This window comes from Cupressus sempervirens, chromosome 3, assembly GCF_028749045.1.
Source record: "Cupressus sempervirens isolate cs-2001-9-10 chromosome 3, ASM2874904v1, whole genome shotgun sequence".
In the NCBI taxonomy this organism is placed as follows: Eukaryota; Viridiplantae; Streptophyta; class Pinopsida; order Cupressales; family Cupressaceae; genus Cupressus; species Cupressus sempervirens.
In genome coordinates, this window is record NC_143120.1 from 869,482,480 (window position 1) to 869,554,568 (window position 72,089).

The window sequence follows — 72,089 nt, forward strand, 5'->3', positions numbered from 1 at the left end:
CTATCGATTCATGAAAGAATTTACTTAGCTCCTTGAGTTAAAAGAAATCAATGAAAAGACATACAACCCATCCAACTTGCATTAAAGTGTAAGAACCTTGTTCATTTCAATCCCAAAATTACAAATATAAGAAAAAGTAGACAAAACTTAGAGACACATATATTGCAAAACATTCATTTTTATTAATTTTCCTTGAAAATGATACGGATGTAAACTCAAGAATAACTCAAGACATGAAAAAAATATCATTTAAGATTCATCTATATTCTCAAAATTGCAAAATTGAATACAACACATAAAATTGACATAAAGACTAACTCAACCAATTGCAAAATAGCATAAACACTAAAATTATACAAACTTCAGACCCTCACTCCACATCTTGGAAATCCTTTTATAGGAAGGACTGCAACAAGCTTCAGATGGGAGGACACATGTCAAAATCCTACTAGAAAGAAAATACAAAGATCTTTTTGTGTTTTCATATTAAAAACATTCTTTTTACTTTGATAAAAATAAGGATGCAGTTGCAAAATTGGTAGGTGACACTTTTTGTAGGCTTCTTCAGCATATTCTTGTTGGTCTTCAACTTCCTATCACTTTCTTTGCCTTTTCTTGATCCCTTTTGTCCCTTCTTCCTTTAACTTCATCCCTAAATTTCCTAGTCACTTTTAGTGGATGGTATGGCCTTTATATCTACTATAACTTCCTAGATAGCAATATTAATATCCACATCAGGCTAGGTGGCATCCTAGATGGTGTTTAACTCATCTATGCATTTGTTCCATTTAGTGTAAGTGATTGCCTTTAATTCTCCAGTAACCTTGCTCATATTTGGTTCAATTCTACATAGAAAATCAATAATATCATAGATACCTATTACATCTATTTGATTATTGTAGTATACAACAAATTGTGCATGCCTTAAAATATCCTCAAAAGAGGAAGACCATTCCTACCACTCTTTTATGAATCCATTAGCATCTAAAATAGTAGGAATAAAATTGGTAATCGCCATGGAAATTATCTTCATTTTACCTTGGATCAATTTCATTTTACTTGAGAAAAACCCATTTAATTCCTTTACCCTATTTATCATATTCTTGACATTGATAATCACCCCTTGGCCAATTCTTTCTTTTGAGGCAGCAAAGAGACCAAGCTATCAAAAAATTGTGTGTATGGCCCCCATGTTATAAATAAAGGGGATAGTAGAGCTAATGCCTCTGAGCATTGAAATTCAACACCCTGTATAGAAATATAGCTGATGTGCACATTTTGTGAAACAATTTGTGAGACACCTATCTTGTGCATCATTAGGCTCCAAATTTTATTGATTTCCACCTCCTTTGCATCATCCCACTCATCAATATCCATTTTCTAGCTCTCTCCCACATTTTTTGTATCAACTTATGTCTAGGCTTCTTGGTCTTTCACCTCTATGATGGGCCTAGCCACATTTCTAAGGCTTCTTACCTCTTCATCCAAGGCAGCTAATTTATGTTCCAAGACATAACTCCTCTTTAGCCCCTCTTCATGTTTCTTTCTAGTATCAATGGATATGTTTAATGTTTTATATAGTTGTTCTTCCAACATATCCATTTTTCTATTCCCCATGAGTGGTGTTGTTTTCATCGAGTTATGTATCTAGTCACTAGACATAGTAGTGACATTTGAGAATATAAAATTTCCTTGGGGAGAATCTTTTATTTCCATAAGGTTGGTTTGTTTCCCTTAGGAGCCATGCTCCATACTTCCATTGTCTTGTTGTCAATGTTGAAACTAGACCCCTGCAACTAACCAAAAATGTTTATCTCTTCAAAAGAGACTAATCTTTCCCATCTTCTTATTTGATTGAGCATGAAGGATGAATTGAGCTCCCACCTTGGGAAAAGAAGCATCTCACTTCTCTTTACTAGCTCCCTAGCTTCTTCCATAATGAGGATCTCACTATTTGGGTCATACTCCTACAACCTTTGCACTGATTCTGCATTCTTCTCTAGGGAATCTCCTGGTTGCAGTTGCAAGGTAAGCTCATTTTGCTTGACCCTATATAAGAATGATTTGAATTCATTTGATTTTATGACTTTATCATTCTTCATCAATTCTTGAGATTGAATTATTTGCTCATCCAACATCTAAATTTATAGCTTAGTTTTGTTAGGGATTTCTCATTCTCCCTAGCCTTTTTCAACAAGAAATTATGTTTGATTGCATCAAAATATTGAGATCCTCTAGGAAAACTTATAGTGCCTTCCCTTTGACCTTATCAGGGATCTCAATCATCTTTTTTCATTTTCTCCCTTGAGTCCATGAAGAGCTCTCTAATTGATCATCATCTACATCAATAGTTATAACATCCTCCTGCTAAGGGGCTTGAGGCTTTGCTTTGTCTTTGATTTCTGTAGGTACTTGTGCCATTATTTTACCAAAATTATCCAAGTATGCTAATTCATTATAGAAAACCTAGAAAGACGGATCTTTTTCCTTCATGGATTCTTCTATTCTCATTATCTCTCTCCATTTATAGGTTTTATCCCTATAGACCTCTATATCTAAACAATTCATTATGCAATCTTCCTCCCAATTTGGCTTGTAGTTAGGAAGAGTATAATTTATCATCTACTTGAGAGCATGCCTCACTAAATCATTTGGGTCATAGGTCCTGGCCAAGGCTGTAGGAAGCATAACTTCAACAATGCATTTGTCTATTTCTTCTATTACATCTTTCCCTATCACAAAATACCCTATTTTGGTATACCTGGCTACAAAAGAACCTTTCTTAATAGTATGACCTAATTAATCCTTGTTCATCATAAGTAATTGCCGTAAAAAATCTGACCAACCTAATCTCTCTAGGATATATTTAGGTAGCACATGAGGGGGTTGAGGACACCCAAAAACCCTTATTATTGAGAAGTTTCCAAAAAGAAACAAACTAGCCCAATCATGGCTCGTTGCCCTATCTCCATTTGGACAAGCTAATGGTCTTATCAACATTATTTCTCTTGTTGGTATTCTCTCAGTTGTATCAGCCAACATATTTGAAATTCAAAAAAAAAAATCATTATAAAAAGAAATAGCACTAGCATAAGGATAAAACCTTTGCTAGAAATGAATCTATAGCTGCATGGGTAGGTTCTCTCCATTCTCCTTAGCGGCTTCAATAAAATTTGAATTGACATGCCCTATATTCTTATAAAGAATAATGTACATCAACAATGAGTAACGGAAAAAACTAAAATTTCCCAATTCTCCCTTCTAAGATGCCACAATCTCATCATGCATCCTGCTGATAATATACTCAACAAAATTGTATCCAGTATTATGAATTGGGTCCTAGACATCTAGAGCCATAATGTATATATACCCAAGGGCATTGATGCTATCATCTACTCCCACCAGTTTGTTGATCTCGAATATGGTGTATATGAAGTATTTGCAGAAGAATTTGAGTGGCATAATGTCTCCTACCTTCTTTGGTAGTTCACCCTTCTCTTTCTTTTATTTGGGGATGTATCTTGTCATAACCCTTCCAGTAAAGAAATTTTTTTGGCTCTTGAATATTTCATTCATTTTTTCTTTCTCAATTGTTCTTATCATAGGACCCCCTAAGTCAAAAACTTCAGCAAAAGTCTCCCTATCTAGCCTGCATAGGATATTCATCTCCAATCTATGAAATTCTTTAGTAGTAGGATTATATGATTTGATCAATGCCTTCATCATATCATTATTTATTATTACCTCTGGCACTATCAATTTTTCCATGTTCTTATTCCAAGGGTTGCAAATTGGTGATTTCTCAAACCTACTATTATAAAAGTAATAGAAGACTTCATTCCCATTAGTATCAAGCACAATAGCATCTTTGCGTAAAAAGTATGCATCTTTGAATATATGGGAATTCATGGTTTGAGCATGGGAAGAGCTAGAAGAAATTATACCCATTCCTCTACATGTAAACTCACCAACTTTGGTTTGGCTTATTCAATGGCTTGTGAAGACTCTTCTACATCAACCTAGGCTATTATCTTTCCTTCTTCTTGTGTCATGATTATACAATCAATTCTTCAAACAATCATTGTCAAGAGTAGCTTATAAAAACTTTGGATGTCTCTGCAAACTCTGAGAATTTCTTAGCGCTCAAAATCCTATCTCTGGATTGTGCAAAATAATGTAACTCAAAAAGTTATTAAGTAGAGAAAAGTGCAATAGAGAAGAATTTATGTGTCTTTATGTCAATGTAACATGATAATTCTCAAATTCAAAATCAACTTGTACTACTAGCCTTTCAAATATTTTTATGCACTTTTTGACAAGACATCACCTTTTAATCTTGATGATGCTCTTAATAGTCATTTTTTTTCTTTAAAACTAATGCTCGCAACCTATTGACTCCTTTTAATCATTGTTTCATAGTCTAGTTAATGTTTTGGACATTTAACTATACAACTGAGCACCTTAAGGATTAAACTCCTTTTAAAAATTCAATTGCACGATCGCTTTATCTTATTAACATTTGCACTTACTATTTGCAACCACGCAAATGCCTCTAACAATCATGAAGTCGTAGCTTCACACACATTTCTTACTTTTGGGCTTTTATTTCTATGACCATGCAATCATTCTTTTCTTATAACCTATTCAAGACTTCACATGGTTGCGGCTCCTCCTTTATAATAGTCTTACCTTGCGACCATGCAAGCAAATGATTCTTCAAACATTTTTAGCTCGATCCCTACTTCACAGCTTATCCTAACTGACATCCTTTTGACATCATGACAACACAACTTACTATATTTTTCTTTCATTCTGGCTATTTTTCTTGGTCATGGTCTAAAAACTTCTTACAATTCTTAACCATGCAACCATGCAAATGGGTATCTTTAGTTGCTTTCATAATATCATAGCTTTTTCTGATTAATTTTCTCTTAACATCGTGATAGTGTGATCACGTGCATTATTCCTTTGAACTGCCTGTGTCACCAAGTCATTGGCTTTACAAATCTTATTCCCCTCAAAAATGTGACCAAGTGAACAAATAGATTCATGCATCTTGAAGCTATATTCACCAAGTTGCAACTTAGCTTACATGTTATGACCTAATTGCCTTGACCACTTGATTGAAGGTGATTTTGAATATTTTAACCATGTCACTGCTTCACAGTTAAACCTTATTCTCCTCAATAGTGCGACTAAGTGAACAAATAGATTCATGCATCTTGAAGCTATATTCGCTAGGTCACAACTTAGCTTACCTATTATGACCTAATTGCCTCGACCACTTGATTGAAGGTGATTTTGAATATTTTAATCCTGCCACTGCTTCATTGATAAAAATTTTGATTATGTGTTTACCCCTACGACCATGCAATCAAAGGTTTCTTTAAGCACTTCTAACCACTTTCACCTAGTCATGGTCATCTCAAACTCTTTAGTCTTTAAGGACCTAACTGTGCACACATAACATTTCACAGAGTCACTGTTAAAATTCACAGTATCCTTTCCACTCAAGCGACTATGTGACTAAGGCCAAATTGACTTATTTTGTCAATTGCAATACATGAAACATTTAAGTGCTTAACTTCCATGACTTAGCAATTAAAGGAACTTAACTGCTTCACTAGGTCCTACCATATGATGTTGCAGTCTAATGAAGAGCCTTGACCATGCAATCAGCCTGTTTGCATGCTCACACACTTTAAAATTTAATGAACTCACATTATAACACAAATATACGTTGAAACAAGATAGAACCAAAACAATTTTTGAATTTTCTATAGTTCAAAAAGGGTCTGGATTTAAACCAACGGTTAGCTAGGGAGAAATAGTATTATTAATTTCAAGGGAAACCTCTTTGCCATTAAAAAAGAAAATTTATTATGCTAGGGTTTTCACTAGAAAAGACAATAATACATAACAAACCCTAACAATACAACACACTTCAAGGTATTTCCACACTATAATTTTTAGAATTTAAGCATAGTGAAAATGAGGGCTACCAGTGGCTCTATCTAGGGATTATGAATAACCTATATCCATGCAAGAATTTAGAATTTTTGGGTTAAGAAGGCCACACACATGACAAAAAACTTTGACAAATCAGAGAGAGCAATGCACACACAATAGAAACAACAAATATATATAGAAAGCCACACATGAAAAACATTATACAAATATTTACAAAGGCTTTACAAAATTTATAGAATGTACAAAAAACCGTAGACTACTATTCATGGAAAATTAAGTATTTTAATAAAAATACCTCTTTAAGAACTGTCCATGAACTAGTAGCTCAAGAATATAACCTAAAGGCTCCTTTACAATATAAGAATCTTCACCCCATGTAGAACCAACTAGATAAGGACCTAACCAAATAGGATCAAATTTATCATGTTTACCCTTATCCTCAATTCTTGCATTCCACATTAAAACTAGATCTTCAGGTTCAAATTTCCTTGCCACTACTTTCTTGTCATATAAAAGTTTAGCTTGCAACTATAGTTTTACATTCCTAGTAGAGGCTTCATTTCTAGTTTTTGTCAATCCTACCAGTTCATCCATTCTCTCCTAGATGTCATTAATAACATCATCATGATACATATGTATGTAGTTATATAGGCCTATCAAATTATTTTTAGGCACCCTTGATTGGATTCCATATACTAGGTCAAAAGGTGAAACACCTATTGCCTTCTTCACTGTCACTCTGTCAGCCCAGACTACCAAGTGCAACTTAGAATCTCATGCCTTCTTATTATCATCCAAAGTCCTCTTAATGAATTTCAACAAGCTCTTATTTGTAGATTCAACTTGTCCATTTCCCTATGCATGCTATGTAGATGATGTTGATCTTATAATACCATATTTGTCACAAAAATTAACAAATTCTTCTGATCTTAAACACATGGCATTATTAGTCACAATTTTTCGAGGACATTCAAATCTTGTTATGATGTTGTTTAAAAAAAAGGTATCCACTATCTTATTAGTAGCACTTCGAGTAGGAATAGCTTCCACCCATTTTGTATAGTAGTTAATTACTGCCAATATCCATGAATAACCACTACTAGATTTGGTAGAGATTTCACCGATGAAATCCATACCCCATTGCTAAAAAGGTGCCTATTTTTCTACTCATTTAAGAGGAGTTTTCCTAGAAAATTTTAACTTTCCTGCAAATGTTTCGCATGAGTCACACTTTTCGACCAGAATTTGTGCATCTTTAAATAAACTAGGCCACTAGAAACCTTCTCTCATTATCTTGTGGGCAGTAGTCTTTTCCATATAATGACCCCCCCATACCCCTGAATGCATATCATTTAATACCTTCTTAGATTTTTTGTGATCAATGCATTTCAAGAGTATCCCTTCAAAATTCCTCCACCACAAACTTCCATTAACAACAACATACATTATGGAATATCATTTAGTAGTTCTCCTTTCATTGTCTATCAGCTAGGGTGGGGCTTCCATGTGTTGCAAGTAATATATCACATTTGTATACCAATCATAATGATCCATATCATAGGTGTTTGATTTAAGATCTTCACTTACCAGGTTTATTTGATTAGCATCCAAATTTAACTGAGCCATTAGTTTTTCTAATCCTTGACCTCTCACTAACTTAGTGATCTGGATGTCAGTATTAAATTCCTGAATCATATTTATCCATTTGCCCCTTTGCTAGATACCTCCTGTTGAGATAAAATATCCTTAACTGTTGCACTTGGCACAAATGCAATAATAGTAACACCGACTAAATAACATCTAAAAGCTTTCACATCTTTGACTAGAGCATAAGCCTTCTTTTCATTAATTTCATACTTCACTTTTGTAGTCTGGAGGCATTTACTAAAACATGCAAGTGGTTGCTTATAACTCTCTTCATTCTTCTGAAGTAAAATTGTTCCAATAGTGTGAACAGATGCAGAAAAAATATGTATTGGCTTTGTATATTCCAGGGTCCTAAGGACTAGTGCATTTTTAATAGCACTTTTAATTTCTTGAAAATCTATACTAGACTCACCCTCCAGACTGATGGTTGCTCCTTTCTTGAGCATCTTGGAGATTGATCTACTGATTTTAGCAAAATTAGTTACAAATATTCTCAAGAAACTTACTTGTCCGAAGAAAGATTGGATTCCTTCGACATTCTTGGGCTTAGGGACTTTATCAATTATTGTCACTCTCTCAGAGTCAATCTTTACTCCTTCTCTAGATACCATGTGACCAAGAAATTTCCCCTCTATCACTCCAAAAGTGAACTTCTTTGGGTTTAAAGAAACACCATACTCAAAAGCTTTGATGAAAATCTTTTGCAAATGCCTACAATGGTCTTCAACCTTTTTTGGGTATGATATGAGATTATCTTGATATACAACCATGAATTTATCAATATACTCCTTGAATGCAACATCCATAGCTCTTTGGAATGTTTCCGCTACATTTATTAGGCCAAAAGACATCTTTACACACACATAAGTTCCCCAAGGAGTAGTGAAAGCCATTTTAAATTGTTCTTTTTCATCAATCGAGACCTACTTATATCCTAAGAAACCATCCATCATAGACATTAGCTCTGAACTAGTAACTTGTTGCAACATGGCCTCCGTATTATAAAATCCATAATTAATCCTTTAAGGATGCAATATTTAGGTTCCTAAATTCAACACATAGCCTAATATCCCCATTCTTTTTCCTGACTAGTACTAGGTTAACACCCATGAAGAATGTCTAGCTAGTTTGGTGATCCCCCCATCCCTAAGCTTCATAATTTCTTCCTGCATTTTGGGGGCTAAAGTAGGATTTATAGGCCTCTACTTTTGTCTAAAAATCCTCCCTATAATCCTTAAGGTCATTATATGACCATGTACAAACACGCTTGAATTTTCTTAACAAGTCTATCAAAGACTACCTAATTATAGGGGATAAAGTCTTACCAATTTATACCTTTTTAGGAGTTTAGCAATGCCAAGATTGATCTCTTCAAGTTCCTATGGCTTTTGATATCTAATTTCTGAATGCACTCTATACTGGTTGTCAAAAACACTTTCTAAAACTACCAGTTCTTTAGGTACCTTGATTGTCTTTAACTACAGGATTTTCTAGCAAAAAATGGTTTCCTTTCCATCTGTTGTTTCAACCAAAGCACTACATTCTAACTCTTGTCCATGATACTTATCCTCATTTAGGAGGAAATTCAAGATGTCTTTGTCATCTTTAAATACTTTCCAACTTTCCACATTGTCAAAAATTGATTGCATATTCTTCTTTTTAATCTTAGACACACCAACAAATGATATGTCATCTAGCTTGATTGCTACATTAGCCAATAGGTCATCCATCTTGTTGTTACTTCTATCCATCCAAGGAATTCCAAAGGCATCAAATGTTTCTATTTGGTCCCAAACACATTCCTATACTATTTTAGCCTTTTGTTCTTGGAAGCATATGTCTCCTTAACTTGAGACACAACTAGCTATGAGTCACCAATAGCATGCAATTTCTTAATTCCATGACTTGATGCCACTTTTAATCCCAGGTAAAAATGCCTCATATTATGCAATGTTATAGGTACATATAAAATTTAAGGTAAATTTATACCTAAAAGTTCTTTTCCTAGAGATATAAATACTACCCCAACTCTTGATCGTTCCTTAGAACTTGTTCCATCAAGATACATAGTCCATAAGTTTTGAGAATCCATACAAATTGTTACCTCTTGTGTAATTGGTGGATGTAATTTTTTAATTTCTTGAATGACACATTCAGCTCTAAAAGCATTAACCTCAGTATCTAGAAAACATGTAGCATCTTTATCAACATTATTTTCAAATGTATGAGTGATCCTTGGTTCTCTATCAATTTTGATAGCTTTATCTTCTATATGAAAAATAGCATATGACAAGTCACATTGCAGGCTACCTCCCATTGCTACACTCCATTTTTTAGAGTAGCATTTCATAATGGGGAGGAATATCAACTACAAGGACAATCATGGTCATCTCAACATCAGGATAGGTTGCTAGTCTAAAAGGTAAGGCATTGATGTTACCTATGACAGGAACTTCCCTTGCATCCATTTCTTTACACCTACCCTATTTAGTATCTACTTCTAAGCCAAGGGCTTCCATAAATTTGAAAGGCATAATAGTGTTTGATGCTCTAAATAAATCATGCAATTTTTTAAAATTTTGTCATTTATGACTAGATTGAGAAAGAAAGGATTAATGTCTTGTATGTAAGATGCAGATGAATTGTCCAAATACATATGGGGTATTTGGGACATGATTCCTTTGTCTTCTATTATGAGTGGTGTATGTTGCACAACTGTGGTTTTTTGTTCAACAACATTACTATTTCCTATCCCACCTAACGGGGACAAAACCTTATTCTTGTGTTCCTCTATTCTAAACATTTCAGACAAGGGAACTTTGATAGTAATTTGAGAAAACATTGCAATCATGTCAATAGGATCATAAACAATATGCTTTATAGAAGTACTTGTAACTGCTAGTGCTTGAATATTAGAATCAGCCACTTGCTTGATGACATTAGAATTGGTTTTCTACTCATGTGCATTTGCCTTGACTATTTCAACTCCTTGAAGCTGTACTTTCTTTTTTGGCTCCCACTTTTTGCTCTTATTATCCTTGACTTTAGTTGTCACTAGACTATCCTTTTTATTTTCAGCATTCATTTTATGAGTTATGTCTTAAATGAAAATACCAGATGGCTTACCCACAACATTTTCAATAGTTTTGTTTCTTAGATTCTACATATTATTCACTTGGGCTATCATTTCTACAATAATCCTATAAATCTATTCTTTTGATGATTTTCTCAAATTCATGTGATCCACACCTAACAATGTATTGCATATCATGTCTTCATCTTGATCTTCATCATCTAAAAACACTTGATGATGGTGCAACTAATAGAGATTTTACTGTCTTACAATATCATTCTTTAAATCTTCTAAATCAGATTCCTCACGATTGTCACACAAGTTCATCATGTTGCACCCTACATCCTTATGACTCTTTTCTTCTTCTCCTTCTTCATTTTGTGCATGTTGATTTGCAGAAAAATACATAGCAACTATACAAAATTCCTAGGGGAATGAGGGGACTGGCATACAATACACCAAGGCACATCATCTGTCATGTTCACATAATTTTTTTTATAGTGGAACTGATGTACCCTTTTCTTTATTTCCTTAAGCAGGATTAGGAATACGTATGCCATATTTCCATTGTGTGGTATAGGGATAATTTCGCATCCTAGGCTACCTATTGTAATGAGTATTAAACTAAGGCTTATCACCAATACTTTTCATATTAGCATGATTTAATGATGGATTCATATTCTTAAGTAGATTTAGAACTCGACCCACTATATCCTCTTCAGGTTTCTTACCAGCAACAAGCTTCTCACCTTCTTTCTTATTATTCCTTGGATTAAAAATTTTTGGGTCATCCCTTCTTCCAAACTTACCAGAAGCTCTTCTATTATTCTCAATATTTACAACTATCTTATAAGCATCTCTCAACATCATATGATCTTTGTCTCTAAGAGTATAAGCCATCTTACTATCAAATGCATTGAAGTAAGTTGTAAGAAATACATCCTCCCCTAGTCTCATCACCTAAAATAATTTGTACATTCCCTTTTGAAATATCACATTGAAGTCAAAGGTGGACTCATTAGGGCTCTTTTTTATATTATTGAAGTCATTCAACAAAAACCAACATTAGTATTGTCACCATACTGATGTTTGAAAAGCTTTTCTAAATCACTCCATGAGTTGATGTTGTCATCAAGCATTCTCCTAAACCAATCCCTAGCATCGTTAGTCAATGAATGTACAAATAACTTCATTACTTCATCCTCATGCTCTACCTCATAATCATTGAGCATGTCTATGAATTTTCTAAGGTGCTCTTCACCACTTATGGCATAGTTACCTGAAAATCTAATGACCTTGTCTCTCAGATCATTAGAAATAGGATGTGGAAACCTAGGAATGCCTAGAAAAGAAATTTGTTTATATTTCTCCATATAAATGGGTCTTCTCTAAAAACCAACCATATTTGATGTTCTTTCTCCAGCAGCTTCAGTTTGTACTAGGATTTGCATCTACTGAACAACAGGGATTTGGCTACTTGTAGTAGAAGATGAAGGAGGGGCCGATTGTGATATGTTTTGGCTAATTATCTCTGGTACACAAGTAGGAACAAAGGGTGCAACTTGTGAGGAAAAATTTGGCCAAGATGCTAAAATAGAATTATATTTAATAAAATGTATTTTCCTTCTAGTCTCATCTGCTTGGGCTTCATTCTCAATCTTCTCAAGCTCTTTGGCTAGATCTTCTCTTTCTTTCTTGGCCTTTTCTAAATCTATGTCAAGTTTTGACATAACAAGACTTGCAAATTTATTAGGAAGCACTTGGGGCTCATTTATTTGTATTCCTACAATATTATGCTTTCATTTATCAGGGTGTTTTAAAGTTAAATCTATGATCTTAGGTTTAAAAGGTTTACAAGGCTAGATTTAAGATATGATAGGTCCTTTTTCTTTTATACATTTTTCTTGTTCTTAAACCCTATACTTTACATTGTCAATATCTCCAAAAATATCAGAATGCAGAGTAGAAGATATTTCTTCTAGTTTCCTATTTTGTTCTTTCAAGGTAACCATTCTCCTAAGAAAATTATCTCTCTCAATGAGAGCATTCATGGTGGCTTGTTCCTTCTCCTTCTCCAAATGTATGCATTTGGCATCTTCTTCTGCAACCCTTCTCTTAAGGACTTCTATTTATGAAAATACTTCTTCTGGATCTATAGAAGTGGCTTCTAAATCAATTGGATTATCCAAATCTGTGATATTTCTCTCTATATATGGAACTTTCTTAGGATTGAAACCAGTGTCCAGAGTATTCCTATATCCCAACCTATGGTTCATTTCATTTACCACGTGTTATCTAAAAGGAATATCCCCTATAGAAGACACAATTTTATTTTAGTAAATTATTTCTTCTTGTAATGGGGTGGTGAACATATCTCCCAAGAGTCTGGTGGTTTCTGATTCATAATTTAAGGAGGAAGATTCTCTCTCTACCACAAGTTGGTATTGAGAATGGACAGATACACTACCTCTAGGCTTCCAGGTAGAATTAGAATCTATCTTCTTTTTTTGCTTGGTTTTATCTACCTACATGAGGTAAATCTATATACAATGTTACATCTGGATTGGCTTTTGTAAATGCTCATGTAGTCTTCCTCTTGTCTATCATTTTTCACTTTAATATGAGCACTAGTAACAAAACTAAGACTAAGTCACCACCCACTAGGGGAAAAACTTTATGTAATGGCTAAAGGATAAGAAATACACAAGAAAAACACTTTTCAAAATAGATCTGATAAAAAGCCCCAACCCTAAGGACTTTAATATTGTGTTTTTTTAGGAATATAAACTCTATGTAGCCCATATGGCATAATGCAAGCCCACGATACATCATACAACTTCCATGGTATTGGGATTATTTATAAATTTTCAAGGTTTGTCACTCAAAAGAAACCAATACCAAAGCACAGGTTTACAAGATAACAACTATATGACTGCAAATATGGACATACAACAAAGATTCCATCACTTCACAGTTCATTTCTTTCATAGGCTCCATAGTAGAGTCACCACTTTGTTGGTGTTTGAAAACTACCAGGTTGTAAAACACCCAATACTAAGATGTAGAAGACAAAAATAAGCCTAAGACTAGCTAGATCCCATATTTAGAAGGATTTTCTTCATATCTGGACCAAATTCAACAGAATCACAAGGACTCTCTACAAAAGAGATCCCAACACTTCACAATTCATTTCTTTCATAGGCTCCACAATAGAGTGGCCATTTTGTTAGTGTTTGAAAACTAACAGGTTGCTAAACACCCAATACCAAGATGCAAAAGACAAAAACAAGCCTAAGGATTAGATAGATCCCATATTTAGTAGGTTTTTCTTTAGATTTGGACCAACTTCAATAGAATCACAAGGACTCTCTACACTTTAGGTTATGTAGAACCAAGGTAGATGCACCTTAGGGATAGAGATGTGACTAGTTTTATGATTCTTATCTTCAAATATTTTCTCATTGATAATCTTCTTTCAGATCTATCCCATATAGCAAAAAAAGGTCAACAATTCTTCATAGATTTACAATGACTCCTTGATTATAGTAGCTAACTATAATTCAAAGTGTAAGAATTTTCCTAAGGGAAAAATTCACCCAGGAACTAAGAACTCAAACACAAACACAACTGTAGACCAGGAAGAGAGAGTATGATTAGAATGACAATATATTCAATATGTCATGTTAAGAGTACACTCGGAGTGCCTGTATATAAAGGCCTCTAAGATACATCTAGAATGCCTCAAAATTAGCTACATGATAAGTCATACAACCAGGCACATGTCCATCAGATATAGGTTATCCTCCATTAAGCATGAAATTAAGTGTGGTGATGAGAGGATAAGCCTACAAGGGTGTGACACACAAATCAGTGTTGTAGACACCATGTGCTAAAATAGAGTTCCATACTCCTGTGTTGTCAACATGAAAACTCAAAAAAGGTGCGCAAACTCCTAAGTGTCTCACAAAATAAAATAATAAAATAATGCATTAACCTAAGTAAACTTAAGTGTAAATAGTGAATACGTATTTACACCAACACCCCCCCTTAAGTGCGACTTAGGGGAATGCTCTTAAGCTTATGAAAACTAGGATGAAATGCAGGATGGGTCTTGGCTACTAGGCCATGTTAGGTACCCATGTACATAATGAAGATGCAATCTCTCATAAAGTAGGGAAAGAGGGAAAACCTCATGGGAAAAACCCTCCCCCAAAAAGAGAGATAAATAGGGATGCATGGATGGATGGAGCAATCAAGATCCCCCCATTACGACATACATCTAGTTTATACATAAGAAAATGAGAGAAGGAAGAGAGACAGAATAGGCTCCCTCCCCCCAAAGAAAAATGTCGACAAGTGAAAGATGCTTCGATGAAGAAGCTGCTCCAAGAATGTAGGATGGTGTTCCTCCCCTTAGGAAGAAAAAATGGCAAAGGTACACTCCTGAAGATGTATGGTGGCCCTGAAACTTACTCAAGTATCCCTGTGCTGATGCTGATACTCGCCCCTTCCAACTGTACTGAAAAGAATGAATGCAGATCTGGCAAGGATGTCTTTTGAACCTATTCCATTGAACCATCTATCTCCTCCACTAACAAAGAGACCTCTGCCAATTGTTGTTCATAAGGATCCACAATCATGCCAACCTGTGAAGATTGATCATGTAGAGAATGGACATGAGGGTCAGAGTGAGCCCTCACAACAACTGTTGAAGGATCATCATCATCAATGAGAAGATGTAAGTCCTCAAGTCTGTCTCCCAAGTCAACTGAAGTTGGAGCTGGAAGATGAGATGTACCATGCTATGCTGGTCCTTTCACTATGGCAATGTAAGCATGTGGACTGGACTAATGTGACCTCTCACTGCAACTATCAATAGAACCCCACATTTCTGAACCTATTGAAGCACTATTTCTGGTGTCACTATCAATTTCCATTGTGTATGATGTGCAAGAGGAGTAGAGGATAAGCTTGGAGAACTTTCCTCAAAGTGAACATTCGTCTCCACAAATATCTTGTGAATCTCTAGATCCATAAGACTATAAGCCTTTGCTTTTTCTTCATATCTGATGAAGGTACAAGGCCTAGGTGCTAGTGCCTTGCAACTCGTAGAAGATAGATTAGCCCATGTTGGACAATCAAAGACTCTAAAGTGACCCATAACTATTTTTCTACTGCACCATACCTCAAAAGGAGTTTTTCCATCTAAGGCATTATAAGGAGATCTATTAAGTATGTGAGTAGCACTGCTAATGGCTTTAACTTCTAATGTAGGATCGAGAGACTTGGCTTTTATCATGCAACTTGCCATAGTTTTGAGAGTCCTAATCCTCATAGCTGCAACATCTATCTTATGTGGACTAAATGCTGGTGGGTTCTAAAGATCAATCCCCTCAATTCTGCAAAACTCCCTAAGTATTTTGTCTACATATCTATTCTCATTGTCCACCCTTAGTACCTTGATGGATTTCCTTGACTTGTGTTCAACATGAGTTTTGAAGTCTTGAAGCTTATGAACCACTTCATTCTTGTGATGGAGGAAGTAGTCCCAAGTGAATCTGCAAAATTCATCAACAAATGTGAGGATGTAGTGGCCTTGGCTGATTGAAGTCACTGCAAAGGGTCCTGCTAAAACCATGTCAACTAACTGAAGAACAACTGGAGCTCGAGAAGACTTCCCTTTATCATACTTCTCCTTGAGATTCATATCCACTGAACAAGATGAACATTCTCCCTTAGAAAATTTGATGTTAGGTAGACCTTTGACCATGTGTTTAGAGAAAATTTGCTGAAGAGAGCAGAAGTCAAGGTGACCAAACCGCTCATGCCATAAGTTGATGTGGGAAGTAGAGTGAGTCAACAAGGCTTGAGAAGGAGAAATAGGCACAACATGGGAGAAGGAATAAAGCATCTTTTCATCATTGACTTTCCCAACTGCAACCAATGAATCATCTCTTAGACTTCGCACCATCACTGAATCTGGAAGGAACTCAACTTTAGGACCATCTCCAAGGTGAGTGATTTGGTAACTAATAGGAGATTGGAACTAAGGTTTGGAACATAGAGAACATCTTTGAATTCCTCATTTTCCATTTCCACATGTCATTCCCCTTCAACTTCCATTTTAGTATCATCTTCCATGAAGATGTGTGGTACCTTTGACTACTTCAATGAAGAAAAGTCTTCCTTTGAAGAACCCATGTGGTAAGAGGCACTTGAGTCAAGTATCCATTTCAAAGAAGAACTTGTGTTTGACATAAGTGCTTGCCTTTTACCCTTTGAAGAGGTTGGAGTAGAATCTTTGGAAGTACCTAGCACTTGAATCTTGTTCTTCCTAAGTAGATTTTCTAACTCATCGATTCTTTTTGTCTTGCAATGATGCTCATCATGATTTGGCTTTTTGCAATATGGACAAAAGAGTTTGTCCTTCTTGTCATTACTTCCCTTCTTGTTTGAAGAAGAATTGCCTTGTTGATAGGAGGATTGTTGTGTCTCAACTTGTGATTTCTACTTCTTCTTCTTGTTGCTTTTCCCTCCTTGACTTGATTTGTGTTCATCACTAGCGACCAAGGCTTTGGTCTTTGATGACTTCAGAAGTCCTAAATCCATCAAGTGAGATTGTTCAACAATCAACATCTCTGCAAATGCATCAAATGAAAGCTTCTGGTAAGAAAATCCAGTGGTCAACCTGTAAGTATTAAAGCTCGAAACAAAGGAATCTTACTTTGAAGGTAGCCTCTTCAGGATGTGATGAATCAACCTATCATCCTTCATGGGATTTTCACAATCTTTTAGAAGTTCCCTATACTCATTGGCTTTGATGATATAATCCTGAATTGTGTCAAAATTCTTTGGATCCAAGAGAAGTAGATCATCTTCAATCTGAAATCCCTTTTCTTCATCCACCTTACCATACAATGAGTCAAGTTTATCCCAAGCTTCTTTAGATTCTAAGCAATTTTTAATGTGAAAGAGAAGATCCCCATGTACACAACTCTTGATAACTCCTAAAGCCTGTTGGTCTTGAATTTTCCAATCAATGAGTTCTTTAGCATCAGTAGGTTTAAGAATTTTACCATCAACATAAAGACTATATCCTTTTTCCATTAATCTACTCCATGCAATATCTTTCCATGTAGAATAGTTGCATGAAGTTAGAGGAGGACATTTAAAACCCATGATGTAGAAATGAAAAGAGCACAAAAGAGAGACACAAAAAACACAGTACACACCCCCCCCCCCCCTTTTTCACTCAATCAAAAGACCCCCCCAAAAAAGATTCTTTTGGCACTTTATAAGTAGTGCATGTATAATGGGCCACATGTCGAAATAAACAAAGTGGACTTTTTGATTTGCTTTTACAACTGCCTTATGAGGCTTGAATATGTCACTTAAGCACTGTAGCTCATATTTACAACAATTCTGAAAAAGAATCAAAGCTTTACAATGCAAAAAAGGGCCTAATTTTGAAAGTGATAAATTGTTCCACAAAAGCCTCAAATATGACTTCAGATCTGAAAGGTAGACAAAAAAATGCACTTTCAAAAAAAATAAAACTTGAAAAAGTGGCCAGATGTTCCCATACGGAGTGTTTGAAGTTGATAAACGTAGGATTAGGTAGGTACAGTCACCAAAAAATGCAATTTCTACAAAATTTATGCACCAAAACTAGAAAAAAAAACACCACCACTAGAAAATTCAATAAATTCTACCAAATTTCAAAAAAAATTGCACCTAAATCGGAGTCCAAATGTCCAAGTTATGGGCTCGCAAAGTCAGGCTGCCAAATTGAAAAACAATTTGGAGAGGGGTCTGGAGCAAAAGAATTTTCCATTGAAAATCATAGAGAAATAAAATAGAGATCCAAAAATAAATTAATAAGCTCTAATACCATGTAAGAATTTTCCGTCAAAAATCATAGAGAAATAAAATACAGATCTGAAAATAAATTAACAAGATTTGCAAATGACCATACCCGAACTACAAATCGAGGCCTCTGGGGTCTGATTTGCAAAAAAATATTTTCCTCACAGTCAACTTTGGGCCAAGGTAGCCGAGTTTATAGTTGATCTTCACCGATTCAGCTTTTTGGACGCAATGACAAGGTTAGATCTTGTTGTAGATGCTCCAAATTTTTGCAGTACTTCGGATTCGAGCTAAGGTGCTGAAGCAATGATGAGAAAATCTCCAAGCTCTGATACCAAGCAAAAATTTTCCTAAGGGAAAAATTCACGTAGGAACTAAGAACTCAAACATAGGTACAACTATAGACCAGGAAGAGAGAGTATGATCAAAATGACGACATATTCAATATGCCATGTTAAGGGTACACTAGGAGTGCTTGTATATAAAGGCCTCTGAGATACATCTAGAATGCCATGAAATTAGCTACATGATAAGTCATACAACCAAGAATTTTTCCACCAAATATGGGTTATCCTCACGAAAGTAAGTGCGGTGATGAGAGGATAAGCCTACAAGGATGTGACACACAAATTAGTGTTGTAGACAACATGTGCTAAAATAGAGTTGCGTACTCCTATGTTGTCACCTACATGCATCTCCTGTCACGAACCATCAACCAAAGGAACCTCCATGGAAATAGAAGGCACGAACCATCAACCAAAGAAGCATAGAACAACAATATAACCTCCCCTTAGGTGAGGTGACAGGCAGCTGAAAAGATGGGCCAAAAATCTCCTACAACACAGGAGCCAAACACATCGAGAGTGAGGTACAAAGCACCAATAAAGGCTCGTGTCATCGACACTGCATGAGAAAATAGAGAAAGAGAGCCTATAAGTGGCATATAACTATCCCCCCCCCATGGCACTTTATAAAATAGTGCGAGTACAACAAATCACAATGATGAAAAGGATCCCGAAACGTAAGAGTGGCACTTTATCTCAGTGTGTTGCATAAAGATGCTTATAATGAATATCAACAATGATAAGAAAAAGAACTAAGGCTGAAACAACAAAAGGTATAGCCCAAAATGAAGCAACTGAAGCAACAAAATCAATCTTCGGACCTGAAACAATCAGGACATCCATCAGAATGCTAAAATGCAAAAGACTGAATAAGATGTTCCTAGAATAGAATTTGGAACAACAACTAGCATCACTGTAAAGAGCACAGAAAGAGCTTTCCATCGATATAAAGAAGTCCAAAATTGGAGATCGGAAGCTCAAGATACGCCTCTTGGAGTGCAAAATAGAACATCCGGCTTTGACTGCCAAAATAGGCAACCAAACTACATCAAAACCCAAAAACACCTATACTAGCATCTTCGTCTCAAAATCAGCTTTCCAACGCATTTTTCAGATCGAAAAAATACGTCTGTATGCTTAAGTTGCGGAGAAAAAACCTCCAGGGCCTCTGAAAATGCAAAAACTTATTTTTTTTAATAAAAAAAATAATAAAAAAACAAAAATATTTAAAAAAAATCTCCACCACTGGCAGAGCGGCGACCGGGCGGCGGGAGGGTGTAGGGCCGCCGCGGGGTGGAGCAGCGGCGGTGGCCGCCGGCGGAGCCACTGCGGGCTACTGGCGAACCGCCAGCGGTGACCGCTAGTGGCTCCGCTGTGGTTAAATAACCGTCGTGGCTAAAATAGCCGAAAAAAATATTTTTTTGCAATTTTTTTAAATTTTTGATGCCTCGTGTTGCGTGTAGAGGTCGTACGACCCTATACAATTTTTTTTTTTTTGCCTCCCAGACCAACGGTGTCCAAAATGGACAAATTTTATATGGATTCTAACTGCAAACAGCCTTCTGGATCCAATGGAAGCGTCCATTTGAGCCCAAAGTGCCCCAAAAGAAAGAAAAAAAATTATGTACGGCCTCCCACTGCTCTGAAAAATGCAGCTTCTGAAACGCTTCAACAAACCACGAACAGCGAGCAACAAGCTAGCTCTGATACCATGTTAGAATCTGATAAGATTAATAACCCAGAAAACTAATGCAAAGAGTAAATATCTAAACTATGAATGCAAATGATACAAAATCAAAATAGCATCATAGAGTTAGTTTCCAATAAGTGAATCAATAAATACAAAGAGGTGAATCCTTATAAAGGAATCACGAAACTCGAAAAGGGAAACTAAAGCCTAAAAAAGCTAGGGTTGCACAATATAATTAATAAAATATTAATTATATGCACCTACAAGATAGCTTAAGAAAACTAGAGTAATAGGCAACTTAATTAATTAAATCAAAGTGATTTAATTAATAAGTTAGAACAAATAATTACTCTAACACATGAAAACTCAAAAAAGGTGCGCAAACTCCTAAGTGTCTCACGAAATAAAATAATAAAATAATGCATTAACCTAAGTAAAGTAAGTGTAAATAGTGAATATGTATTTACACCAACACAAAGGAATACTTATTACTATAAGTAATAACCAACAGTTTGATTCTTTAGTGCATAAAAGTAAATATTGATTTGATTTTAAATGTGCTTTGTACAACCATATGAACTTATCAATTTGCATCTAAATTGATGATCAGTGCCTTATCCATTTCTATATAGAGTCACACCAATAACCCTAGACCTATTTAGTTGCCTTGCAATTAAATTTATCAACAATTAACCCTGAATTTCATTTTTACAATATCCCTCCCATATGCCTAGAAACACTATCGATTCATGAAAGCATTTACTTAACTCCTTGAATTAAAAGTAATCAATTAAAAGACATACAACTCATCCAAGTTGCATTAGAGTGGAAGTACCTTGTTTGTTTCAATCTCAAAATTATAGATATATGAAAATGGAGACAAAACTCAGAGACACAAATATTGCAGAACATTCCTTTGTACTAATCTTTTTTGAAAACAATAAATTACTAATGCAAACTCAAGAATAACTCAACACATGATAAAAATGTCATTCAAGATTCATTTGTATTCTTATAATTGCAAAATTGAATACACCACATAAAATTGACAAGAAAGACTAACTAGCCCGACTGCAAAATAGCATAAACACTAAAATTATACAAACTTTGGACCCTCACTCCACATCTTGGAAATCCTTTTATAGGAGGGATTGCAACAAGATTCAGATGGGAGGACACATGTCAAAATCCTACTAGAAAGAAAATGCAAAGATATTTCTGTGTTGTCATATTACAAACATTCTTTGTACCTTGATCAACATTAGGATGCAGTTGCAAAATTTGGTAGGTGGCACTTTCTGCAGGCTTCTTCAACATATTCTTGTTTGTCTTCAACTTCCTGTCACTTTCTTTGCCTTTTTCTTGATCCTTTTGTCCCTTCTGCCTTTAATTGCATCCTTGAACTGCCTAGTCATTTTCAGTGGATGGTATGGCCTTTATATCTACTATAACTTCCTAGATAGCAATATTAGTATCCACATTAGGCTAGGTGGCATCTCATTTGGTGTTTAAATCATCTATAGATTTGTCATATTTAGTGTCAATGATTGCCTTTAATTCTCCAATAACCTTGCTCATATATGCTTCAATTCTAAAAAGAAAATCAATACTATCATAGACACCTATTACATCTGTCTCATTATTGCAATAGGCAACAAACCATGGATGCCTCAAAATATCCTCAAAAGAGGAAGACCATTCCTGCTACTCTTTTATGACTCCATTAGCATCTAAAATAGTAGGAGTAAAATTGGGAATCCCTATGGCAATTATGTTCATTTTACCTTGGATCAATTGCATTTTACTTGAGAAAAATTGATTTAATTCCTTTACCCTGTTTATCATCTTCTTGAAATTGATAATTACCCCCTTGGGCAATTCTTTCTTTTGAGGCAGCACAGGGACCAATCTATCAAAAATTTGTATGCATGGCCCCCATGTTGTAAATAAAGGGGATAGCAAAGATAATGCCTCTAAGCATTGAAATTTAGCTCCCTACGTAGAAATATAGATGATGTGCACATTTTGTGAAACAATTTATAAGACACCTATCTTGTGCATCATCAGGCTCCAAATTTTCTTAATTTCCACCTCCTTTGCATCATCCCACTCATCAATATCCATTTTTTGGCCCTCTCCCACATTTTTTGTATCTACTTATGTCTAGGTTTCTTGGACTTTCACCTCTCTGATGAGCCTAGCTACATTTCTAAGGCTTCTTACCTCTTCATGCAAGGAAGCTAATTTATATTCCAAGACATAACTCCTCTTTAGCCCCTCTTCGTATTTCTTTTGAACTTCAATGGATATGTTGTATGTTTGATACCGTTTTTCTTCCAACATATCCATTTTTCTATTCCCCATGAGTGATGTTGTGTTCATCAAGTTATGTATCTGGTCACTAGACACAATAGTGACATTTAAGAATATAACATTTCCTTGGGGAGAATCTTTTATCTCCATAAGGGTTGGTCTATTACCCTCAAGAGCCATGCTAGATACTACCATTGTCTTGATGTCAATATTGAAACTAGACCACTGCAACTCACCAACAATGTTTTTCTTTTTAAAAGAGATTGATTTGTCCTGTCTTCTTATTGATTGAGCATGAAGGATGAATTGAGCTCCCACCCTGGGAAGAAGCATCCCACTTCTCTTTACCAGCTCCCTAGCTTCTTCCACAATGAGGATCCCAGGGTCATACTCCTACAACCTTTGCACTAATTTTGTGGTCTTCTCTGGGGAATCTCCTAGTTGCAGTTGCAAGGTAAGCTCATTTTGCTTGACCCTGTACAAGATTGACTTGAATTCATCTGATTTTATGAATTCATCATCCTTCACAAATTCTTAAGCCTACATTATTTGGTCATCCAACATTTGAATTTGTAGCTCAGTTTTATTAGGGATTTTCTCATTCTCCCTAGCTTGTTTCAACAAGAGATTATGCCTAATTGTATCAAAATATTGAGATCCTCTAGGAAAAATTTGTAGTGCCTTCCCTCTAACCTTGTTAGGGATCTCAATCATTGATTGTCTTTTCTACCTTGAGCCCATGAAGAGCTCTCTGACTGTTCAACATGTACATTAATAGTCATAACATCTTCCTCCTAAGGGGCTTGAGGCTTTACTTTGTCTCTAATTTCTGCAGGTACTTGTGTCATTATTTGATCAAAATTATACAAGCACTTATTATACATGTCCAAGTATGTTGATTCATGATAGAAACCGATGGATATGTTGCCTTCATGGATTCTCCTATTCTCATTATCTCTCTCCATTTACAAGTTCTATCCCTATAGACCTCTGTGACTAAAAAATTCATTATGCAATCTTCCTCCCAATTTGACTTGCTCTTAGGAAGACTATATTTTCTCATCTTCTTGAGAGCATGCCTTACCAAATTATTTGGCTCATAGGTCCTGGCAGGGGCTATAGGAAGCATAAATTCAACAATGCATTTGTCTATTTCTTCTATTGCACCTTTCCCAATCACAAAATCCCCTATTTTGGTATTCTTGGCTATGAAAGAGACTCTCTTAATAGCAAAACCTAATTACTCCTTGTTCATCATAAGTAATTGCCATAAAATTTATAACTAGCCTAATCTCTCTGGGACATATTTAGGTAGCACATGAGGGGGCTGAGGACACCCAAAACCCCTTATTATTGAGAAGTTTCCAAAAAAAAACAAACTAACACAATCATGGCTCATTATCCTATCTCCATTTGGACAAGCAAATAGTCTTATCAACTTTCTTACTCCTCTAGGTATTCTCGCAGTTATATCAGATAGCTTATTTGAAATTCGAAAAGCATAAACATTATAAAAAGAAATAGCACTAGCATAAGGATAAAACCTTTGCCAAAAACGAGTACATGACAGCACAAGCAGGTTCTCTCCATTCTCCTCAGTGGCTTCAATAAAATCTGAACTAACATGCCCTATATTCTTATAAAGAATAATGTGCATCAGTAATGAGTAATGGAAAAACTTAAAATTTCCCAATTCTCCCTTCCAAGTTGCCACAATCTCATCATGCATCCTACTGATAATATACTCAATAAAATAGTATCCAGCATTATGAATTGGGTCTTGGACATATAGAGCCATAATGTATTATATCTAGGGGCATAAATATTGCCATCTACTCCCACCAGTTTGTTGATCCCGAATATGGTGTATCTAAAGTATTTACAGAAGAATTTGAGTGGCATAAGATGTCCTACCTTCTTCAGTAGTTCACCCTTCTCCTTTGCTTTGGGGACATGTCTTATCATAATCCTTCCAGTAAAGAAAATTTTCTACCTCTTGAATGTTTTATTCATTTTTTCTTTCTCAATTGACCTTGTCATAAGTTCCACTAGGTCAAAAACTTCAGTAAAAGTCTCCCTATCCAACCTATCCTTTCTATGAAATCGTTGTTAGAAAGGCCATGATTGTCACTGCACTAAAAGATCAACCTATCAATGCTTGATACAAGAAATAGTCTTATAGAACCATAGGAGACAGTTAAGCCATGTCACAAGCCCTGCGAGGGATGCTGGCCCACTGCCAACAATCCCCCTCCCAATTTCACTCACCATGGCTTGAGGAATACAAACTTGTGAGCAAGCGTTGATACCAATTGTTAGAAAGGCCAAAATTGTCGTTGCACCAAAAGATTGACCTGTTAATGCCTGATACAAGCAATAGTCTTCTAGAACCAGAGGAGGTGGTTAAGCCATGTTGCAAACCCTGCGAGGGATGTGGCCCACTGCCAACTATCGTTTAGTAGTAGGATTATATGATTTGATCAATGCCTTCATCAAATCAACATCTATTATTACCTCTGGCATTATCAATTTTTCCACATTCCTGATCCAAGGGTTGAAAATTAGTGATTTTTGAAACCTATTGTTATAAAAGTACCAGAAGAGCTCATTCCCATTGGTATCAAGCACAATAGCATCTCTGCAGAAAGAGTATGCATCCTTCAATATATAGGAATTCATAGTTTGAGCATGGGAAGACCCTAGAAGGAAGTATAGCCATTCCTTTGCGTATAAACTCACCAACTTCGGTTTGGCATGTTTAGTGGCTTGTGAAGACTCTTCTGCATCAACCTGGGCTATTATCTTGCCTTCTTCTTGTGTCATGATTCTACAATAAATTCTTCAAATAATCACTATCAAAATTAGCTTCTGAATGTCTCTGTAGACTCTAGGAATTTCTTAGCGCTCACTCCTATCTCTGGATTGTACAAAATACTGTAACACAGAAAACTATTATATCAACTTATTAAGTAGAGAAAAGAGCAACAAAGCAGCATTTATGTGTCTTTATGTGAATGTAATGTGAAAATTGTGAAATTTTGTAAAAGTGCCAAAATCAACTTGTACTGCCAGCCTTTCAAATCTTTTTATGCAGTTTTTGATAGGACATTGCCTTTTAATCTTAATGAGGCTCTTAATAGTCATTTTTTTTCCTTTAAAAATAATGCTTACGACCTAAAAACTCCTTTTAATCATCATTTCACAATCTAGTTAATGTTTCAGACATTTAACTGTGTTAAAACTTCAATCACGCAATCGCTCTATATTATTAACATTTGTACTTATTGTTTGTGACTGTGTGAATGCCTCTAACAATCACAAAGTCGCGACTTCGCACACCTTTCTTGCTTTTGGGCTTTCATTGCCATGACCATGTGATCATTCTTTTCTTATAACCTATTCAAGACTCTGCAAGGTCGCAGCTCCTCCTTTATAATAGTCTTGCAACTATGTGAGCAATGGATATTTCATGCATTTTTAGCTCGGTTGACACTTCACGGCTTATCCTAACTAATATCCTTTTAACATCATGACAACATGACTTACTATATTCTACTTTTTTTCTTGCTATATCACCTAGTCACAGTCTAAACACTTCTTACAATTCTTAACCCTACGACCATGCGAACGAGTAATTTTAGTTGGTTTTTCCATATCATAGCTTGCTTTGATTAATTTCATCTTAATGTTGCGATAGTGTGATCACATACATTCTTTTTTTGAACTGACTGCGTCATCGAGTCGCTAGCTTTACAACTCTTATTCTCTTTAAACACACAACTGAGCAAACAAACAGATTCATGCATCTTGCAGCTATATTCGCCAGGTCCCAACTTAACTTGCCTGTTATGACCTAGCAACCTCGATCGCACGACTGAAGGTGATTTTAAATATTTTAACCTTGTCATTGCTTCGTAGTTAGACCTTTTGATTTTGTGTTTACCCCTGTGACCATGCAATCAAAGGTTTCCTTAAGCGCTTCTAACCACTTTCGCCCAATCACAGTCATCTCAAACTCTTTAGTCTTTAAGGCCCCTACTATACGAGCATAACATTTCACACAATCGCTATTAAAATTCATTGTATCATTTCCATTCAAGTGATTGCATGACTAAGGCTAGACCGATTGCTTTGCTCAGTCACAATACAAGGAACATTTAAGTGCTTAACTACCACAACTCAATGATCAAAGGAAACTTAATTGCTTCGTTGGGTCGCACCATAAGATGTTGCAGTCTGATGAAGAGCCTTGATCGTACGATCCACCTAGTCACATGGTCGCACAAAATATTTTATGAGCTCACATGAAAATGAAAATATATGTTAAAAACAAGATAGAACCAAAACAATTTTTGAATTTTCTATAGTTCAAAAAGGGCACGGATTTAAACCAAGGATTTGCAAGGGAAAAACAATTTTATGAATTTCAAGGGAAACCTATCTACCATAAAAAGGAAAAATTACCATGCTAGGGTTTTCACCAGAAAAGAAAACAATACAAAACAAACCCTAACAATACAACACACTTCAAGGTATTTTCATATTAAAATTTTCAGAATTTAGGCATAGTGAAAATGAGGGCTACCACATCCACCCTTAACCACATTGCTTCAAATTTGAAAAGGCACTTGTGTAGATAACATTCTTTCTGAATTCTCAAACTAATTCAAAAATGATTTGATCCATGGATAGGTAAGATTTCAGCTTCCACCATCCAATTAACCTGTGTCCAATCCCCCCAAGAGAAATCTATTGAACTTTTCTATAATATTAACAAAGCCCAATCTTCTATTATTCCATGTGAATTCACCTTGCTTAAAAGGGATATTCACTAGCCCATTATTTGTCACGAAGGTTGAGAAGCCTTCCTAATTAACCAATCTCCAACCTTCCCCCCCGGCCCCCCCTCTTCTTCTAGATAGAGAATGGCATTGTAATCGCCACCCAAAACCTTAATCTCATCTTGTAGGACCTCCATTACCTCTGATTAAGATTTCAATACACTTTTTTTCCCTACTCTAAACCAATCCATACACATTGATTACATTAAATTCTATCTAAAGTTGCTTTGATCTTACCTTGAGCCATTGCCAATTACCTACCTTTTGCATCACCACTACACTCAACGAATCTTCCTTTCATAACACACTTACACGACCTAAAGCGCCTACCACCAAGACCCATTCACTACTCCATTTACCAAATTTCCTTTTAATTCCTGCTACATCTTCCACTTTTATCTGTGTTTCTTGAATAAGCACTACATCCACTCTTGCTTGATCAAGGCCTCTCTTGATCAAGTGAAGTTTGTCAGAGGTATTACATCCCCCTAACATTCTAGAATAGGATCTTCATCCCTTTCGGGAGGGGATTTTCCCCCTTCTCATCTTTAGCTTACTGTGGCCTCTCGCACTTCCTGCTATTTAGAGTAAAGCATTGAATGATCTCCAACCTCTTTTTTGACATACCCCAACCTGAACTTTGTGACTTTCTTTCTAATTTTGCTAGGGTTATTTGTTCTTTTAGGGCCATCATATCTTCCAAACCAAGGTAATCGTCCTCCAACATGTCTTCCCTTTCTATTACATCCTCATTAGAGCTCTCATCAAACTGGAGGCTCCAAAGCACCCCTTCAAATTTCTAATTTGGGAAATTTTCGTCTTTAAAGACTTCAACCTCACCTCTATCTTCTTCCCCTTTTGTGGAGATCATATAATCTTCCTCTTTACCCCTATGCACCACTTTTCCAATCCAACCTCTCCCTTCTTCATTAGGGACCTCCCTTCTAATATTTTGTGTTTCCTCTCAACTATCCAAATCTAGAGGATCTCCTTTCAACCTATAGAACTTTCCCCCTTCTTGCTTTCCCAACCATCCAATGCCCCTCCTACTATTCACTCTTCCCACTAGATCTTTAGTTTGAACTTCAACTTTCACCACCCCTTCCTTCCCTTCATTCCTCCTACATCTTGAAAAACATTTCTTTTCCTAAACACACCACCTTCTCATTCATCATTTTTATGCATCCTTCCTTCTCACTGTCTCTAGAATTATGCTCTCTTTCTTTCAAGATCATAATGCTTTCCATTTTCACAATAGTTACTTGTTTTCCTCCTTTCTTTCATGCATCGCTACCCTTGCTTCAACCAACACTAACACCCTATTTAATAACCCTTTCATCCTCCTATACCCCCTCCTACTTACATTTCTCCAACTCGTGTTCCTCACATAGAAAATGTTCACACAACATCAGTATAAAGGTTCCTCACATATAGACAATAATCACACACCACACCATCAATCCTTTTATTGACAGAAGTTGTCTCCATTCTCCCCCTTCCGAAAAAAATTGATTCCTCACATAGACAACTATCACACACCATCAATGCTTTTATTGACAAAGGTTGTCTCCATTCTCCCCCTCTCAAAAATACTCCCCCTTTTGAAAAAACCTCAATCATTTTAAATAATAAATATTCTCGATAACATTTGGAAAGTTTCCTTATCAACCATTTCCACAACCTTAATGCAAGCCACCTTCAATGCTTAAAATATTAAAACTACTTTTTGTAATAAGTATTTATAAAATAAATTATAGTGCTAACATTGTTTTAACTATTAATGCATAGTCATAAAATGAAGCCTGGAAAATTCTTGTCAGGCATTGCATCTCTTCAGACTTTCCTACTAACAAACTGGCATGGAAGGGGATTGGTTTTCAGACCCTTCTCACTATGCATGAACCAGTGGTCATACAGGGCTCTTTTGTTATAAAGAGCATCTGGAAAGCCTGGGAAGCTGTTAAACCTTGGCTTCGTTGGGCTGGTGATGAGTTTCGCAATGGGCTGTCCTTAAATCAAGAGAACATTTGGTGGTCTCCCCTGTTTGCCTTCCAAGGTATTCCTCTTGCCAAGACTCAAGGTGCCAGTGTTCTGCGTTTCTTTAAACGTGGCATCCGCACTACCAAATACATTTTTTCAAGAGTCACCATGAATTTCAGGTCATGGGAGGATATGCAAGTTCAATACCGCCTTGTTCATGCCGATCACCAGACTTATGACCTTCTGTTGTCTTCCATCCCTGTGCACTTACTTCATAAAGTGGGGATTCAATCTGTTTGACCTTAGTGGTATGATTGGAAGTGGTTTCATGCCACTCCATTTACCAATTATAAGCCCAATATGGGATATAGATGGCTTTCGCCCCACCTTCCGATGGTGGACACGCTTAATCAATGGTGGCATTTGCATTTTTCGCTTTCTCAATGGAGAAAACGGTTCGACACCATTTGGAGTGCCATTACAGAACTTAAGATTGCTCACTTTGCTTGGTGTCTTGCCTTCCAAGGTCTTCCCCTAGGGCCTCGGCTCAAGCACATTGGAGTTCTTGATCCCAGATGCCCCTTTTGTGGCCAACCTGAGTCTTTTTTGCATATTTTTTGGTTTTGCAAGCGTGCTCAGAATTATTGGCACTGGATTTATGATTTTTTCAAGCCTTTCAGGCCCGAACTTTTTTCATGACACATGATCTTGCTGGGTGATTCCTCCAGATTTCCTTGAAAGTTTTCCCAGATTTGGCATACTTTCAGGGTGAAAATTTTGTTTTCTCTATAGAAAGATAGGAATGCAGTTTTATTCACTCACAGTTTTTTGGATGTTAACATTGCAATGTACACTAAAGCATGCATTTGCAACAATATCATTATGCAAATACAGGTGCAAGCTAATAAAGTTGCCCTAGAGGTTGCCCACTTACAGAAATTGTTAAACCACTGGGGCAATGCTCCTTGTACCATTGCCAGAGTGCCTCCGAATGCCTCAGCTGATGCTTCCTCGTCCTGCGGTCGTCATTCCAAATGTCAATCCTCTGGCCACCATTCACACACGCCGCGCTCCCAGGGTCCCCGCCACCGCTCTCCTAGCGGTGGTCATGGCAGTTGGAGGTGTCACTCTGCTTCCCCACCGCGTGGTGGTTCTGGTTGGTCCCCGGCTCCCCCCTTGGGCGGGCTTCTAGCCGATCTTCAGCTCCTCCACCTGAACAAGCGCGCTCTGACAAGTTTCCTCGGCTGGCCTTGACAATTTCTCCTCCGCGGCCAGATAAGAAAGATGTGGAGACTGCAACTACCCCAGATCCTGCAGATGTTGATGATGGCTGGACTGTTCCTAGTCCACCTCACAATCCCACTGATGCGTGAGAATTTTTTGATAAAGATGATCCTCCTCCTTCTGTTGGTACTGCCTTGGCAGCTTGAAGTTGTTTAAAATTATTTTTTTAATGAATAGTTTAGACCGATTGAACTCATTCACGAAGGATCTTATTTTTTTAATGAATAGTTTAGACCGATTGAACTCATTCACGAAGTGATCCTGTATCCCCCGACACTTTTTTGTGAATTGTAATCTTAGTAAATTTTATTAATTGAAAAGGACTATTCATCAAAAATAAATAAAACATTATAAAATTTATGTTGTAGTGATTGGTTTCTCAATTAGATTGTATTAAGATACATGAAGATACATTGTAATCAATGTTATGATTGATTTTGATTTCTCAATTGGATTGCATTAAGATTTTTTACATCACAATTAAAAAAATTTCCATCAATGTTTCTAATCACTAGCTCTTCCCAAGAAAATTTACCATCAATGTTTCTAATCACAAGATCTTCACCCGAAATACAATTTCTTAGAAATGTAAGGCTAGTATGCTCCCATATAAGACAGGGGAATACTGATGTTACAGGTAAATACAAGTTTTGGGAATTTGATATCTTGATCCTATAATTAGGAACATGAAATATAATTTTTCTACAGTCATGGCAATCGCATCATAAATGTTAAAATTATACGTTCAGAATATTTTAACAGTTCAATCACCAACATCACAATTTTCAAAGTTTGATAAACATGCAACCAAATAGTAAAATTCACAATCATGATATTCACAAAAGTAAAGTTTAATTTGCTCAAAGATTTTGGCATACAATTTGCATATTTTCATGTCACCTTTGCATGTCAGAAGACACACAAAAGCTAAAAGCATCCACACTCTTTTCACACTTTAATTTTCCAAATATGCCAGCTAAACCAGCCAGTTACTTGGAAATCTTTCCTCTGAGTTTTACACCCAAAGCCCTCTCCATCTTTGACAAAATAGCCTGGTTTGGCACAGCTTTGCCACTCTCATACTCCTGAACCACCTGAGGCCTCTCATTTATACGCTTTGCCAATTCAGCTTGGCTCATTTTCTGGTCAAGCCGAGCCTTCTGAATGGCCTGGCGGACCTCGGGCGAAATCTTCTGCAGCGCGGCCGGTTCAGTTTCTTCGTCAAGCTTTCTGGCGTTAACGGCAGGCTGTTGCGTCTTCTTGTTCTGTCCCCCGTCAAATTTCTTTAGGGTTTCAACCTTCGCACCAGCTCTTAGTGCCGCGTTCACAGCCTTCGGATCGCGTGCTTCACTTGATTTCTGAGGCCGTTTATGCAAGACTACAGGTGTCCAGTCTTGCGTTACAGGAACCCCCGGCCTGCTTGGCATTTCTCTTCAAAAACTCTTCCTCAAGATATCTCAAAATCCTGAAAATCAGTTGGAAAAAATCTTTGATCACTCAAACAAAGTAATTCAAAACTCTGGATCAATTGAGAGAAATTTTGATCAATCAGGAAATTTACACAAAATTTCAGACACTTTACAACTTACAAATTCGACGAATACCGATAGGGAAATTCAAATCGCTTATCAAGGCTTGAATTATGTCTTCTATTGACGCAGAAACTACTGAATTCGATAAGCTGAAGCATACACCTGAAAATTGCTGTGAACAAAAGGAATAGGTTTTGTTGGGGTTATTTATAGCGTTTAGCTCAACTTTGAGGAGTCTCGAACCTTCTCCCTTTCTTTGATCTAGAACCGTCTCCTAAGTTTTGCTCTTTTTGAAACCGATTTGAAGTCCGCGGCTGACGTCAGAAAGCGTGCCCCGCAAGAAAGTAGTTTTTCTTTATGGTCCGTTTGGTCAAAATCTTCATCCTAATCTTGAACTCTAATTTAAATTTATTATAATTAGTTTTTAAAATTGTGATATTGCTATCAAGATTTAACTGTGTAATTTTTGACTAGTTGTGGAAGTTATCTCCTACTTATCAATAGTTTTTAAAAATTAATATATAATTTTATTATAATTAAATTAAAAAACTAGTCATTAGAAGATAACATGACAATTTAACACCCAAAAAGATAATGGATGCGGCTATCCTCGAAACAAAATGCACCTATGAAAAATTGAAAAAATAAAAAACACAATGGATTTTGTTGAAATGTTTAGCATTTGTTCTTCATGATATGTATGTTCTATAATTGAAAACAACAAAAACAATTGATAAAAAATTGTTGTATTTTTGAAGATCTGAAGAATTAATTTTTCTAGACTTTTGGTGCATTCACATAGTCGGCATTGTAATAGCTATCCTTTTGTTTTTTTAGTATGGTGGGAAGAATTTGTTTGGTGACTTTTATGGAAATTGATAAAAAGAGATCACATGTAATCTTTGAATTATAAGTGGGAAGTAAGAATAATTTTGAAGAAAAAAAATTAATTGTGAAAGTTTTTGAAAGGACTAAAAAAAATTATGGTATAGTGTAGTATCTCATTTGAAATGATAATTTTGATATTGTTTGGTGATGAACTAGAGTTTTGATGGGCATTGCATATACGGATTTCAAGTGAAAAAATTATTGATGGTGAAGATAGATGGTCATGTCATTCTCTAAAACTTCAATTTGTTCTTGAGATGTGATTTTGTATGAGCTTTATGGATTCCTAGTGAAATAAAGAATACACATCTCGTGAGTTGTATGCATTTCAAGTTCTCAAATCACCTCCTACTCCAATTATTATAAAAGTGCAAGAAGTGTCTCCTTCAAACAATATTCTAATATGTCTATCATACTACTCTACACCTAGTTATTATTTGTTGTGTCAAACAAGTAGCTAAATAATTGAATGGAAATTCAAATAATATATTGGTGTTGGCATGCAAGATGCAGATAGAGTTGGTGCTAATGTCATCATAAGTTACATTGTAGTTGTTTATAGGGATGCATATAGACTTGGGCACTAAATTTTTTGTAAGGGATCATGGGAAGAATGGACATCTAAAATATGGTAGATTTGATAACATTGATATCATTATAAGTGTTATAATGTCCTTGTTTTCTTGGATAAAAACAATATAACCAAAACTCAATTTGTAAATTATAAATTTTATTTTTTCAGTATTGCATTATTATGCAATAGTAATAGTCAGTAGTTGATATTATAGATTTAGTGAAAGAAAAAATAGTCTCTATATAAACTGTAAGTAAAACCTATTTTTCTATTCTTATGACTTAATTATCTATTGCTTTCCACTTGCAACAACCAAATTCTAAAGGTGTATTAGACTAGACCTAAAGATCGAGCTTACTTTTAATTTTAATGATTCATGTGCCAACCAATATGAAAATAGATTTTAGTGATTTACCAATTTCTAAGGTGAGTGTTTCTTATATGTTGTCATGGAAGGAAGGAAGGTGTGTAGAAATTTACCTTGAATTAATCTTAGAGGATGGGTATAATACAAATTTTAAATCTTTACAATTCACTCGTAGTTTTCTTGACATAAATGTTGCTATGTACACTATAGCATGCATTTTAATAATGGAATGATGCAAATCAAAGTGCAAGTCAACAAGGTGGCTCTGGAGGTGGCCCACCTTTAGGAGCTTCTCAATCATTGGGATAATGCCCCTTGTATAGTTGCCAGAGTGCCTCCTGATGCTTTAGTTGATATCATGTTGCCCCGAGGGCACAACTCTTATGGCCACTACTCACAGGCTTCCTGCCACTGCTCTCTTAGTAGTGGCGATGGTGGTTGGCATCGTTGCTTGATTTCCCCACCCCGTGTCTACACAGGCTAGTCCTTGGGCCTAGTGACTCCCCCTACTAGGGCTCAACATGTTGTTTTTGGAAAGTGTCCCTTTCGCCTGAAATTTCCCATCTCACCTCCACAACCTGATACCAAAGATGCTGACTAGGCCCTTGATGTTGCTGACGCCTAGACTATTTCTAGCCCACCTGCCAATCCTAGGGATGATTGGGAATTTCATAATCAGGATGAACCACCCCTCTTAGCTAGATTGCTTTAGCTACCTAAGGAATAAATGTTAATTCTAATTGCAAGTGTATGAACTTTCGCAAGGTGATCTTCTATCCCCTAGCCCTTTTTTGTGAATTGTAACTTAGTATATTAGTTATTAATAGAAAAAGACTAATCATCAAAAAAAAGGAGAAACAAATATAAAATATGAGTAAAATCGTACCACCACACAAGTGCATGTGGGAAAAGTCATTTTGAGTAAGATATTCCATGAACAACTTGATGAATTATTCAATATTCTAAATATAATGAAAATACACTTGCAAAATAAGGCCTTGCAAGATTTTCATCAACTAGAGATGAAATAATTCAATTGGCATAATAGTACCTAAAAACTTATTATTAATACCTCTTTCTTAGGTATCCCATAAATAAGAGTAATACATGGAACCATCAAATGATAACTACAACAAACATAAGCTAAACATACTCAAAAAATGGTGCCTAAGAACCTAGCTAAGAAAATCAATGCCCAAATTCAATTATTAGGTCATAACCTAAAAACCTAAAAATAACAATTTCATTTTCTCATCACAAAATTCTCATTCTATGTGTTGTTTTGATTTTGAACTCCTTCAATTCATGGTCAATAATGACAGTGGGGACCAAACTTGCTAGTCCAAGGAGCCACTCATAGTTGCGGATGCTTTGCATAATAGAGAAGGGGGATCATGTTGTCAATTGAATAATATTTTGGCATGATTTCTCTAAAACACATGGAAGAACAATGAGAGAAGGGTTACTTGATCCTATTCTTAAAGATTTTACTTCTGGGGTGGTTTTTGGCAAATCAAAGCAAGACAAAGTAAAAAATGGAAGTCTCTCCAATGGTTTAAAAAAGCCCTTGTTTTTATTAGTCATAAGAAGGTGGAGCAAGAATTTTTTCAAAAGTGTTCACAACTATGGAGAGAATAGCTATTGAGATGCATGACTTAGTAGTTGGTTGTATTTTTTCCTTGATGGACAAAACTTTAGTTGGAATATTTGTATCCATTTAACCAATCATTGATATGGTGAGAAAATGGGCATCACAAAAGTGGAAGCTTAAAGGGATCTAATTCTTATATTCCTCTTCAAATTTATTTCTGAAGTGGACTTGATATCTTATCTTTCGAGGTCTTGGGGATATGGAAAGAACTATCTTTCCCTCTACAAATGGAAGTCAAGATTTGATCCTATGATAGACTTAAGTAGAACTATGACAGTATGGGTCTAAATACATGGGTTCTTACTAGAATTTGACAAAGATCAAATCTTTCATTAGATTAGTAGTACCTTAATCCACTATGTCTCTGCATATAATGTGAACAAGGAAAAATCCAATTTATTTATCATCCACTTCTATGTTAATGTTGTTGTTAGTAAGGTTATTCCCAATTTTATCATGTTACTATAAAATTTGGGAAAGTGGACACAAGCTTTGGTGTATGAAAATAAAATAAAAATTCTATCAAAATGTTCTCAAAATTGGGTCATGTGATATCTCATTATAAATCCCTATTAAGCCACCCCAAAAACTAAAAGGTATTTTTTGAAGTTGATGAAAGCTCAACCCCGTAGCTCCCAAGAATCACTGCATACAAGCACCTTTCACCAAAATAGAGGACCAAAGCTATAAAGGACAGAAATCAAAAATCCATAAGAGAAGAGACATTCTTGATGAGAAAAAATAAAAATTTCTATTCAATCAAAAAGTGTTTTATTTTAATTACAAAGAGAGATCAATCCTTATGAAGGGGATCAAAACCCTAAAAGGAATCTTACCTTGGTTGTGTAATCACTCAAAAATGGTCATCTAGACTATAAGCCCCCTTTCTAGCAATTTTGATTATTTTATACCTTTGATCAAATCATCAAAAATCTATTTATTCAATTACAACATATGGTTCAACCACTTTATCCTAAGTCTCTTATTTAATTAAAATAACCTACTCCCTTTTAATTAAATAAAAAAACCTACTTCCCACTTATCCTAAGTGTGCACACATAAAAGCATTATTCCTATTTTAAAATAAAAGAAAAAAGATTTTTGTCTCACATGAGGGGCACACTTTTCTATTTGAGAGGAATATTAATTCTCCTTCATAGATATCTTGCCTCTTAAAAGTCAACCATTGATCTTGACTAGGTAAGATTCTTATGCACATGGATCACTCAAGATGCATTTACCACCCTTGATTATGTATCTTTTGCCTCTTAATCTCTACCATTCATTTATCTTTAAAAGGGAGGGCTCTCTCCTCATTCTCTAACCTTTATGCTTTGTACTAACATTTGACTGCAATATTTCTAGTATCTTTTGGAGTTTTAAGACTTGGATGATCCTCATTCTTGCATCATTCTTGCATTTTTCTTTCTCATTTCTTGTATCATGACATTTTAGCTTATTCTTTCTTTCATGCTTTAGAATAGCTCACATAGTTTAAGTAGGAAGGAAAGTAGCTCTTTATATTTGATTATCTTAGCTTGAATCTTGCATTTCATGTTAGTGTAGCTTGCATTGCATTGCACTTGCTTTGAGATTTTTGGATGCTAGCACTCTTGCTCCCATCTTTGAATCTTCCATTATATGGTGCACCTTTCAAGGGTTTGCATAAGCTAGGTTCATTTGAGAGCCACCATCTCATAGATCTTGCACGTCATAGATAAGAAGCTAGAAGCCGCCTCTTGGGATGATCTTCATCATGGGTATTCTCAAGTATAAGGTTTTATAGAAGTGTGCCACTTTCTTGGTATACATTTTGTCATGACCATAGTTTAACAAGGAAAAAATGAACACAACTAACAATTTTATTTTTGAAACAGGAAAGAGAAGACGAAAGATAAGATACATGATATAAACTTAAACTTGGAGATATTAAGTTAGTTAATGGAATGAAGATTGTTCCATTCAAAATCTAGATTTGAGTTTTCTAAGATGGGTTGCCTGGTTGTCCAATAATGTTTTCATTACTAAGTTATAATGATAGTTTGGTTATAAATCCTTCATTTACTATACTCTTAATTGAGACTTCCCGCAGTGCATGTGAAATTCAAATTTTCGTAATAATGTAGTTGCAATAGTTCCAGGGGTTGCGAACACAAAGATGTTCAATAATTGTTCTGAATGTTTAAATACAAGAAACCCCATCACAAAACTACCTATCCCATTTATCTTCCATTTTCATTAATTGTGTAAAAACATCCCCTTAATGAACTACTTATCTTTTATTTTTATTTTTCACTTCAACCATTTTGATAAGTTACTAACTAGACACTACTAACTAGTCCCCAATATTAATTATCCAATAGTTTTGTTATTTTAATTTAATTTAATTATTTTATTGTTATTATTATCTTTACATATTCATATCTCTCTTTACGAGTACCTATAAGAGGGTTGGTGAAATTACTAAATGTATCTTATAAACCAAATGCTTATTCACTATAACATTATTACTTAATAGTTTTATCAATAAATCCTAATAATCCTAATTTAATAGCAAACATTCCCATTTGTTCCTTCTAATGGCATACATTATTATTTAGTCAAGTACAACAAACATAAGAAATTCAACATCTAAAATAAAGCTATATTAACCCTTTACTACCTATAACATCTTATATTTTACATTTTACTAATTCCTAGTAATTACCTATATCACTTAATTAATTCCCATAAAATACACTAACCTTAATTAGGAATTCCATTGGATTATTAAAACTTACTAAACCATTATTCAACACCTTTCTACTCACCTAATCCTCTAACACCTATGTCCCCCTAGTCTAACATCTACCTCCCCACACATTTAATTCCTAGTGGATGTGAATCTCTCCATATCTTACATGGGATGCTAGGAAGGTCCACTCTGACTTCCTTGTTAGGCGTGTGTATTGAAAATGGTTTCCAAGAATATTTATTTGTAAGGGAGATGGTGTGGCCTAAGTTTGACTTGATCCTTATTGCCCTTTTTTTTAATCTAAAAAAAAATCCATTACTCCACCCTCTTAGCGCTTAGGAAGGAGAGTCCCACTTGGGATGGAGGCACATTATTCTATGCACATCCCACTTTCCCCTAGAACCAACATACATTCCTTGATCCAAGGAGGAAATTGACAAGCAGTTTGGGGTTGTTTTGTGATAATGATGTTTTGACTTTTTTTCCTTTTTCATGATTTGCTTGATTCCTGCACCCAAGCTTACAAGACAAGGCAAGTGCTTGGTAGGTGGTCATATACATTTTTTTATAACTAGAGCAATTTGTTATTAATTGGCAGCATTTAAGGTGCTTTCAAGGTTTTTTTTTAAATATTTGTTTATGACCTAGACTAATATATTTTAAATATGTTGTTTTAATTATTAATATTTTTTTGTACAAGGTCTTGTCATGGTCTAAGGACATCTGAACTCAAGGTTGACACCTTTATTAATGGGGAAGGTTTTGGAAAAGATTTATTCTAACCTATAAATTTCAAGATATTATTATTTTATTCAGGGTCTATTATTTTAATGGACTGTAATAGGAGAGGGTTATTTTTTCCTTTCCCACACATTTTCCAGAATGTGAAATGTGCATGTATAGGTCTATATTTGACTTAAACTATTTCACCCAATTTCACTATAACTCAATTTTGATGTTGGAGGTTGAGTTGAAATTTAGATACTAGTTAGTTCATTCCAAGGTATCTATCTAGATAGTGAATCTATTGATAATCATGTAGCAAAATCTTATTGCATGGTTTATATTTGGTTTAAGATCAACATGAAGTAATAAAACAATTCTTCCAATTGATGTAATTTTCATAGTATTTTTATTGAGCATATTGAAATATATTTTCCTTGGAAACCTCAGAGAACATCATTTATACTAATCCATTATTGAAACTTAATCCATTATTGAAAATTGAATACATAGTTGAAAACTAATACATTTACAATAGCTTCAAAATGCATTTTCTATATCTATTCATCATTCAAGATTGAGCATGAATGCATCTATTTTTTTTTTCTCCTATGAGAGTTGAGAATAATAGGATAACCAAATGAGATAAACTCCTTCACAATCTACAATGATTCTTAATCCATTCCTTCTACTCATTCAAATACAAGATAATGAAGCTACAATCACAATACAATATGGTTCTCATTCTTAATTCTCTCATTGCTTCCATACAACAATCTTCACAAGAATGATCATAGGGTGTTGGATTCTCCATTAGAACTACACATGGAAAACTTGCTACAACACATATGTAATTCACAGTTCCTTTCTTACAATATGGTATGCAACACAATAATGATCTTTCCACCACTAAAATAAAAATAAATATAAGAAGGGGATTACTTCCTTCATCACATCACAAAATGGCATAGCTTCTTCTTCTTCAATACAAGGAAAGTTCTAATAGCTCCATGAATCCAAGAGCACAACTTGAAATAAAAATGATAAGGAAACCATGGAGGCTCACCTCCCAACCTAGGCCTCAAGGAGGCCACCCACCGAGCTTGGGGAAATAAGGCACAAACAGTTGCACACCTTCACATGCATGATCACAACAATAAAATAAAACATTACACAATACATTACAAGACAACCCAACCCAAGGCTTGCACAAAGATTCAACAATTGAATCAAGTTATAGGGTGAAGGTGGGTTCTCTCCATGAGGAGAATTTCCAACTACGATTCACAAATATGCACATATTCTCATTATCAACATGCCATTTTTGAGGCTTACAATGACTTCCCTCTTCACACACCTCCTTATACCTCCCAAAATGCAAGTAAACAAGAAGTCCATATTCCATTGAACACATAAGAATCATCTCCATACATGGGAGAGTTCCTCAACTATATGAGTGAGCCCAACTAACCCCTTCACCCAAGCATCTCTTGCCTCCCAAGTGTGAGTGATGCTTCACACCCATTTCACATGCACGCAACATGAAACAAAACAAGATTCAAGGAAGAAATCATATGAACTTCTCACATGCAACACTAAAAAAAAAAGATCCTTTTTCACAAACCACATCTACAATACAACAAATTTACCATGGAATGAAGAACACCATATCAACTCTACATGAAAATGAAGAACACCATGGCTCATGGTACCAACCTCATTCCAAGCAATGACAAATGAAAAGTTGTAGTAGAGCTACTTATCCCCTTCCTCCAAACCCTTGTTATCTCTAAAGATAGAGAGTGGCCAAGTGAGTTTCTAATTTGGCCATGCCTCTATATATCACTCTCATTTTCGGATTCAATATAAAATGCATTTGTTTTGGGGTCTCCTAGGTCTTCTAGGCATCCTAGTGGTCATTATTAGCCCCCCAACTTAAAGTATTAACATGGGTAGGGTTTATTTTCATCACACATTTACCTTAGAGCTACTTTATGGCCCTCACAATTCTAGGTCAATTCAAATTTCAAATTTTCTATGGTGGTAACCTTGTTCTCTTTACTAATTTAAGGCAATAAGTCAAATTTCTCAATTAAGGTATTTAACTCAGGATAAGGTGGCCACATGATCCATCATCAAAGAACATTTCATTTTCACATAATGAGTACAAGTGTTAAGTGACACACACAAAATTCACTATAAATCACACATGACACGTTCATAATCTTCACATGAAATACATACTACACACATACATCTCACGTTTACAAAATAAATACATCACAATGAGGTTTATGAATCTTATAAAGATTCACCTTGGCAGTAGCATTTTAACATGTAGCTATACCTTGCTTCCCCGTTATGTTTCCATGGTTTCATTCCTGCACACTACACTCATGCATCAATAGTCCAATGAAATATATATATATATATATATATATATATATATATATATATATATATATATATATTACTAGCTTCCTTAACAAAATCACATTAAGCATTTGAATCACATCATAATTCCATTCTTATCATAATAGTGAAATACTGAATACATATCCATTAATTCATCAACTAAGCCAATAAGTCCTAATACATACCATAATGAAATATCACAAGGTAAATATGATCAGATAAGTAGCAAAATTTATTGTCCATCAAGTATCAAAATATATATGTCAAGATATCCAGTCCTAAGTAACAAAATGGAAATACAATATATGTGCTATGATGGGTTGGGGTGAGGCCTCACACATTTTTGGCTCTCACCATGGGGCTAGAACCAAGTTTCTAGCTTTGCTTTCTTGTATTTTAAAGTTTTGTAGTTTTCTTTGCTTATATTTTAGTTGCATTTCTCACTTCTAATTTTTTACATTCGCTTATTGGATTTAATCAAGTGGTTCTGCATGGTTCTTAATTTAGTTTTTTAGGATAACCCTTGTGCATATTAACTGAAGGCAAAAACCCTATATTTTTAAAGATTTAATCATATCTTCAAAATGACTTGGTGTCTAGATGTAAAATTATGTTTGTGAGTTGGAGATGGATCAAAGATGTCTTTGTTCAAAATTCAGATTTTTTGGATCTTATTTTGTGAGTTATAATTTTTTGTTTATTTTTCATGAAAATATCTTTTTGGGATAAAAATTTTCAATATTTCAAAAAAAATTACATTTTTGGAAAGTTCTTTGAATTCTACAGGGGGTTAGTTCTTTGTGTTTTGAATTTGGATATCATATTAGGGCACATTAACTTGATTTGAAAAAAAATGGTATGTTTTGAGAAAATGGGTCTTTAGAGCACAAATTAAGAGTTATCCCCAAAATTATTGCATTTTTAGAAATCTCTTCTATTTTCACTATAGTTCTCTTCTTTTCATTTTTAGTTTTGTATTTGAAATCCTTGCATACAAATCCAATCTTGTTGACTAGGTGAAAAGCAACAAATATTTTTTAAAAAGGCATTTGGTGGTTGGCTTGCACTTTATTTTCACATGGTTTAGTGCATAATATGATTTTTTATTTTGTATGGAGTCAACTAGTTCAATGTATTTTATTTGAATTTTCTTATTCCTTCATGATTTCATGTACTTGATTGAAGCTTGTGAATGCAACTTGAAGGTCAAAGGAGCAAAAATAGAAAAAAAAAAAAAAAAAGAAGAAGTGTGAAATCATGGTGCACACATTCCAAACCATCTAATTTGAATTATAAAAAGTGATAATTTTCTTCATTTTTCATTGTAACATAATTTTTTTCTTTTGGTCAAGTTGTTTGGGGTGTCTTCCCAACATTGAAAAAAGGTTTAAATCAATCATTCGCACTTGGATTTGGGCTTGAAATAAACCCCCTTGACTTTTTATCCCCAAGGTTTTGTTATTTATGTTTTCTTCTTGCATCCTTGGTAATGATTTTGAGGGAAACATAAATGAGGAATTTTTATTTTTATTTTTAGAGGGCCTGCCTAGAGAAGTGATCACTCTAGGGGATGATCTCAACTCTTGTGTTCCAACGAAGTATAAATAGTGTGGCTTGAACTAAAGATAAGCCTTTTAGAAGTAGTAATATTGTCAATCTTGGCTAAGTCTCAAATAACTTTATGCCTTTGGGAAGTGAAGGTGGAGATTGGGTTACCATTTCCTCTTGGTTTTTTAGTAGTAATCTCTTTCATCTATGGATTTGGGCCTCATGTACCTTGTGTATGTCAAGGACATCCCTGTTAACCATATTTTCCTCTCGCCAAAAATTTGAATTCAAATACTTGAGCCCACCCAACGGTCACTTTCCATATTTAAGTATTCAAAATGCCATGGAAATACGAAAATAAATGAAATAAAATCTTAATGTATTTCCTTGTTTCTAAGTGATTGTGCACTTTAATGTTTCTACTTGCCCGCAATTCCCTCACCGTTAGATCTTTCATGATCTACGGTGGGCGCTTTCCCGCTTTCTCAAAATGCACTACCTTTACCAAATGCAGGCAAGCCCCTTCATGAAACGTAGCTGATAATGAAATCATGCATCCATTCTTCTCACAGGTAATAAATGAATTCTCTGTCGTGGCACTTGTCAGAGCACGTGGGTTTGAAAAGGTGATACTCTATTTATGCAGTAAGATCCACCATCCGATGCAGACAAATCTACGATGGGTGCTTTCCCACATTATGAAGATGTAAGGATGTTAAGGAATGCAGGCAAGCGCCTCACTGCCACATGTCTTTGTGAGGTCAGGTTGATTTCATAAGCCCCAGGGTGATGCCGGGTGGGGCCAGGTCATGTTGAGGTGTATGCTAAATAGTTCGTAGGCCCAGAAGTATTAAGGGCAGGTGCAGTATAATGAAGATCTTTCATGATCGTTGATCTTACAGAGATCAGTGATCAGCACTTTCTCGCATTATGAAGATGCAAGGTAATTTAAAAATGTGAGAAAGTGCCTAAAGGACACATGTCCTTATGGGCTCGGCTAAGGCTTTAACAGTTAAGGCTGACGGTTATGTGACATCGCGGTTAAGTTGGGAAGGTGGCTCAGTTAATTGAGAAGATGTGGTCAACCATGTGGAGACTTTATGGGGTGGCAAAATGAAATGAAATTATTAGCCCGTGTGGCCCATTTTGGTTGCAAGATTCAATTGACTTTTGACTTTGCTAACTGATGAGCTAGAAACGAAGGAAATTGAGTTTTCTTGCATGATTTGATCCTCACGATCAATTCTAACTACTCTTGAATGAATGTTGAACCCAATAAACAGCAGGAGAACACTCCACCACCCTAGTTTATCCATCTACTTGGTCAAAATGGTTTAATGGTGTAGTTTCTGTCAGGGCCCTGTTTCAACAAAATATCAGATTTCATTGTATCTGAATCTGTGCCTAGATCAGATTTTCTCCAAATCTCTAAAGAGACTTAAAGGCAGTGGTTGTGGAGTAACTTGAGTTAGAGAACATCTCAGTTATGCCTAAGCTATAAAGGTAATTTTTGTAGATTTTTTTGAGGTCGACTCTTCTCTGTTTTCTCTGATATTGCTTTGCAATTTCACTATAAATCCCCTTTGCTTCTGAATTGTATGGCATTCTTATCTCCTTCAGCCATTAATGTGAAGTGCAAGAACTATTTGTCTCTTATTGGTGTATTGTAGATATCTGCAATCTTGCACATGACTATATCTCTTTTGGCCTATGAATGGTATATAAGTGAATCCTCTCTTTCCTTGTGTCATTCATTTGGGTTTTTCTGATCTGCATGTGATTGTTAGATTAAAGCAAGTATAGATGTGTATATCTTTTGGTGTCATGATGGTTCAATAGTGCATGTATGGGCAGAGATTGGTTTGAACACTCTATTTTTGTTGCATCACCCCCATTAGGTTGGAATAGGTAGATTTGCTTCTATGCATTCCTTCTCCTTTTTCCTCTCCAAGAGTAGTTAGGTGCACCCTGATAGTAAAGGAAGTCGGCCTTCTCCGAAGAATCAACCTCACAATTCAAGTCTGACAGCTTGGAGGTTGTTTCTATGTTTCACAAGGTTGGCCTTAGGTAAAAACTTTGGACAAGGGTGAAAACTTTTGTGACAACAATCCCCTAGTTGAGTTTGTGCATCCTTGTAGAGACTTGAATAAGTTGTTGGTGTGTTTGATGTGCTTTAATATTTAATACCTTCCCCACGTGGAACACAAGGGGACACATCCATCCAATTGAGCCTTAGCAATTTTTTTCTTTTATGTGCTTTCATTGTGTATTGTTATTCAAAAGTCCAAAAAAATCATAAAACTTCAAAAAAAACACACTAAATAAATAAATAAATAAATAAAAACCATTTTTTCCCAAGTCAAAACATCATGTCAAAAAAATTTCTTCTATTGCTTTCTAGGGGAAGTTTCATCATTTGACTTTTTCTTTGCTATGGCTCTAGTACTTGAACTTTCTTTAAATGGCTCTCTGGTCTTACCACTCTTGGTATTTTCTGCCTTCTTGGTTGATGTTAACATACTAGGACCCTCTTTTGGTTGAAAAGGTTACCTTGATCTCTTAACTACACTCTTTGATTGGGAAGGTTGTTCACTTAATTATCACCCCTCTTGCTTGATCTATTTGGCTATTTGGCTTCTTGCCCAACTCTTGTCTTGATTCACCTGTATCATAAATTACTTGGACACTTTGCTTGACAAGTCACTCTTTCATTGCTACCTCTCTTTGGCAAGTGAACAATCTACCTCTCTATCTTGGACATCAAGTTATCATATGTCACCTTATTAGCTTCCTCTTTTCTCCTCTATACTTGACTTTCTATCTACCACCATGGGCTTCAAATATTTTTCTATGAAACCTTAATTAAGCCTAGATGATCATGAGCTCCTCCATATCACTAAAGTATTTCAAGACCTATACGATCGATACAAAGAACTAGAAGAGATAGATAATCTTTCTTCTCTTCACCTCACTAGATACATAATAGAAGTGAAGTCTAAACTCAAGAAAAGTCATGAGACATATTAATGTCTCAAATTTGATATAGTTTTTATATAGTCTAAACTTACTCTTTAAGCCATGAGAAAAATATTTCCAAAACACTTGTTTTAAATGTCTTGTGAAATTATTCTGCATACAGCCAGAACCTATTAAACCTATGGATAGTGGTTATGACGTACCTTGCTTAATATTATACATAAAGTGCAATATTTCATATAAATGTTTTAAGCTATGTTTTAATATGTGAGTGAGAGTAGAAATATTGTTGTATATGTTTAGATGTTACTAATTTGCAGGAAATGTGGAAGTGGCATGAAGAGTGGCGGACAATGTGTTAAATAAGGAGTAACGGAGAATGGTCATAGCATGAAGTGCAAGTTAGCACTAGGTAATAAGCCATATATGTAGAAGGAGTTATTTCAAAAAATTAACTTGTTACACTATCTGCAAACCGTTATTTTGTTATTCAATCAATGTTTCAAGAGTCATGGTTGACATCCTGCCCTTTTACTATTGATGATGTTTTCTTACAAGTTTTATGTTATGTTTTGTAATTGTTACCAATTTAATAGACCTCCTAAATTGCTATGTCATATGCTAAACTAAGTGTGTTTTAGTTTCTGAGAATACATATTAAAAAATGAAAAGAATGCAAAAAGTAAAGTACAGGAATTAGTAAAAAAGAAAATTGATCACTTTTATTCAGAATAAAAGTACCAAAACAATACATTTCTATTGAAATACTCAAAACTATTTTGATAAGGTACAAAGTGTTCAAGTTTTACAAAATACTTAAATACAATGCATTCAGATATCACAAGCATCCTCAGCTCCTAGCATAATATCTAAATAAACACATTGTATAAATAAAAAAGTACTAAAAAAAGATAAGACGAAAGGCATCCATTGCCTGAACGGAAGATTTTTCATGTTGAATGTTGAAGGGTTGAGCCTACATCTCCATCTAGGAATAAACTTGCAAAAATGAAAGAAGAGAAGGGTTAGTTCATATGAGCTGAGCAATGGAGATCTTTCCACTCATCTATACTCTACTGTTCCTACAATTTGGTTATTCAGATAACTATATTAAAAGACAAGAAGGCAAGAGAGAAATTTCAAAAATAAAACATGTTTATACTAATGAATTTTTTCCATGTACAGATATAGGTATGAAGTTTGAGGTTATTGAAGGATCTTGCATAAATTACATGCTTGAATCCTTTCGACTGAATCATGTAATGTCTAAGACTAAAGGATCGAGGAGGCTATCGAAGGGAGACACATAAATTACAAGCATGAAGCTTTATAGTCAAATCATGTAGAGGCGAAGACTAAAGACATGGGGAGACTGTTGAGAGGGCATACATAAATTACAAGTATGGGACCTTCTAGTTGAACCATAGCTAAAGATTGAAGACACGAGGAGATTTTTAAAGGGATGTACATATGTTATAGGTATGAAACCTTTTAGTCAAATCATGGGGAGCATATAGAATTTTGAATCTACAAGCTGAAGGAAATAGATCTTTACAAGTATACATTAGGTATTTTCGTAAAGAATTTTAAATAAGAAAATAAGTTGTTTGCTATCATTAAAGGACCAGATAGTCAAAGCATATACAAGCATGATTATTAGAAATAAGATCACTCAAAGAGCTGATTTAAGTAGTTTAACAAAAGTATTAAAGGGATGTATTCATTTATGAAACCTTTTACTTCTATAATTGGCATGCTTCAGCAAGTGCAAAATATCAAAGAGAAGACATCAAAGGGATAAGTCATTGTAACTTGGAATATTTTTACTTTTAGAATTCACCAAAGAAAAGCGACAACATGAAAGGTTTGATTCTCAAGGTTTGTTCAAAGAAAGGTTATCAAGTAGCTACAAAAGCAATAGTAAAATAAAGGATTCAATATTAACCTCTTAAAACAATTCTTTTATTACAGTTAGCAAGCTGGTTCCCAATACATGCACAAAAGATAATGAATGCTAGGGCTAGAGCAAATCAGTAAATGGTTACAATTGGAAAGATTTCAGTAGTAAAAGGTGATGAATCTTTTACAAATAATGTTGCCAAATAGAGCACAAATTCCTACGTTAATATGGTACTATTTTATATTTAAGCAATACATCAAACAACAAACGAAATGCATTGCTAATAATGCTTAAAGTACACAATGGAAGTGCAAGCTACAGGAGGATCAGAATGAACAACAAGTTATAGGTATGGAACAAAGCAAAAGCAATATAAAGACATATATGGATCTAAATATAGGGACTGCTAGGATCACATAATAGGAGAGGAACTACATGCATAGTGAAATTAGCAAAACTAAACCTAGGTTTAGTGATTTATGGAGCCATTATAACATTTATAAAATACAGCAAACACAAATAAAGTACCTACAATTTTCAGATCTTAAGTCTACCAGCAGACCTTGAAGATTTCAAAGAATGGATTAATATAGAAGGAAATGACTCATATCTAGTTTTATATCACATTCAAACATATACACTAGAGATTCAAATTTTCTAAGAACAAGAAAGGGAAAAAACATGCTATAAAAGAGAACCAATGTTTATATTATCAACATTAGCAGGCTTTATAAAAGCCACAAAATACTAAAAAAAATTAGAATTGAGTAATATGAAGGAAGCTACAACATTATATTATGGTGCAAAATGAAACCCTTACATTACTAGATTTGGCCATGAAGACCCAACAAATTCGAACCTCAATAAATCTAAACCAGCGTTAATGACGCCCAAAATCGGAGAAAAATATAATGGCATCTGAACCACAAGAAGTTGTCCAAAGCATGGAGAATAACTACAGAAAAAAACAACCATGGCTAGCATGGAGAATGGCCATAACCAAGCATTAATGTGGCATGTAAAACAACAGTCGGCCATACAAGATATGGCGTACAAAATGACTAGCAAGAGTGAAATTGCAGCACAGTCTCTCATACGGCTAGGGTTTTTTGAAACCCCATTCTCCCTTCTTTCCATACATAAGACACCAAATGAAACACAACTTAACAAATAATCTTATGCTTTCCTTTTTTGGTCGCCCTTTATCATATTTCATAAAATTTTGGATCCATGGGGGTTAGGCATTATTTATTTGAAACTCTATTTTTATCACACATAGGAGTTAAACACTTTTATCATTTGAAAAGTCCATTCTTTATTTTAAGTCTTGTATGCATTAAACATTATAAAAATATTATAAAATGCATATAAAACTTAAATTAATAAATATATTTTATAAATATTATATATGTTAAATGAGTTGAATATTATTAATCATTTAATATATACAATACTTGTAAAATATATTTAATATTCCCTATATTATATTTATTAATATTGATGTATTTTTAAAATTAATAAATATAACATTAAACATGTCAATATTAATAAATATAATAAAAGAAGTTGTCATTGTAAAATTAATGTATCAAATGGTTGCAATTATAAAACCATTGATTATATTAATTAAATAAAGGGAAATAAGAGGAGTTTCAAATATTTTAATGCCTAAATGCAAGGAGGGCTTGCAGTGGATATCTTTAGAGAGGTTCAGTTAACTCTTTCATGCAAAGATGAGTTCTATTTTAGCAAATATGGACTGTTTGAGTTAACTGAATGTTAGATACAGTAATGGAGTTGAGTATGGAGCTATTTTTTGAGGCTAAAGATAGGTTGATTTTCTCATGCAGCAATGGTGCAAAATAGTGCTATTTTTGGTGATTTATGGAGCAGTTAAGACCAGTTATGCATACAGTTCATGATTAGAGCTTGTTTTATGCATATTTTGCATAAATATGAGGATTTTTACATGGTATATTTTTGGATTACTTGAGAAATTGGAGTTTGGGTTTTATACATGATTTTGAGGGGCTAGAGGCAGTTTTCCAGTTATCTATCAATTGTGGATATGGTTGAGAGCAGTTTTCAAAGGCTTCTTCATAGTTTTTATCATTTTTGACTGATTTCTTGTAGGCATGATCTTAGAATCTGAATTAGGGTTATGACTTCTATATATTGTACGTTCACCTCATTATGAGGGATCTTCTTTTGGATTTAGAATTTTGCACATTGCAAATTTGAGTTGATTGTAAAAGAAAATTTGTAGCAAAGATTTTTTCAGCATTGGCTATAAAGATTCAGCAGTTCCTGCTCATTGATTCTCGTGAAATATTGTGATTTTTTTTACTTTAATGTTGTGTTCACCTTCATTTAAGTTATATTCCTTATTGCATATTTGAATCTTGATACTTGTGATTATAGGTCTTTGTTTGTGATCATTGTTCTTTTTGCAAAAAATTGGTAAAACCTAGGTTTTCCTCTAAAAGTAGAAGACCCCAATCCTTGCATAGAAACACATTTGTGGTTGCATGTTTGTTTGAGTATTGCGAATCAATTATGTCTTTCATAATTTGTGTTGATTTGATTAAAGTTACATACAAAACCATCAGAGCATCACCTTATTTAGGTTAGTATTCATTATTTGTCATTCACTTCTCACCCCTTATCTCGCGTATAATTTAGGATTAGGTGATCACTATTTAAGAACTGACCTAGCTTCCAGAGATTCATCTCTCATTTTAGGACAAACCACCACTTGATAGAGTTTTCATGTTTCAACAAGATGGCTAGATTCTACATCTTGCTATAGGGGCAATCGTGATTGACAACTGTTTTTGGCACGCTTGGTGGGACAACAAATTGTTTCACAGTTCTCTAAATTACAAAATCTTACTGCTATTTTGGTGTGAACAACAATATTCCAGCCTTTTTAAAGGTATTTTATTAACATTTGGTGACTTTTTTTTGAAGGTTTATCACAAATACAGTTATAGTTTTGGTATTTTTAATAAGAAGAACTCCCAAAAGGTCAATAAGAGGAAGAAGAACACCACTTGTTACAAGAGGGAGGTCTGTTTCACCATCTGGATTAGATTTTTTAGCATTTGAATATTCTATAAATGAAGATCAGCCAACAAATTCTGAAGAATCTGAGATAGTAATTAAAGATATTGGTTTTCTTGAAGATTTAAGTATTCGTGATCAATCTAAATCTGAAGTGCACATTTTTGAGGAATTACCAAAGGATCAATTTATTTTTTCAGCATCTACAAGTGGTGTTATAGCTACTATTAAGAGTCTGAAAACATATCAGTGAAAGGTAAATCAACCTACCCAACCTTTATTGCCATTTATAGTACAAAAACAAGTACCACTAGCTCATCAAATGGCCTAAAATTTTCCATTTGTAGCTTTTGATGCTGGCAACCCTTTACAAATTGTTGCTCATCACGATATTCCACTAGCAACATTGAAAAATGTGCCATATTTTACTGGTGAAAATCATGTTTCAGTAGTGGAACATATCAAGGATATAGCTACCCTTTGCAGATTACACCAAGTTCAACATGAAGATGTGGCCTTGAAGTTATTAGCAGCTTCTTTCAAAGGAAAAGCGTTAATTTGGTTTACAAGTTTAGCAGTAAATTCAATTGCATCATGGGATGCATTGGGAAGCTCGTTAATCAACAAGTTTGAAGATAAGTCTAATAATCTTTCCTTGGTTGAACAATTTACTACCATCAAAAGGCATCCTAATGAGCATATTTTTTATTTTTATTTTCATTTTTAGTGAACTTGGGACAGAATTCCAACATTTGTTAAGCCTTCTAATGATTATGCATTCTTATTTTATTTAAAGACTTTTAATAGGGATATTTCAATTATGATGCAATCTATGGGAGGACATACTTTGCTTGATACATTTGATATTGTTATAAGAGCTAAAAACAACTTAATACAAGCCAACAAGCTACCTCCTAGGCCTACAATGCCTTATTTTGTAGAAATACAACAAATTGTACTAGTTATTGTACCACTATTATCTATAATTCCACCTATGCCAGCATTACCATCATTTAATGTGCAAGTTGCAGTAGAAGAACACGTTGCTACAAATCCTATCTAAGAGCTAAAAGAGCTTAAGCAGGGCTTAATTAAGAAAAGTGATAGTATAATGAGAACATTGCAAACCTATGGGAATGAAATAACAAATTTGAAAAGGCAACAAGGTCAATACAGTAGGCCTAATCAAGCTTCCTATTAGGAAAATAGGCAATTCAATCAAGCTTCAGGATCAAATCAGCAAAGGCAACCTCAAGGACAACAAAGAAATTATGGTCAAAGAACTAACCAGCCTTACAATTATGCAACTCCTAGTAATTGTAAAGATTTGGTAGTTGTTCCTCAAAACAACTATGCACATGATGAGGAGTGGTGCAATACTTGTAACGCTTGTCATTATTGGCTAGATTGTGCACATGTACTTGAGGCAAGAAAATGAGATGTTCTTAAAGGGCAACAAATAACTACTCAAGGAGAGGTTCATCATGATCAAGTATAGCAAGAAGGTAACCTTGATGCTACTATAATGAATTTTAGTGAAGATGAGGCTATTATAGCAGGAAACTTTGATCAAAACCAAGGTTGGAGACCTATATCAGTGGGAACAAGGTCAAAGACCCAAGTTGCAAATGTACAACATCAAGTTGATAAGGCAAAATAGCAGCAAGTTAATGCTAATAATACTCAACCAGGACCATCAAATGTGCAAAAGATGCAATATGTGCCAAAAGGATAGCAAGGACAACAAGCACAAGCACAAAAGGAAAGTTTTTAGCCATAACAACAGCAAAAGGAGCCTACTATACCAAGAAACTAGTCTAAGGTTAGTACATGAAATTTTAATATTGTTGAGCATTTGAAAAAGACTCATGTTCTTGTTTCCATGTGGAATGTTTTAGCACTCTCAGGTCAAAAAGATATGTTGCAGGAAGCATTATAGTCACTTACCTTATCTGATAACACTTTAGCACAACAAACTCCTATAGTTCTAATGGCTGTAAATGTTAATGAGTCACAACAACCATCCAAGATAGTTAAACCACCACCTTTTTATGTTAGTCATAGTAGGAAAGTACCTTGTTCATAATTGCATGATAGATTTAGGTGCCACTAGCTCAGTTATGCCAAAGAAGATAGTTGACCAAGTAGGCCTTAAATATGAGCCAATTGAAAAGGGGATAGTTCAGCTAGATGGGACAACTATTGAGACAATTGGAGTTATTAAGAATATGGATTTGACCTTGCATGCTTGTCTTGTTTTTTCTGTCCCTATGGATATATACATCATTGACTTACCTCCATATTTTTCCATATGTTTATCACATGGTTTTACTGCCAAAATAGGAGGTTATGTATCTGCAAATTGGTTTCACATGCTTTGATGCAGTAGGTATGGTACTAAGATCACAATTCCATCTTAAACTATTGCAAAAGATTGCCTTGAACACAATATTGTTGCTGTTGAAAATGAAACAATAGTTGTTTTATTTGACCAAGAGGAAATTAATGTTGTTCATGAGTCCAAAATGTAGATAGACAATGTTCCTAACATATTATTAGATGAATGGGCTATTGAAAATGTTGAAATTACAGAAGAGTAGGTTGAAGAACCAAGTTTGGTCAATTATGTCATTCATGAAACTATTGATTTTTTTGCCAAATATCATAAAAAGTGTAGCTTTAAGTTCAGAACAACAAGGTAATGAAGTGTGGAAATTATTTTTTGATGGCTCACATAGCAAACAGGTGCGAGAGAAGGCTATATGCTGATTTCACCAACAAATGAAAGGTATTATGCTTCTTTCAAATTTACTTTCAGTTGTACCAATAATGTTGTTGAGTATGAAGTGCTTGTGAATGGGTTAAAATGGGCCCTAAAGCGAGGTATCAGTTGTTTGCAAGTTTATGGTGATTTCGAATTGATTGTTAACCAAGTTAGAAATGTCCATGATACTAAAAATGATTTGTTGAAAATTTACAAACATGTTGTGTGGGATTTAATTGAAGGTTTTGAAGCATTTAATTTGCAATCTATACCTAGAAATCAGAATAAACATGCTGATAGACTTGTTGCAATTGGTGCACAATATGATATACCTTCTGAAATCAGCAAAAATAAATGAAATAATCATGTAAAAGTTGTTGTTAGACCTGTTGTACAAAATTGCACTGAAAGTTGGCAAGTTTTTGAATTTGATCAGCATATTGTTAATTTTTTAAGAGAAGAAGTTGAGTTTTCTCAACCTAACCAGCAAAAACTATAGGTGCAATATGAGGACCAAGTTTTTCAATTAAGGACAAATAAGATGCCTAAAGGTTTGGTAACTTTAGAATCCATTTTTAATACTAATGATCAACTTAAGAAGGATAAATCCAGCTTGCAGATCAAAGAGGAACACTATGAAGAAATTGAAGTTGCAAAAGATAAAAAGCTTAAACTTGGAAAGGTATGTACCCCTGAAGAGTATCAAACTTTTTTTAATTTGTGCAATGAATTCCAAGATATTATTGCATGGAGTTATTCATATTTGAAGGGATTTGATCCTAATATTGCTCAACACACCATTACATTGGAACCTGTTGCAAAACCAGTTAGAAAAAAATAGAGGCCAATAAATCCCAAATCACAGCCTCTTATAATCAAAGAGCTAAATAAGTTAATTGACAGCAATATTACTATCAAGCATACATCTTGGGTTTCAAATTTGGTCCCAATTAGGAAGAAAAATGGAGAAATTAGATTGTGTGTTGATTTTCGTGATTTAAACAAAGCTTCATTGAAGGATAGACATCATTTTCCTTCAATGAAACAAATCTTACAAGTTGTTTCACGTTCAAAACATTTCTCATTACTGGATGGTTTCTCTGGTTACAATCAAATTTTGGTCAAAGAAGAGGACATATTTAAAACAAGTTTACTACCAAATGGGGTACTATGGCTTATCAAAAGATGCCATTTGGCTTGTCAAATGCAGGTGCAACTTTTCAAAAAGAAATGGATAAAGCTTTCTTGAACTTAATGTACAAGTTTCTGCTGGTTTATCTTAATGATATTACTATTTTTTCAAAGAATGCAACAGATCATTTTCAGTGCTTAAAGGTAATACTTGAGAGATGCAGGGAATATGGTATATATTTGAATCCAAAGAAAAGTATTTTTTCTATTCATTAAGGAAAACTATTAGGATTCATTGTATTTGAAGAAGTTATTACTATTGAACCTGCCAGAGTAAGTGCAATTCTCGCCCTACCACTTCCAACACATAAAAAGGAACTTCAAAGTTTCCTAGGTAGAATCAACTTTGTGAGGAGATTTATTCCAAATATTGCTGAATTATTGATCCCATTAATAGCTATGCTAAGAAAAGGTATGGTTTTTAGCTGGACAAAAGAAGGTAAACGAAGTTTTGAGCTGATAAAAGAAGCATTAGTTGCTGCTCCTACATTGTTAAATCTAGATTTTTCAAAAGATTTCATATTATATGCCTATGGAAACATTGATTCTATTGCTACCATGTTAGTACAACAGAATGATGAAGGTTTTGAACGGTCAGTAGCATTTTTCAGCCAAGGGATTAAAAGATTACAAACTACGATATTCTTTTGTTGAGAAACATGTTCTTACTATTATTAGAAGTTTGAAAAAATTTAGGCACATGCTTTCAAATAATAAGATCAGACTAATGGTTGCTCATCATTCTGTTAAGGATTTCCTACTCAACAAAGATCTGAATACTAAAAGAGCAGGTTGGATCACAAAAGCCATGGAATATGACATTGAAATCAATGTAAACAAGTTGGTTAGAAATAAGGGATTATGCGAATAGCTTGCTAGAAATGGAAATGATGATTTAAATCATAATGATAATGCTATTTTGACCCTGTTAGACCAGGAATAGCCTGTTGTCCACAATATTCAGAATGATTGGGCAGAAGATATGATAAAATTCATGCAAACAAGACACTATCCTGAAGGTTTGGAAAGGTCAAAACGAAGCTATTATAGATTGCAGGCCATTCCTTACTATTTAATGAATGGTATTTTATTCAAGAAAGATCTGCAAGGTGTATTACTGAGATGTATTGAACTAGATTAGATTGAACATATTTTGCATCAATTTCATAAAGGGCCAGTTGGAGGTCACTTCTCACCAAGAGCTATAGCTCTTAAGGTGATGAATGTAGGCTATTATTAGCCAAGTATGTTTAAGGACGCACATCTTTGGGTATGAAAATGCAAGCAATGTTTAATTTTTGTAGGTAAAGAAAAGTTAGCAGCATTGCCTTTATAGCCTATTAAAGTGTACCAGCCATTTACGAAATGGGGTCTAGATTTTATTAGCATCATTAACCCACCATCAAGTGTAGGACATAAGTGGGTATTGACAACCACTAATTATTTTACCAAGTGGACTAAAGCGGTAGCTCTTAAAGATGTAAATGAACTTGCTATTTTGAATTTCTATGAAGATTTCATTTACAGATTTGGTGTACTAGATTCAATTATTTTAGATAACACACTTGCATTCACAAGAAACAAGATTGCAGAATGGGCTGTTAAGAAGGGCATGTATCTGAATACTTCATCAAATTACTACCCACAGGGTAATGGGCAAGCTAGATCCACTAATAAAAATTTGATTCGTATTATAAAGAGGACATTAGAAAGGAATCAATGTTCTTGGCACGAAAAATTGGAATTAGCACTGTGGGCTGATAGAATAACTCCTAAAAGATCAACTGGTATGTCTCCTGATACACTGGTTTACGGTAAAAAAGTTAGATTACTTATCTTAGTTGAGTTTCTAGTATTAGATTTTGTGCATCAGCTAGATATGATTGATGAAGAGTCTATGACTGTAAGGTTGGCTCAACTCACTGAATTAGAAGAGAAAATGAGAGGTGCTTTACAAACAATTTAGCATCACCAAGCTCAAATGAAGAGGACGTTTGATAAGAAAGCATCTCCAAAAAATTTCCAGCTAGGAGACATAGTATTGAAAATGGGATGAATTGAAAAGTAGACCTGGAAAGCATATGAAATTTGATGCCATGTGGGCTTGTCTATATATCATAATAGGCAACACACAACATAATGATTTTTATCTGTCTACACTTGAAGGAGAAGAGTTAAAAATCCCAGTTAATGGGATTCACCTCAAGTGGTGCTTTTGAGTTATTTTTCATATTACAATAAGTGCTTTGGCATAGTAGAGTAGAGGTGTGATTTAGTTTTCAGATTTCAATAAGTGTTGTTTCAACACATTTCAGATTCAAGTTTCAGCATGTTAGTTGTTAGTAATAAAATTGGAAACTACAACACGTCATTATCAATCTACCATCAACACATGAGGTACATATCACACAAAGCATGAAATGAATTTTGATGCCCTGAATCATACATACTCCATTGGACAACATTCAAGCATATTGCTGGTACAAATTCTTTTGAAATATTTTTAGAAAAATAGCAATTATAAATTCTGATTTGAATTATGGTTGACTTGAATAAGTATCTTGCTACACAATAGTAAGATGATGTATTATCCACCATCATACTAGACTAATATACTGTTGTATAAAACATGAAAAATACTAAAAAGTAGGAGGTATGGTCACTCCAAAATAGCTGGTATATCACCCTAGTACAATCACAAATAATGTACCATATTGTTGTTATGACGCAAGGTATAGATTCAAGCTTAGCAGTTGAAGTTTTGTAGTTATTTTTAAATAGATTTTCAGCCAAATCTATATGGTGTCATAACAACCACCAACTAATAATCCTCACAACCACAATATAGTTGTATTGCCACGAAAAATAGATCATAAAAGAAACCATGTTTATCTCTTTGCCATGATACAATTCCATCCTATTTATCAAAACAAACAGCTATGGGATCCTATGGCAACTAACAAATTTATTTTCAGTTTTCAGTTTTCAGTTTCAGTTTCAGTTTCAGTTTGGTGTGGTGAGGTGTATTTATTTCAGTAATGTTTTTAGTTTGATTTTTTTTTTAAATTTTTGAGAAGGTTCAGTTTTCTAAATGCTAAAGATGACTGTGTACCCAATGGACTTACAAGGGAGCTAGTCTATTAGTGTTTAGTAGGCAAACAACCTTGAGAGGTCGCCAAAAAATGTTACCAATTTAACATACCTCCTAAATTGCTATGTTATATGTTGAACTAAGTGTGTTTTAGTTACTGAGAATACATATTATAGAATGAAAAGAATGTAGAAAGTAAAGTACAAGAATCAATAAACTAGAAAATTGATCACTTTTATTTAGAATACGAGTACCAAAATAGTACAATTGTATTGAAATACTCAAAACTATTTTGATAAGTTACAAAGTGTTCAAGTTTTACACAGTACTTAAATATAATGCATTCAGATATCACAAGCATCCTTAGCTCCTAACATAATATTTGAATAAACACATTGTATAAATAGAAAAGTACTAAAAAAAAGATAAGAGGAAAGGCATCCATTGCCTGAACAGAAGATTTGTCATGCTAAATGTTGAAGGGTTGAGCTCGCATCTCTGTCTGAGAATAAACTTGCAAAAATGAAAGAAGTGAAGGGTCAGTTCATATGAACTGAGCAATGGAGATCTTTCCAATCATCTATACTCTACTATTCCTACAATACGGTTATTCAAATAACTATATTAAAAGACAAGAAGGCAAGAGAGAAATCTGAAAAATAAAACATGTTTATACTAATGACTTTGTTCCATGGGCAGATACAGGAATGAATTTTGAGGTTGTTGAAGGATTTGTCTTAAATTACACGCTTGAAGCCTTTCGACTAAATCATGTAGGGGCCAAGACTAAAGGAATGAGGAGGCTATCAAAGGGACACACATAAATTACAAGCGTGAAACTTTCTGGTCAAATCATGTAGAGACGACGACTAAAGACATGGAGAGATTGTTGAGGGGGCATACATAAATTACAAGTATGGGACCTTATAGTTGAACCATAGCTGAAGATTGAAGACACAAGGAGATTGTTAAAGGGATGTACATGTGTTATAGGTATGAAACCTTTTAGTCAAATCATGGGGGGCATATAGAATTTTGAATATACAAGCTGAAGGAAATAGATCCTTACAAGTATACATCAGGTATTTTCATAAAGAAGTTTAAATCAGCAAATAAGTTGTTTGCTATCATTAAAGGATCAGATAGTTAGAGCATAGACAAGCATGATTATCAGAAATAAGATCACTAAAAGAGCTAATTTAAGTAGTTTAACAAAAGTATTAAAGGGGCATATTCATTTATGAAACCTTTTACTTCTATAATTGGCATGCTTCAACAAGTGCAAAATATCAAAGAGAAGACATCAAAGGTACAAGTCATTGTAACTTGAAATCTTTTTGCTTTTAAAATTCACGAAAGAAAAGCTACAACATGAAAGGTTTGATTCTCAAGGTTTGTTCAAAGAAGGGTTATCAAGTAGCTACAGAAACAACAATAAAATAAAGGATTCAGCTAGAACCTCTTAAAGCAATTCTTTTATAACTGTTAGCAAGCTGGTTCACAATACACGCACAAAAGATAATGAATGCTAGGGCTGGAACACATCAGCAAATGATTACAATTGGAAAGATTTGAGCAGCAAAAGGTGATGAATCTTTTACAAAGAATGTTGCCAAATAGAGCACAAATTCATCTATTAATACAATACTATTTTATATTTAAGCAATACATCAAACAAGAAATGAAATGCATTGCTAATAATGCTTAAAGTACACAATGGAAGTGCAAGCTACAGGAGGATCACAATGAACATCAAGTTATAGATATGGAACAAAGTAGAAGCAATATAAAGACATATATGGATCTAAATATAGGGTTTTCTAGGATCACATAATAGGAAAGGAACTGTATGCATAGTGAAATTAGCAAAACTAAACCTAGGTTTAGTGATTTATGGAGCCATTATAATGTTTATAAAATACAGCAAACACAAGTAAAGTACCTACAATTTTCAGATCTTAAGTCTACTGGCAGATCTTGAAGTTTTCAAAGAATGGATAAATATAGAAGGAAAGGACTCATATCTAGTTTTATATCACATTCAAACATATACAATAGAGATTCAAATTTTCTAAGAACAAGAAAGGGAAAAAACACGCTATAAAAGAGAACCAATGTTTATATTATCAATAGTGGCAAGCTTTATAAAAGCCACGAAATACTAAAAAAAAATCATAATCGAGTAATATGAAGGAAGCTACAACATTATATTATGGTGCAAAATGAAACCATTACATTACCAGATTCGGCCATGAAGACCCAGCAAATCTGAACCTTAGTAAATCTGAACCAGCTTTAATGACACCCAAAATTGAAGGAAAACATAATGGTGTCTGAACCACAAGAAGCCATCCAAAGCATGGAGAATAACTACATAAAAAAATGACCATGACTAGCATGGAGAATGACCATAACCAAGCATAAATGTGGCATGTAAAAAAATAGCCAACCATACAAGATATGGCATCCAAAACACACTAGCAAGAGTGAAATTGTAGCATAGTCTCTCCATACGGCTAGGGTTTTTTGAAACCCCATTCTCCCTTCTTTCCATATGTAAGACACCAAATGAAACAAAACTTAGCAAATAATCTTATGCCTTCCTTTTTTGGTCGCCCTTTATCATATTTCATAAAATTTCGGATCCATGGGGGTTGGCATTATTTATTTGAAACTCTATTTTTATCACACATAGGAGTTAAACACTTTTATCATTTGAAAAGTCCATTCTTTATTTTAAGTCTTATATGCATTAAACATTATAAAAATATTATAAAAATGCATATAAAACTTAAATTAATAAATATATTTTATAAATATTAATATGTTAAATGAGTTAAATATTATTAATCTTTCAATATATACAATACTTGTAAAATATATTTAATATTCCCTATATTATATTTATTAATACTGATGTGTTTTTAAAATTAATAAATATAACATTAAACACATCAATATTAATAAATATAATAAAAGAATTTGTCATTGTAAAATTAATATATCAAATGGTTGCAATTATAAAACTATTGATTATATTAATTAACTAAAGGGAATTAAGAGAAGTTTCAAAAAAAATTATGCCTAAATGCAAGGAGGGCTTTCAGTGGATATCTTTAGAGAGGTTCAGTTAACTCTATCATGTAAAGATGAGTTCTATTTTAGCAAATATGGACTGTTTGAGTTAACTGAATGTTACATGCAGTAATGGAGTTGAGTATGGAGCAATTTTTTGAGGCTAAAGATAGGTTGATTTTCTAATGCAGTGATGGGCCAAAATAGTGTTATTTTTGGTAATTTATGGAGCAGTTAAGACCAGTTATGCATACAATTTATGATGAAAGCCTATTTTATGCATATTTCGCATAAATATGAGAAGTTTTACATGGTATATTTTTGGATTACTTGAGAGATCAGAGTTTGGGTTTTATGCATGATTTTGAGGGGCTAGAGGTAGTTTTCTAGTTATCTATCAGTTGGGCAGATGGTTGAGAGTAGTTTTCAGAGGCTTCTTCATAGTTTTTATCATTTTTGATTGATTTTTTCTAGTCATGATCTTAGAATCTGAATTAGGGTTATGAGTTCTATATATTGTATATTCACCTCATTATGAGGGATCTTCTTTTGGATTCAATTTTTCGCACATTGCAAATTTTGAGTTCATTGTAAGAGCAAATTTGTAGCAGAGATTTTTTCAGCATTGGTTATAGAGATTCAATGATTCCTTCTCATTAGTTCTCGTGAAATATTGTGAATTTTTTTTACTTTAATGTTGTGTTTGCCTTCATTTAAGTTACATTCCTTATTGCAGATTTGAATATTGATACTTGTGATTACAGGTCTTTGTTTGTGATCATTGTTCTTTTTGCAAAAAATTGGTAAAACCTAGGTTTTCCTCTCAAAGCAGAAGATCTTGGTCCTTGCATTGAAACACTTTTGTGGTTGCATGTTTGTCTGAGTATTGTGAATCAATTGTGTCTTTCATAATTCCTATTGATTTGATTAAAGTTACATTCAAAACCATCAGAGCATCACCTCATTTAGGTTAGTATTCATTATTTGTCATTCACTTCTCACCACTTATCTCACATATAATTTAGGATTAGGTGATCACTATTTAGGAACCGGCCTAGCTTTCGAAGATTCATCTCTCATTTTAGGACAACCCACCACTCGAGAGAGTTTCCATATTTTAACAAGATGGCTAGATTCTGCATCTTGCTATAGGCGCAATCCTAATTGACAACAGTAATAAGTTCCAATCTTCTATATATATGGAACGTTAGAGTTAGTAAAAAGATTCAAAAATTCTGAAGTCATTCTATGTTCTCTAAAAATTGTTCAGTCATGTAATAGAAAGAGAAATTCTAATGAGAGAGTGATTTTGGGATTACCTATTGTGTTTTTAGATTAGTTGAAGCCAACCAAGGGGGCCCACTTGGGAGGTGGAATAGATTTAGGAAGATTAAATTAGTTTCTTGTAATTTCTTGTTTAAGATAGATTTACTGTATTAGTCCTGCAACACTTGTGGAAACTTGTCATAGTGGATATTTGAACTGTTAACTTGTTAGAATTCCTTTTCTTGTAGTTTCTACATTTCTCTGATTGATAGTTTAAGTGTGTTTATTGTTCTGTATTAGTAGGATAGATTTCTTTCATGCATTTTACTTTCCTGCAACATAGGTGTTAAGACTCTTAAAGGAACTTAGTGCACATACTGTGCTAACCAATTTCAAGTCCTACGTCCTTGGGTTGATAATTCAAATGTATTTTCATAATGGAATAGATGGTCCTCAAATTGGATATAACACCCTTGTTAGTAGAATAGGAGTACGATTCTTGATCTATTATGGAAATCTGCATTTTTTTTGGTGTTGTTGCCAGGGATGTTGTCAAACTAGGAACCTTCCTAAGTCCTTTGTTTCTAGATTAGTGTGTTAGTTAGAAACCACAAGATTGAGCGTTTTATTCACAAGTCACCAATTCAATTGCATACATCAAAGAGGAAGACCACACAATGAATATGGGAGATTTCTTTCACGAGAGCCTATTAATTTAAATGAAGAAATTGAAGAAGAAGCTAAGTTTCCTTTTTTGGATGCAAGCCCTATTTTTCCTCCAGAAACATCCTCCAAGAAAAAACCTTTGGATACAAGTAGCCTTCAACCTTTTATTGAAATTTTTGCTAGTTTTCTTGATAGCACTGCTCAAATCCACCATTTGTTAACAATCCTGTGCCTAGTATCCCTTTTCAATAGCAACCTCTTAATCAAATACCTCTAGTAATGGCACAACCTAATTTTCCATTTCCTCTCTCAAGCCTTATAACCAATGCTAATCTAAAAAATATACCTCCAAATGCTCTACCAAAGTTTTATGGCCTTGCAACTGAAGATCCTGATACTTTATTGTTTGAGTTTGACATACTCTATCGCAGTTTTGACTACAACACTGATGCCCATAAGCTCAAATTATTTCTAGCAACATTGAAAGAGTTAGCTTTATGATGGTTCATGGGTTTAGGAGCTAATGCAAGAGGTACTTGGGATGAAATGCAAACTTTGCTTCTGGATAAATACAAAGAGTATTGCAAAGAAAAGGATTCAAGAGGAGATGATATTTTTAGAATATCACAAAAGGAGGAAGAAACATTGGAAGACTATGTTTCACATTTTTTGTATACATTGCAGAAGAACCCTCAGCATGTGTTGTCTAAGGATTCACAAAAGCTAGTCTTTTTGAGAGGTGTGAATGGTAGTTGTTTAGAAGCATTAGACGTAATGGATAGAGGAGATGTGCATCACTCTTCTTGGGATGGCCTTAAAATTTTTTGTCTTAATTACTCAAGATCAAGCATGAAGAAAGGGAAAGGACACCAGACTACAACTATTAAAGGAATCAATTAGGGTATTTCAAAGCTCAAGATATCTAATCTGATCTCAAATTTTAAGCAAGACATTATAAATGATGTTGCTACACATCTTGACACAATTAATGTGAAGAAGAAGCATGTAGAAAATGAAGTACAACTAGTTGAATATTGCCCTCATTGCCAAAAGCAAAAGAAAGATTGCCGATGCAAACTGGTCGCTAGCATGGAAAACCAACATTTTCCAACTAAGTACATCAAGATAGATGGAGATGATGAGCAAGTATTCTTTGTTGCTCAATGTCAACACTGGGCCCAACATCAAGGTATGCCTTAGGACCCTTTACAAAATTCAAATCCATAGGGTAATCAATGGAAAAATTGTAATACCCAAGGTCCTCCACAATATAGTCAACCTAATTGGAATAATGCTTAGCAAAATAACCCACAACAGCCCCAATGGCCTTAGAACTCCCAAACTTCTTGGCCAAACCAATAGAATAATCAATGGAAGAACCAATGGCAACCATCCTAGGGGAATTGGCAGTCTACAAACCAATGGAGAGGACCTTAACAATGGCCTAACCAAAATATTGGTACTCCACAACTACCACCCCCAGTCCAACAACCTACACTAATGCCACCATCTATGAATCTCGGACCTCAAAAGTAGACTTAGTTACCTGCACAACCTCAACCAAATCCAAATAACTAGCATTCACAACAACCCATGTACTCTAGTGATGCTCAACAATATCTTGCTTACACTCTAAATTTTGCAAATATACATTTAAGATCTAGTACAACTATACTAGCACCTAAACTGCCTCTTATAACTGAAATACCAAATACTCCTACAACATCAAAACTCCCAATTTTTAAAGAGGTTGATACAATTAATGTCACTATTTCAACTTAAGCCCAACCAAAGGTTGAACATCCTTTTCCAGAGAAGCTTGTACAAAGTAAACCTTTACAAACAGAGGAACAATCTTTTGATATTGTTAATTAGTTAAAGAACATGCATGTCCAAATACCCCTATTCCAAGCTATTAAAGATGTTCCTATCGATGGTAAAGCCATTAAAGAAGCCTACCTGAAGAAGCTTGGGAGAAAGAAAAAGGGCCCAACTACAGTCCATGTTGTGGGATAATTGGCTGACATTATGTTAGAAAAATTGATCATTACTAAATATTCTGATCTAGGTAGTCTAGTTGTGAATGTGAGTATAAATGATCATTTGTTAAAAATGCTTTAATTGATCTTGGTGCTACTATAAATTTCATTACCAAGAATACTATGAAGAATTTGGAAATAGAAGGATTAAGGGCTACTCCAACAATTCTGCAACTTGTAGACAATTCTACTATAACTCTTGATGGGATGATAGAAAACATAGTTATAACCCTAGACTCTCTAGAGTACCCTATAGATGTCATGATTTTGTCTCCCAAAGTCAATTTATCTGGTTACCCTATCATCCTAGGACAACCATGGTTAGCTATAGTTAATGCAAATATAAGGTTTAGGTTAGGGAATATGACCATATCAAATGGCCAAGAAACAAAGAAATTTGATTTATATCCTCCAACACAACCACTACTAGATTTAAGCACATCTGTCTGGCCAAATTTAGGGGATGGAGAAGAAGAGTTAAACTCTATAACATAGCTTATGATGTTACATAGACAATCTTTCCTAAAGCTCCAGGAAGAAGATTCAGTATTTCAGAGTATTCTTACTAACACTTGTGTGGTAGAAAAAGATGTATTTGATAGTTATGTGTTAGAATTAACCACATATGAGGAATGTGATGAGAATTGTATTCTACTCAAAGAACCAGACATTATTTATCAACTCTTACTGTGTGAATTAGATACAAGTCCAATCTCTAAAGCTACTATGATAGAGTCTACCACTACTGTTAAGCTGTCAAAAGGTCGTAATCTTCATGTCAATCCCAAATTATCACTCACATAGATGGAACAGTTAACAGAGTTGCTTCAAAAATATGAAAAGGCTTTTGCATGGGACTATGGGGATATGAAAGGGTTGAGTCCTACATTATTCACTCATAGAATATACATCAATAAAGGGTGCCTACCGCTCCATCAACCCCAGAGAAGGATTAATCCAACCCTTAGAGAAATAGTTAAAACTGAATTGTAAAAATTGTTTGATCCTAGTTTTATTTATCCTATATCTAACATTAGATGGGTGTCACCACTGGTCATAGTACCTAAAAAGGGAGAGAAATGGTAGATTTGTGTAGATTACAGATAATTGAAGAAGGCAACCAAAAAGGATCACTTTCCTTTACCATTTATAGATCAAGTTCTGGACACTTTGGCTCGAAAGAAGTATTTCTCTTTTTTAGATGGGTATAGTTGTTATAATCAAATAAGTGTTGCTCCTGAAGACCAAGACAAAACCATATTTACATGCCCATGGGGTACTTTTGCATATTTTGTTTTACCATTTGGCCTGTGTAATACTCCTACAACATTTCAACGAGCTGTTATTAGCATTTTTGTTGATATATGACATGATTGTATGGAAATATATATATGGATAATTTCATAACATTTGGAGTCACCTTTGAAGAAGCCATGATGAATCTTGAAAAAGTTCTGATAAGGTGTCAAGAACATAATCTAGCACTTAATAGTGAAAAATGTTTCATGCTCATGCAAGAAGGTGTGGCACTTGGTCATTTCATATTAGCTATAGGAATACAAGAGGATCTAGCTAAGATAGAGGTAATTCTAACACTTCCCATACCTACAAAGCTGAAAGATGTAAGATCTTTTTTACGACATGCTAGATATTATAGGCATTTCATAAGAGACTTCAGCAAAATAGCTAGTCCTTTGTACACATTGGTGACTAAGGAAGTTGAATTCATTTGGACACTTGAATGTAATGAAGCCTTCCTAGAGCTTAAGAAACTTCTCACCATGACACTAGTTTTACAAGGACTAGATTGGTCAATTCCATTTCACATTCATATTGATGCATCAGACTATGTTGTAGGAGTTGTATTAGGACAAAAACTTGCCAATCTTGAGAATGCCATTTACTATATTAGTAAAACCCTTCATGGACCCAAGATGAATTACATAATAACAAAAAAAGAACTTTTAGCTGTAGTCTATGCATTGAACAAATTCAAGCATTATGTGACTAGATATCTAATTTTTGTTCTTATTTATCACTCGACTATAAGGTATGTAATGAACAAACCAGCTATCACTGGTAGATTGGCAAGATGGCTCTTGCTGTTACAAGAATTTGATATTACTATCATTGATAAGCTGGGAAAATCCAATATAGTTGTAGATTATTTATCTAGATTGACCATTGCTGATGTAGATCCAACTCTAATTGAAGACACATTTCCAGATGAGCACTTGTTACATATAGTAACCCATACACCATGGTATGCAGATACTGCAAATTATCTTGCTGCAAATAGATTGCCCCCACACTTCTCTTATAAAGAAAAGAGAAAACTAGCAGAGAAATTTTTTTAATATTCCTGGATAGATAACAATCTCTTCTATTTAGGACCAAATCAAGTTATGAGGAGGTGTGTTAAGGAAGATGAGATATATGATATACTGCATGCCTGTCATGATGAACCATGTGGAGGCCATTTTGCAGGAAAAAGAACAACATTGAAGATACTTACAACATGATATTATTGGCCAACCCTACATAAGGATGCAATGACATATACATCTAACTGTGACAAATGCCAAAGGATGGGTTGACCAACCAAAACTAATGAGATGCCACTCACTCCATAGGTTGTGGTCACACCTTTTGATAAGTGGGGAATGGACTTCATAGGCCCAATTGATCCACCATCAAGTGACAAATCTTACATCTTAGTGTGTATAGATTATGTAACTAAATGGGTGGAAGTTAGAGCAACAAAAAATGCCAAAGATTAGAAAGTAGCTAAGTTCCTCTATGAGGAATTATTTACCCGCTATGGAGTGCCTAGAGAACTTGTCACAAATCAAGGAGTTCAGTTTACATCAAACTTGATCACCGAGGTTATGAAGGAGTCCAACATAAGGCATAATAAATCTAGTCCTTATCGCCCTCAAGAAAATGGACAAGCAGAGGTTACCAATAGAGAAATTGATGGAGGTACGCTCTGATACCACTAATGTAGGTATGCTCTGATACCACTTGATGAAGGACCACACCACTCTAACAACTCACAACCAAGAATGCAACAATATAGAGACCAAGAAAAAAAATGCTTCACAAATAATTTTATTATACTTGAAAAATCCTTACAACACCCACAAGATGATATGACTTCTTCAACATAAGAGAAATCCTAAATAAGAGTCTTCACACCAAGAGCTTCACCAATAACTTCTACTTGAAGAGCTACACCTTTAGAGTTTTCACACCTTGAAGTCTTCATGCCTTCTAGCTTCTACTTCTCAAACTTCTACTCCTCGAGCTTCTCCTTCTCAAGCTTCTACTCCTCGAGCTTCTCCTTGAGCTTGATTTAGAAATGCTCATATGCCTTGCTTAAATAGGCAATTACCACCCCATGCATGACTTATCCACAACCTTCTAGAATTCCTCCACAACCTTCTACAACTTCCATAACCTTCTACAATATCCACAACTTTCTACAATATTCATAACTTTCTAGAATTCTACCCACACACCTCGATAAATGGAATGACAACCATTTATTTTTTTATTTTTTCTATTATGCCACCTATGCACCTTGAAAATAGAAATCACCTTTTCCTTTCTTTTCTCCTTTTCCCCCTTTTTATTTTTTATTTATTATTTCTCCTCTAATTTTCGTCACTTTCTCTCTCCTCCAGAATTTTTTTTAAATTTTTTTTTCCAATTTTTTTTTTTCAATTTTTTTTTTTTTTTTTTTGCCAATAATTTTCCCATGCAAGATGCTTCTACATCAGACTCCCCCGGTAGATACAAAAGTGTGTCCCACACTTTGACGTCAAAAGAAAGATCTACCACCATCTTCATCTTCACCAAAGGCTTCCACCTCAATAGAGACAACAAAACCACCATGCAAATCCTCCACACCAGCATCTTAACCATCCAATCAACATGCTCATTCCCAGGAACAAACTGAACATAATGCTTCAACAGAAAACTCTCATCCACATCAACAACTAGTGAATTCACACCCATAGCAACAAACCCCACATCAACAGCCACATGTAGATCTCCATCAACACATGCCAAACTCTCAACACCAACAACCCCATTGCTCACAACAAGATGCTCTGCAATACATAACTCACCTCCAACAACAACTGGATCATCCACGACCAAGTGCTCTACAACATACAAGTCACCACCAACATAAACTAGATCATCTACAACTGAGTGCTCCACAATATCCATGTCAAACTCAACCAATTGATCATGAAAACCAACATTTGTCCCAACATCAACAACATTAGGAATGTCTTTAGCAACAACCTCTAGTTTCTCTGTAGGTTTTGCATCAGGCTCCACAAATTGATCAGCAAAACCATCCCCTTCCACCTTGACCTTCTTAGCTTGATCAGCCAATCTAGCATCCAACCAAGAAATCATCTTAGAAAAATTCCTCTCCACTATATCATGGATTTTTGCAATCATCCTAGGGTCCAATCCTCTTGGAGCCATCTCTCAAGATCTTCGTAAACCCTCTGCAACAAATCCTTCCCACGCTCCTTGTGACAACCTTGAATTGTTTGCAAGTCAGATCGCAACTTGCCACCTTGCATGAACAATAAGGAACCACATCACAAGTCTAGGACAATGGATTTGCAATCCACCAGCTCTGATAAACTTCACCCAACCAAGGTCCTGGTACAAACTGCCTCACACTTCGGCGATCTGCTTGTACACTCAGGAACTCTTGCTCTGATACCACTTGATGGAGGTACGCTCTGATACCACTAATGTAGGTATGCTCTAATACCACTTGATGAAGGACCACACCACTCTAACAACTCACAACCAAGAATGCAACAATATAGAGACCAAGAAAAAAAATGCTTCACAAATAATTTTATTATACTTGAAAAATCCTTACAACACCCACAAGATGATATGACTTCTTCAACATAAGAGAAATCCTAAATAAGAGTCTTCACACCAAGAGCTTCACCAATAACTTCTACTTGAAGAGCTACACCTTTAGAGTTTTCACACCTTGAAGTCTTCATGCCTTCTAGCTTCTACTTCTCAAACTTCTACTCCTCGAGCGTCTCCTTCTCAAGCTTCTACTCCTCGAGCTTCTACTCCTCAAGCTTCTCCTTGAGCTTGATTTAGAAATGCTCATATGCCTTGCTTAAATAGGCAATTACCACCCCATGCATGACTTATCCACAACCTTCTAGAATTCCTCCACAACATTCTACAACTTCCATAACCTTCTACAATATCCACAACTTTCTACAATATTCATAACTTTCTAGAATTCTACCCACACACCTCGATAAATGGAATGACAACCATTTATTTTTTCATTTTTTCTATTATGCCACCTATGCACCTTGAAAATAGAAATCACCTTTTCCTTTCTTTTCTCCTTTTCCCCCTTTTTATTTATTATTTATTATTTCTCCTCTAATTTTTGTCACTTTCTCTCTCCTCCAGAATTTTTTTTTTTTTTCCAAATTTTTTTTTTCAATTTTTTTTTTTTTGTTGCCAATAATTTTTCCATGCAAGATGCTCCTGCATCAGAAATTGAAGCCATTCTGACAAAAAAAGTACACATACACAAGGACTGGACAAGTAGACTAACTGAAGCTATTTGGGCATATTGGACCACATGGAAGACAACAACTAGATTCACCCCATTTGAGCTTGTCTATGGTAAAGTAGCAATTTTTTCCATTGAATTTCAACACAAGACACTATGCACTGCTTTAGAGTTGAACATCAATCTTCTTGTAGCACAAGGGAGACTCCTCCACTTGAATTCGCTGGATGAAATATGAGAAATAGCTCTAGAAAGAATAGAAATTATTCAACAATAGAGAAAACAGTGGCATGATGCACATATCAGGAATAAAAGATTCCAAGCAGGAGATTGGGCCGTTCTCTATGATTCTTGCTTCAAAGATAATCCAGTGAAATTCCAGACTTGATGGTTAGGGCCTAATGAAATTTAGCGTGTATTTGACAATGGTGCAATGTAACTCACAACCATTGATCCTGTTCAGTTTAAGTTACTTGTAAATGGCCATAGGCTGCATCTCTATCATAAGCCACAAACTAAAGCATAGTTCCTGCAACAATTTCAACCAACTAGTGCTCCAACTCTTTTGAACACAGTTCCTATAGCAGAAGATGAAAATCTTCTTCCTACAACCATGCAATGATAAATTTTAGAAACCTTCATAATAAAACCTCATTTCAATATGAGGCCCCATTCTTCCATTCACTTTTTTGTTTCTTCATATCAACCCATCTCATTTCTTTATCTACCATCCACCCACAATCCACGTCACCCACACTCTATTTTTCTTACTCTCAATAAACAAAACTGTCAGCATTTTTTGCGATCATCAACCTTCACCACATCATCAACTTGCACACGAATGTAAAATCTCTAATATTTAGATACAAAAATTTCTTTTACTCTTTATTCATATTTTAAATATAGGTTTTGATATTTATATCTAATACTGCATTATATATATATCATGTAAGCCTTAAACTAGTTTCCCCTTTCCCCTTCCCATGCCAAAATTTTTTTAAGTGAGGACACTTGTCAAATTTTAGTGGGGG

General features: G+C 34.7%; 2 protein-coding genes across 2 annotated transcripts; one reads left to right on the forward strand and one right to left on the reverse strand.

The window, feature by feature from the left end:
- Positions 1–31,820: 31,820 nt before the first annotated feature.
- MBF1C (multiprotein bridging factor 1C) lies at positions 31,821–32,776 on the reverse strand. Its single transcript, XM_089822223.1, has 2 exons — positions 32,598–32,776; positions 31,821–32,473 (listed from the first exon to the last, which is right to left on the reverse strand). Exon 2 carries the CDS (start codon positions 32,433–32,435, stop codon positions 31,998–32,000), a length of 438 nt encoding a protein of 145 aa, XP_089678349.1. The 5' UTR covers positions 32,436–32,473; positions 32,598–32,776; the 3' UTR covers positions 31,821–31,997.
- An 11,343-nt stretch (positions 32,777–44,119) lies between these two features.
- LOC149569547 (uncharacterized) lies at positions 44,120–57,300 on the forward strand. Its single transcript, XM_089816939.1, has 3 exons — positions 44,120–44,200; positions 44,343–44,383; positions 56,862–57,300. The coding sequence occupies exons 1-3, from the start codon at positions 44,120–44,122 to the stop codon at positions 57,298–57,300; spliced, it is 561 nt and encodes a 186-aa protein (XP_089673065.1).
- The last annotated feature ends 14,789 nt before the right edge of the window (positions 57,301–72,089 follow it).

Coding starts and splice junctions, on each gene's coding strand:
- MBF1C (XM_089822223.1), bottom strand. CDS start 32,435: ATGCCAAGCAGGCCGGGGGTTCCTGTAACGCAAGACTGGACACCTGTA.
- LOC149569547 (XM_089816939.1), top strand. CDS start 44,120: ATGGGTGCTTTCCCACATTATGAAGATGTAAGGATGTTAAGGAATGCA. Junction 44,201..44,342: donor CTGCCACATGTCTTTGTGAG/GTCAGGTTGATT, acceptor TTGATCTTACAG/AGATCAGTGATCAGCACTTT. Junction 44,384..56,861: donor TCGCATTATGAAGATGCAAG/GTAATTTAAAAA, acceptor TTTCATTTACAG/ATTTGGTGTACTAGATTCAA.